Source organism: Coregonus clupeaformis, chromosome 26 (genome assembly GCF_020615455.1).
Source record: "Coregonus clupeaformis isolate EN_2021a chromosome 26, ASM2061545v1, whole genome shotgun sequence".
NCBI classification, from domain to species: Eukaryota; Metazoa; Chordata; class Actinopteri; order Salmoniformes; family Salmonidae; genus Coregonus; species Coregonus clupeaformis.
The window spans coordinates 38,048,308-38,120,396 of NC_059217.1; the positions used below are offsets into that span (position 1 = coordinate 38,048,308).

Consider the following 72,089-nt stretch of genomic DNA (forward strand, 5'->3'; position numbering starts at 1 on the left):
GTGTCTAGCTTTGCACTTAACTGGCTAACAGTAGCTACTAAGGGTAAGTTATAGTCTACATTTATTTTTGTTTTGTTTTTGCATACTGGTAACCAGAGTCGTTCAAGGGAATTCGGGACATGGGTGACTAGTTAACGTTAGCTTGGCTCTCTGTGTGTTCGTGCCATGGGAGGAGGGGTTGGTTCATTGGCAGAGAGCAATGGCTAGCTAGTATGCTAACTATTCTAGCTAACTAACTGGCTGAATAAGTTGACGACATACTCACTCAAACTGTCAAAACTAACCCAAAACATTACACAACGTTAGACACAGACACGAATGATCTGCTTGGCGTGTTAACACACTGGTGGTTTGTTGTAACCGAGTATTGGTGCTAAACCGTGTTATTGGAGGCTGGCATGCTAGTTGGCTTTGGCGTCATAGGATTCGGTGCCCTGGACGGTTTTCACGGAAGAATACTGTACCAAGTTAGCTAGCTGAATAAACTAAGTTAGAGTCTATTCTTAGAATACATTGAACCACTGTAGTTTACAACAATTATAATTTCTAAAGTGGAAGTTGGGAGAGTTATATTTGAGTGTTTCAGTGAAACGTAAGTGAGGGAGGCCCCGCTCTCTCGCTTTCCCAGATGTTTAGTTCATTTCATTCCGATCTCCTTTGCATTATTGTAGCCTTTTTCTGTAGCCTGTCAACTATGTGTCTGTCTATCCCTGTTCTCTCCTTTCTGCACAGGCCATACAAACGCTTCACACCACGTGGCTGTTGCCACTCTAATCTGATGGTCCCTGCGCGCACGAGCCACATGGATTTCCAGGTCTCTGGCAGCCTCTGGAACTGCCATTCTGCGGCCAACAAGGCAGAGTTCATCTCAGCCTATGCTACCGTCCAGTCCCTCGACTTCTTGGTGCTGACGGAAACATGGATTACCACAGAAAATACTGCTACTCCTACTGCTCTTTCCTCGTCTGACCATGTGTTCTCGCATACCCCGAGAGCATCTGGTCAGCGGGGTGGTGGCACAGGAATCCTCATCTCTCCCAAGTGGACATTCTCTCTTTTTCCCCTAACCCATCTGTCTATCTCCTCATTTGAATTCCATGCTGTCACAGTCACTAGCCCATTCAAGCTTAACATCCTTGTCATTTATCGCCCTCCAGGTTCCCTTGGAGAGTTCATCAATGAGCTTGATGCATTGATAAGTTCCTTTCCTGAGGATGGCTCACCCCTCACAGTTCTGGGTGACTTTAACCTCCCTACGTCTGCCTTTGACTCATTTCTCTCTGCCTCCTTCTTTCCACTCCTTTCTTCTTTTGACCTCACCCTCTCACTGTCCACCCCTACTCACAAGGCAGGCAATACGCTTGACCTCATCTTTACTAGATGCTATTCTTCTACTAATCTCACTGCAACTCCCCTCCAAGTCTCCGACCACTACTTTGTATCCTTTTCTCTCTCGCTCTCCTTCAAACACTACTCACTCTGCCCCTACTCAGATGGTAATGTGCCATCGCAACCTTCACTCTCTCTCTCCCGCTACTCTCTCCTCTTCCATCCTATCATCTCTTCCCTCTGCTAAATCCTTCTCCCTCCGATCTCCTGATTCTGCCTCCTCAACCCTCCTCTCCTCCCTTTCTGCATCTTTTGACTCTCTATGTCCCCTATCCTCCCGGCCGGCTCGGTCCTCCCCTCCTGCTCTGTGGCTTGATGACTCATTGCGAGCTCACAGAAGATGGCTCCGGGCAGCCGAGCGGAAATGGAGGAAAACTAGACTCCCTGTGGACCTGTCATCTTTTCACTCCCTCCTCTCTACATTCTCTTCCTCTGTTTCCGGTGCTAAAGCCACTTTCTACCACTCTAAATTTCAAGCCTCTGCCTCTAACCCTAGGAAGCTCTTTGCCACCTTCTCCTCCCTGCTGAATCCTCCTCCTCCTCCCACTCCCTCTTCCCTCTCTGTGGATGACTTTGTCAACCATTTTGAAAAGAAGGTTGACGACATCCGATCCTCATTTATTAAGTCAAATGACACCGCTGGTCCTGCTCACACTGCCCTACCCTATGCTTTGACTTCTTTCTCCCCTCTCTCTCCAGATGAAATCTTGCGACTTGTGACGGCCGGCCGCCCAACAACCTGCCCGCTTGACCCTATCCCCTCCTCTCTTCTCCAGACCATTTCCGGAGACCTTCTCCCTTACCTCACCTCGCTCATCAACTCATCCTTGACCGCTGGCCATGTCCCTTCCGTCTTCAAGAGAGCGAGAGTTGCACCCCTCCTCAAAAAACCTACACTCGATCCCTCCGATGTCAACAACTACAGACAAGTATCCCTTCTTTCTTTTCTCTCCAAAACTCTTGAGCGTGCCGTCTCTAGCCAACTCTCCTGCTATCTCTCTCAGAATGACCTTCTTGATCCAAACCAGTCAGGTTTCAAGACTGGTCATTGAGACTGCTCTTCTCTGTGTCACGGAGGCTCTCCACACTGCTAAAGCTAACTCTCTCTCCTCTGCTCTTATCCTTCTAGACCTATCCGCTGCCTTTGATACTGTGAACCATCAGATTCTCCTCTCCACCCTCTCCGAGTTGGGCATCTCCGGCACTGCTCACTCTTGGATTGCGTCCTACCTGACAGGTCGCTCCTACCAGGTGGCGTGGCGAAAATCTGTCTCCGCACCACGTGCTCTCACCACTGGTGTCCCCCAGGGCTCAGTTCTAGGCCCTCTCCTATTCTCTCTATACACCAAGTCACTTGGCTCTGTCACATCCTCACATGGTCTCTCCTATCATTGCTACGCAGACGACACACAATTCATTTTCTCCTTTCCCCCTTCTGATAACCAGGTGGCGAATCGCATCTCTGCATGTCTGGCAGACATATCAGTGTGGATGTCGGATCACCACCTCAAGCTGAACCTCGGCAAAACGGAGCTGCTCTTCCTCCCGGGGAAGGACTACCCGCTCCATGATCTCGCCATCACGGTTGACAACTCCATTGTGTCCTCCTCCCAGAGTGCAAAGAACCTTGGCGTGACCCTGGACAACACCCTGTCGTTCTCCGCTAACATCAAAGCGGTGACCCGATCCTGCAGGTTCATGCTCTACAGCATTCGCAGAGTACGACCCTACCTTACACAGAAAGCGGCACAGGTCCTAATCCAGGCACTTGTCATCTCCCGTCTGGATTACTGCAACTCGCTGATGGCTGGGCTCCCTGCCTGTGCCATTAAACCCCTACAACTTATCCAGATTGCTGCAGCCCATCTGGTGTTCGACCTTCCCAAGTCCTCTCATGTCACCCCGCTCCTCCGCACACTCCACTGGCTTCCAGTTGAGGCTCGCATCTACTACAAGACCATGGTGCTTGCCTACGGAGCTGTGAGGGGAACGGCACCTCCTTACCTTCAGGCTCTGATCAGACCCTACACCCAAACGAGGGCACTACGTTCATCCACCTCTGGCCTGCTAGCTCCCCTACCTCTACGGAAGCACAGTTCCCGCTCAGCCCAGTCAAAGCTATTTGCTGCTCTGCCACCCCAATGGTGGAACAAGCTCCCCCGCGACGCCAGGACAGCGGAGTCACTGACCACCTTCCGGAGACACTTGAAACCCTACCTCTTTAAGGAATACCTGGAATAGTATAAAGTAATCCTTCTACCCTCCCCCACCCCACCCATAAAAACATTTTTTGTAAATGGCAGGGTAAGGTACAGTTGTAGAATTTAATTTGAGCCAGTTTTCTACAGCAGGAAAATAATCCTGCAGCAACAGGAAATATGAAATATTATGTGGATTATAATTAATGGACATTTTTGTAGGGGTCGATACATTTTTGGTAAAGGAAAATCAAGTCTGAAATTTCAAAGTGGAAATTACAAAGTTTAGAAGCCTTTTTAAACCTAAAATACTCTACAAGTTTTACATTTCCTGCATTGTAGGAATGTTCTCATGCAACAGGGTGATCAAATTAAGATCCTACATCTGTAAATCAAGCTAATGCAGGTTTGGTTCCTAATGCAGTTAGTGAGTGTCATGTATTCTTCCGTCCCAGGGGAATATCTGTCCCAGAAGTATTTCAGTGAGCCTGTCCCTATGCTTTTTGATTCTCTCCCAAACGTTAAACTATCCTGTCTTGTGTATATGTATGTGTATGTATGTGTATGTATGTATGTGTATATATATATATATATGTATGTATGTATGTATGTGTATATATATATATATATATATATATATATATATTTGCGAGAATAAAAACATATGGGGGATTGGAAGTGATGCAGACAATTACATTGATGGAAGTTACAGTCTATCTGCAATATTAAAGCTGATCTACCCCCTAAGTAAAAAAAAAGAAAAAAAAAGAAATGATCCTGTCTTTTATATCAGCTGTCCTTTATTTGTCATACAGGCCTCGTAGTTTGTTCTCCCTTTCTTTCTCTGGGTCCCATGAACAAAACACTCATTTTCTCCTTCATCACATGCCAAACCTATTAGGGTGGAGCTGTTGATTACTTTTTATGAGACACCTTGGAGCTTGTGTGTATTTTAGTCTTTTGTATACTAATATACTTAGGAGCCAACCATGTGTGAGCACAGGGGAACAAAAGACTTGTCTGTACCTGTGTCAGCTAATTTGTGCTGCTTCGTCCCGCAACAAGCCATTGTTTACAGACGGCTTGTTGTGGAAGCTTCCGTAGCCTGGTGTCCTTGATCAACCAAATCTAAACTATTCGGTTTCACCAAAATAACGTTTCCAGTCAACAGAGGAATATCCAATATCTCTAGGAACAATACTTACGATTCGACATGTTGAATGTGTCCTTTGCTATCAAATAAGCGTTTCCCATTTTCCGCCTGTGGGCTGCCATTGTAGTCCATTCTAGACCACGCAGTCATACGAGAGTAAGCTACAATGAAATCTCCCACTTCTACAGGCGGAAAATGGGAGATCCTGGATAAAAATGTGTTTTAAACATTATTTTGATAGCGAAGGACACATTCAACATGTCGAATCGTAAGTATTGTTCCTAGAGAGATTATTTTTGTGAAACCGAATAGTTTAGATTTGGTTGATCAAGGACGCCAGGCAATGGAAGCTTTCGCAACGAGCCGTCTGTAAACAATGGCTTGTTGCGGGACGAAGGAAAGTTGTGTGCAGATGGCATTGTATTTGTAAGCAATTTGGCGTTCATGGGAAGAATACGTGTGTTTGGCCCCCTTGCTTCTTTTGACTAGAAGGGGTTTCGGGGCGGTGTGGGTTCGATCATCTGGAGAATGTGCCATTTAATTGCACTTCCTTAGCCTGTCAAAAATAAAACAAAAATCCTACTTCTGCAAGTTCTCTTCTGCCTCTCTTGACCTCTATCACTAGATCTTTCTATACAGCACCATTATCTTTGGACTGCAGATTTCATTAACATGGACTCAATCCTAAATCCTGCCTTAGTAACATGGTGCACCTTTACAATAACATTGTTTCCCTTGCAATAACGGGTGGTGGGTAGCCTAGCGGTTAAGTTAAGAGTGTTGGGCCAGTAACCGTAAGGTTGCTGGTTTGAATCCCTGAGCCCACTAGGTGAATAATCTGTTGATGTGCCCTTGAGCAACGCACTTTATCCTAATTGCACCTGTATGTCGCTCTGGATAAGAGCATCTGCTAAATGTAATAATGCTATATCCTTTTGCAAAAAAAGAGAGTGAGGGAGCAGTGTGTACCTTATGAAAGTGCAGTTTAAGCGTTTGTGTACTGGCTGAGGTTGACTGAGGACAGGCTTCAAACTGGCTCATTCAATTTGGCACTGTCTCGAGCGGCAAGGCAAGCATCCAGTCCTTTCTACTGTACATAGAAATTAAAGGTACCTTGAAGAGAACAGTTATTTGCGTCCAGCTGAGTTTAACGTCTCTCTCTTTCTCTCTCTCTCTCTCTCTCTCTCTCTCTCTCTCTCTCTCTCTCTCTCTCTCTCTCTCTCTCTCTCTCTCTCTCTCTCTCTCTCTCTCTCTCTCTCTCTCTCTCTGTGTGTATATATGTGTGTATGATCTATATACACTTTAATTTAAAATCAAACTGTTTTGATATAAATAATGCTAAATGACGTAAATGTAAATGTAAATAATATAAATTAAATGCACATTATTTCCAGGTCAGAGGAGTGGAAGTAGGCCAAGTGTTGATTAAAGCTTGGGGAGAAGGGGCGGAGATTCCGATGCCTAGACCTGCCTTACTCTATATTGCAAAACTTTGGGATTCAGGTATGATTCAGGTGTGACTCAGGTGTGATTCAGGTATAATTCAGGTGTGATTCCAGTGGTATGTGTCTAAGCTTTTCAGTTATGTGTCATTGTACAGTTTCCCCCAGATACGTTTCCCTGATTGTCAGCTAGTTTCCTTGCCCCTTTGACATTCACCTCTCAACATAACTCTTCCTTTTGTCTGACATTTACACAAGTGGCTACAAGTGGTTTAAACAAATATCACTGCACTTGAGTAGTGTGTGTGTGTGTGTGTGTGTGTGTGTTTGTGTCCATGTATACATTTGCATGCGTGTGTGTGTACTGTGTGTGGAGAGAGAGATTGTGTGTGCATGTGCTTTTGTGAGCATGTGCGTGAAGCATGTGCGTGTGTGGGGGGCGTGTGTGTTAGGATTTATATGCACCCACCCACACACACAGACACACACACACACACACACACACACACACACACACACACACACACACACACACACACACACACACAGGGTTTCGAGGAGGATAAAAGCAGTCAGGCCAAATATGGCTGTGCTGTAGTGGGCGGGCTGCCAGGGTGTCAGTGTGGTAGTAAAGACCACACACTCCGTCCCAGCGGAGTTAAAATGGAGAGTGGTGGAGTGTTGGCGTCACAGGGATTTAAGGAGTCTATCGACTTTTAAGGAGAGGGTCACTGAACCACTTATTACCTACTTCTAACAAGCCCCGCTGTGCAGTGCAACTCTACAAGGACTGGTGGAAAGAAAGAAAGCTCATTCTTCCTCTGTCTTTGTTAAACTGTGCAAGGATATAAACAACAGAGGAGGCTGGTGAAGGGAGGACGGCTCATAATAATGAATGGAACGGGTATCAAACACATGGAAAGCAGGTGTTTGATGTGCTTGAGGCCATTCCATTCCATTCACTCCATTACTTTTGAGCCCATGTTCCCCATTTAGAGTGCCACCAGCAACCACTTATAAACAAAAATAGGGGACACATTTGAAGAACTATTCCACTGGGGTATCTTATTTCCAGAGAACCCATCTTTAAATTGGTAAATGAATGAAACAGGATGCTAGTTAATCCGAGGTTATTGACCCATATAACCCTGGCTTAGTCCTTGTGCTTGTGCTAAGCTGTGATACGACTAAAACTCCCCTCGAGCCCTCAGAAGGTAACGTTGATGTTATGCTCATTTGTCAAACGTAGTAGCCACCTGAATCCATGTTACCTCAGATCTCAGCTGGAATGGCAGGCAGCTTTGAGCTGAGATAGCCTTTGTTGTCTGGGTCTGAGTTGCGTCCCTGTCGATGCATGGTGAGTCCAGCAGTTTATTTCAAGCTGAACTTTGAAGAAAGGGAGAGCCCTTGAAGACCTGTTTCTAAATATGGCCAGTGTGGGGAACCTTTACACACGCACCCTTTACACAGCTCCTCTGCTATCGACCACCAGGTCGCCTGCTGAAGTGTCTGACGTGATCCTGCAGCTTCTTTAAAGGCTCCTTTGGTCTTGGTCACATGACGGGGGCTTGAAAGAGTGATGACGGGAGTCTGGGGATGTTTGAGAATAAAACACAGCTGTCCGAGTGTGTGTCTTGGGGGGGATTTGTGTGTGTAAAACTACTTTAGCATGTGTATTTGAGGGAGGTGGTGTGTGTGTGTGTGTGTGTGTGTGTGTGACCATTTACAGACTGGAGGGCGACTGTGTGTGTTTATAGACCAGAGACAGAAGTACACTATATATACAAAGTATGTGGACACCCCTTCAAATTAGTGGATTCGGCTATTTCAGCCACACCCGTTGCTGACAGATGTATAAAATCGAGCACACAGCCATGCAACCTCCATAGACAAACATTGGCAGTAGAATGGCCTTACTGAAGAGCTCAGTGACTTTCAACGTGACACCATCATAGATTGCCACCTTTCCAACAAGTCAGTTCGTAAAATTTCTGCCCTGCTAGAACTTCCCCGGTCAACTGTAAGTGCTGGTATTGTGAAGTGGAAACGTTTAGGAGCAACAACGGCTCAGCCACGGAGTGGTAGGCCACACAAGCTCACAGAGCGGGGACACCGAGTGCTGAAGTGCGTAGCGCGTAAAAATCGTCTGTCCTCGGTTGCAACACTCACTACCGAGTTCCAAACTGCCTCTGGAAGTAACTTCAGCACAATAACTGTTTGTCGGGAGCTTCATGAAATGGGTTTCCATGGCCGAGCAGCTGCACACAAGCCTAAGATCATCATGCGTAATGCCAAGCGTCGGCTGCAATGGTGTAAAGTTCGCCACCACTGGTCTCTGGAGCAGTGGAAACACATTTTCTAGAGTGATGATTCACACTTCATCATCTGGCAGTCCGACGGACTAATCTGGGTTTGGCGGATGCCAGCAGAACGCTACCTGCCCCAATGCATAGTGCTAACTGTCAAGTTTGGTGGAGGAGGAATAATGGTCTGGGGCTGTTTTTCATGGTTTGGGCTAGGCCCCTTAGTTCCAGTGAAGGGAAATCTTAACACTACAGCATACAATGACCTTCTAGACGATTCTGTGCTTCCAAATTTGTGACAACGGTTTGGGGAAGGGCCTTTCCTGTTTCAGCATGACAATGCCACCGTGAACAACGCGAGGTCCATACAGAAATGGTTTGTCGAGATCGGTGTGGAAGAACTTGACTGGCCTGCACAGAGCTCTGACCTCAACCCCATCGAACACCTTTGGGATGAATTGGAATGCCGACTGCGAGCAAGGCCTAAATGCCCAACATCAGTGCCCGACCTCACTAATGCTCTTGTGACTGAATGTAAGCAAGTCCCTGCAGCAATGTTCCAACATTTAGTGGAAAGCCTTCCCAGAAGAGATGAGGCTGTTATAGCAGCAAAGGGGGGACCAACTCCATTTTAATGCCCATGATTTTGGAATGAGATGTTCGACAAGCAGGTGTCCACATACTTTTGGTCATGTAGTGTATCTATAAAGGCCCCACCTCTTTATGACCTGTGTATGGCTCCCTCAGAGTCCCTTCCATCTCCTAATTAAATTAAAATGCACCTCTTTCACCTGTCAGTATATCAGTGCACTTATTCTTATATGTAGCATAAAAGCTCAGATTAACCCACCCCTGATACCATCATGACCTCTCCTTGACATGCATGTTCCTGTGGGATGAAATGTAATGTCTGATCCTGGGGGGAAAAGAGCTTTACAGAGATTTCACTCCTTTAATCTGAGGTAAGACAAAGAACGCTAGTGTTCCCACTTATCAGCTATCAATGCTAGCATGCTATAGAATCCTCTTGGTGTAATGATTTCCAGAGAGAGTGAGCAGAGGGGGAATGGGATGCTTCAACCTGCCGGTGACCTTCGTCAGGAAGGGGTCAGGGGTTCATTGTCCTGCAGGTCACCTCTGCTGTTGTTGTCGCCTTGGCAGGCACATTTCTGACAGACGGATGTTCCCCGATTTATAGAAAAATGATTACACAGTCCGCCATAGATTGGAAAGTGAAAGTACTACAGTGAATGTTTAATTTAAATAATGCCCCTGGACTAACTCTCTCGAGTAGAAATCATAGATGAGGCTTTAGTTTGATGGCAAAAAGGTTTGAAGGTGATCGATTGGAAGGTGATCGGTTGGAAGGTGATCGGGAAGGGTCAGAGTGCTGTTGGTCAGATATAGCCAGCTGTTCCTTTTCTGTTTCAGCCTCTGCTCCTCCTCCTCCTCCTCTTCCTGCCCCTTACTCTTCACAGGAAGTTATCATGTCTGTAGCAGCTGGGGCATACTAAGAAATCCAAACAATGGGGCTGGAGCAAACACAGACACAATTCAGAGATACTGCACGGCGAGTGTGTGTAAACTTGGCAGCAGGGTCCAAAGTGGCAGCGTGTTTGTGAAGGATGCTTAAAGAGTTACAGATGAGCAGGCAGGGGATGTCTGGGAGGAACACACAGAACTCTGAGAAGCTGTCTGTTCTAGTCTCTGTCACTCTCTGTTTCCCCCGTCTGTTGGTTCCTGTCTGGGACTGTCTCTCCTTGTGTCTCTGTGGTAGTTTCTGTAATTGATATATCATTGACGGAATCGATCCGTGTGGTCTTTTTTAGCCTTTTCTGTGTGTGTGTGCGTGCGTGCATGTGTGTGTGCTTGTGCCCTTGAGTGTGTGTGTGTGCGCACATGCGTGCGTGTGTGTATTTCTGCATCTAAGTATCTTTGACTGTCTCTTTCCCTGTTCCCTGTACTCTGCATCTACGTCGCAGACATTGTGTTGTCTGTGTGCTGTAATTGGGCCTGTGTTTATGATGTTTTTTTCCACTATGAGGAGACTGCTGATGTGGCAGCTCAGCCTACCCGAGGACCAGACACAGGAAATACTCTAATTAGCACATAGCCTCTGAAATATGATTTACAGATGCCGTATCGTATTTTGATCATCCTGTTTTAAAAGGATTCCAAAGTTTGTAATATCAACTTTAACATATCTGACTTGATTTGCCCTAATGAAAAATGTATCAACCCCTACAAAAAATGTCCATTCATTATAATCCACATAACAATTCAAATGTCCTGTCACTGCAGGATTCTTTTGTGAAAGTGGCTTAAATTAAGATCCAACATTTGCACTAACATTCTGCCACTGCACTAAAGAAACTCAGTTTAGAACATAATATGGGTACATTCAAAAGAATAAAGTCATATACTGAGGGGTCTCTATATTTGCTTGCAAAGACGATCCAACACTAAATATAATTTCCATAATGGGAGCATAGATAACCTTCTCTTCAGAATGTCATTTGGTGTAGCCTGAGCTCGAAGAGCAAGTCATCTGACAGAGTAATTAAAACCAGATTGCCTCCTCTAACAGACACACACACACACACACACATTCCAAGCATCTCCCTCAGGTTGTTAACCTCATTGTGCGTATCATTCCAAGCTGTGCACACTGAGGGAGTTGTCACGTTCCCTCCAGTCACCAGTGAGGTGTGAGTCTGAGGTAACAGGAGCATGTCAGAACCCATACCACGGAGGCTTTGGGCAGACACCACAGAGAATAGGGAATATATAACTATTTGATCAAAACAAGATTAATTGGGAATAATGGATCATCTAAAATCTATCAATAATTTACCAAGGTGGTAGATGGATTCCTAAGCACAGTTTAATTTTTTGCTCACCTCAAATTAATTCTGGGTCAAACTACGTATCTGCATATTACAGTGCTGAAAACAGCCCAGTATCAGAATAAAAACTTATTATTATTATTATTATTATTATATTTACATGCAAATGCAGAATTTGGTGGACAGGCTCTAGAAGAGCAATTTTTTAGTTGCATAATCCATTTACAATGAATCCAAATTAAATATAAAATACAATTTTATATTTTAGCCCCAATCCAACTTTCCATTCATATCTAATCTCCCTGTTGCCTAACTAATATACTGTGTGGGACCGTTTAACAACTTTTGCCTGGCCTATGTTGATTGTGGTCTAGATACATTCAAAACTCCTTTGACGCAATCTCCACAGATTATGCAATCTCTATTGCACTCCACACTGCCCTTTCCCACTTGGACAAAAGGAACACATATGTGAGAATGCTGTTCTTTGAGGACAGCTTAGCGTTCAACACCATAATGCCCTCGAAGCTCATCACTAAGCTCCCTGGGACTGAACACCTCCCTCTGCAACTAGATCCTGGACATACTGATGGGCCACCCCAGGTGGTGAGGGTAGGCAACAACACATCCGCCACGCTGACCCTCAATACGGGGGCTCCTCAGGGGTGCATGCTGAGTCCCCTCCTGTACTCCCTGTTCACCCACGACCGCGTGGCCGCGCACGACTCCAACACCATCATTAAGTTTGCCAACAACACGACAGTGGTAGGCCAGATCACCGATGACGATGAGACAGCCTAGAGGGAGGAGGTCAGAGACCTGGCAGTGTGGTGCCAGGACAACAACATCTCCCTCAACATCACTAAGACAAAGGAGCTGATCGTGAACTACAGGAAACAGACCGAGCTCGACCCCATTCACATGGACGGGGCTGTAGTGGAGCGGGTCGAGAGCTTCAAGTTCCCCAGTGTCCACATCACTAAGGATGTATTATGGTCGAAACACACCAACACAGTTGTGAAGAGGTCACGACAATGTCTCTCCCCCCTCAGGAGGCTGAAAAGATTTGGCATGGGCCCTCACATCTTCAAAGTTCTACAGCTGCACCATCGAGAGCATCTTGACTGGCTGCATCACCGCTTGGTATGGCAACTGCATGGCATCCGACCAACAGGACCCTGAACAGCTTCTACCCCCAAGCCACAAGACTTATAAACAAGACTGCTAAATAGATAATCAAATGGCTACAAGCACTACCTGCATTGACCCTTTTTTGCTCTAACTCTATGCACACACACTGGACTCTACCCACACACTCACAAATACTTACACTGACACCCCAACACATATACACACACACACACACACACACTTTCACACTCACCACATACACTGCTGCTAGTCACTTTACCCCTACCTACAGTACCAGTCAAAAGTTTGGACACACCTACTCATTCAAGGGTTTTTCTTTATTTTTAATATTTTCTACATTGTAGAATAATAGTGAAGACATCAAAACTATGAAATAACACATATGGAATCATGTAGTAACCAAAAAAGTGTTAAACAAATCAAAATATATTTTAGATTTTAGATTCCTAGAAGTAGCCACCCTCTGCCTTGATGACAGCTTCGCACACTCTTTGCATTCTCTCAACCAGCTTCACTTGGAATGCTTTTCCAACAGTCTTGAAGGAGTTCCCACATATGCTGAGCACTTGTTGGCTGCTTTTCCTTCACTCTGCGGTCCAATTCATCCCAAACCATCTCAATTGGGTTGAGGTTGGGTGATTGTGGAGGCCAGATCATATGATGCAGCACTCCATTACTCTCCTTCTTGGTCAAACAGCACTTACACAGCCTGTTGAAAAACAAATGATAGTCCCACTAAGCGCAAACCAAATGGGATTGCGTATCACTGCAGAATGCTGTGGTAGACATGCTGGTTAAGTGTGCCTTGAATTCTAAATAAATCACTGACAGTGTCACCAGCAAAGCACCCCCACACCATCACACCTCCTCCTCAATGCTTCACGGTGGGAACCACACGTGGAGATCATCCGTTCACCTACTCTCTGTCTCACAAAGACACGGCGGTTGGAACCAAAAATCTCATAATTGGACTTATCAGACCAAAGGACAGGCTTCCACCGGTCTAATGTCCAATCCTCGTGTTTCTTGGCCCAAGCAAGTCTCTTCTTCTTATTGGTGTCCTTTAGTAGTGGTTTCTTTGCAGCAATTCAACCATGAAGGCCTGATTCACAACGTCTCCTCTGAACAGTTGATGTTGAGATGTGTCTGTTACTTGAACTCTGAAGCATTTATTTGGGCTTCAATTTCTGAGGCTGGTAACTCTAATGAACTTATCCTCTGCAGCAGAGGTAACTCTGGGTCTTCCTTTCCTGTGGCGGTCCTCATGAGAGCCAGTTTTATCATAGCTCTTGATGGTTTTTGCGACTGCACTTGAAGAAACTTTCAAAGTTCTTGAAATGTTCTGTATTGACTGACCTTCATGTCTTAAAGTAATGATGGACTGTCATTTCTCTTTGCTTATTTGAGCTGTTCTTGCCATAATATGGACTTGGTCTTTTACCAAATAGGGCTATCTTCTGTATACCACCCCTACCTTGTCACAACACAACTGATTGGCTCAAACGCATTAAGAAGGAAAGAAATTCCACAAATTAACTTTTAACAAGGCACACCTGTTAATTGAAACACATTCCAGGTGACTACCTCATGAAGCTGGTTGAGAGAATGCCAAACGTGTGAAAAGCTGTCATCAAGGCAAAGGGTGGGTACTTTGAAGAATCTCAAATATAAAATATATTTTGATTTGTTTAACACTATTTTTGTTACTACATGTTTCCATATGTGTTATTTCATAGTTTTGATGTCTTCACTATTATTCTACAATGTAGAAAGTAGTAAAAAATAAAGAAAAACCTTTGAATGAGTAGGTGTGTCCAAACTTTTTGTCACGATCGTCAAAAGGAGGAGACCAAAGCGCAGCGTGTTGAGCGAACATCGTAGACTTTATTATAAAGAAACCACGATCAAAACAACAAACCAAATATGACGAAAGTGAAGTTCAATACTGATAATGACTAACAGCAACAAGGAAACAAAAACCCACAAAACCAAGGTGAAACCACACAGTATAAATATGGCTCCCAATCAGAGATAACGAGCCGACAGCTGACACTCGTTACCTCCGATTGGGAGTCATATGACTAATCAATATCAAAACCAAACATAGAAATGAAACAACTAGATCCCACATAGAACTACACCCAAATGAAAATGACAACCCTGGCTCACTACTAAGAGTCCCGAGCCAGAACGTCACAGTACCCCCTAAAGGCGCGGACTGCGACCGCGCCACAACCCCACAATAGGGGAGGGCTGGGTGGGTGTTGTTCCCCGGAGGCGGTTCCGGCTCGGGCTTGACCACCACCCCACTATAGTTACTACCCGCTTTCTTAACCTCCTCCCAATGACCACCCTCCACTTAAACCCACCTGGATTAAGGGGCAGCACCGGACTAAGAGGCAGCACCAGGCTGAGGGACAGCACCGGACTAAGGGGCAGCACTGGACTAAGGGGCAGCACTGGACTAAGGGGCAGCACCTGACTAAATGGCGGATCCTGGCTGGCTGGCTCTGGCGGATCCTGGCTGGACGGCTCTGGCGGATCCTGGCTGGACGGCTCTGGCGGATCCTGGCTGGACGGCTCATGGCTGGCTGACGGATCTGGCTGCTCGTGGCTGGCTGACGGATCTGGCTGCTCGTGGCTGGCTGACGGATCTGGCTGCTCATGGCTGGCGGAAGGCTCTGGCTGATCCCGTCTGGCGGAAGGCTCTGGCTGCTCCTGGCTGGCGGAAGGCTCTGGCTGATCCCGTCTGACGGAAGGCTCTGGCTGCTCCTGTCTGGCGGAAGGCTCTGGCTGATCCTGTCTGGCGGAAGGCTCTGGCTGATCCTGTCTGGCGGAAAGCTCTGGCTGATCCTGTCTGGCGGAAGGCTCTGGCTGATCCTGTCTGGCGGAGAGCTCTAGCGGCTCCGGGTCTGGCGGACGGCTCTGAAGGCTCATGGCAGACGGGCGGCTTTGCAGGCTCAGTACAGACGGGCAGTTCAGACGGCGTTGGGCAGACGGACAGTTCAGACGGGCGTTGGGCAGACGGGCAGTTCAGGCGCCCGTTGGGCAGACGGGGCAGTTCAGACGGCGTTGGGCAGACGGACAGTTCAGGCGCCGTTGGGCAGACGGGCAGTTCAGACGGCGTTGGGCAGACGGACAGTTCAGGCCCGTTGGGCAGACGGCAGACTCTGGCCGTCTGAGGCGCACCGTAGGCCTGGTGCGTGGTGCCGGAACTGGAGGTACCGGGCTGAGGACACGCATCTCAGGGCTAGTGCGGGGAGAAGCAACAGGGCATGCTTGGCCCTGGGGACGCACCGTAGGCCTGATGCGTGGTGCCGGAACTGGAGGTACCGGGCTGAGGACACGCATCTCAGGGCTAGTGCGGGGAGAAGCAACAGGGCATGCTTGGCCCTGGGGACGCACCGTAGGCCTGATGCGTGATGCCGGAACTGGAGGTACCGGGCTGAGGACACGCATCTCAGGGCTAGTGCGGGAAGCAGCAACAGGGCATGCTTGGCCCTGGGGACGCACATAAGGCCTAGTGCGGAGAGCAGGAACAGGCCGGGCTGGGCTGGCGACGCGCACCATATCTCTGGTGCGAGAGGCCGGAACAGGCCGGGCCGGGCTGGCGAAGCGCACCGTATCCCTGGTGCGTGGAGTAGGAACAGGCCGGGCTGGGCTGGCGACGCGCACCGTATCCCTGGTGCGAGTGGCCGGAACAGGCCGGGCCGGGCTGGCGAAGCGCACCGTATCCCTGGTGCGTGGAGTAGGAACAGGCCGGGCTGAGCTGGCGACGCGCACCGTATCCCTGGTGCGAGTGGCCGGAACAGGCCGGGCCGGGCTGGCGAAGCGCACCCTATCCCTGGTGCGTGGAGCAGGAACAGGCCGGGCTGGGCTGGCGACGCGCACCGCATCCCTGGTGCGAGTGGCCGGAACAGGCCGGGCCGGGCTGGCGTAGCACACCGTGGACCTGGTGCTTGGAGTAGGAACAGGCCGGTCCGTACCGGGAACACACACCACTGGCCTCAACCGAGGATCAGGAACGGGCCGGACCGGACTGGCAACACACATCAGTCTTTCACGCCGTGCCACACACACTTCCCTCCCTCTACTCGCCAATGGCTCCCGTACTCCGTTAGCCTTCTCTCCTTTTCTCCCTGTGGCAGCCTCCTGCTGCCCAGCCGCCTAAGCCATGTGCCCCCCAAAAAATGTTTTTGGGGTTGCCTCCCGTCCTTCCGACGATGGCCCTGCCGATGCCGTTGCTCTCTCGCCGCCGCCTCTCCACCGTCTCGTTCCATGGTCGAGCGATCCATACCATCCAGGATCTCCTCCCAAGTCCAGGACCCTTTACCGTCCAACAGTTCCTCCCATGTCCAGACCCTTTGCTCCTGGACGCGCTGCTTGGTCCTTTTATGGTGGGTTTTTCTGTCACGATCGTCAAAAGGAGGAGACCAAAGCGCAGCGTGTTGAGCGTAACATCGTAGACTTTATTTTAAAGAAACCACGATCAAAACAACAAACCAAATATGACGAAAGTGAAGTTCAATACTGATAATGACTAACAGCAACAAGGAAACAAAAACCCACAAAACCAAGGTGAAACCACACAGTATAAATATGGCTCCCAATCAGAGATAACGAGCCGACAGCTGACACTCGTTACCTCCGATTGGGAGTCATATGACTAATCAATATCAAAACCAAACATAGAAATGAAACAACTAGATCCCACATAGAACTACACCCAAATGAAAATGACAACCCTGGCTCACTACTAAGAGTCCCGGAGCCAGAACGTCACACTTTTGATTGGTACTGTATATGAACAGTACATAGCTACCACAATTACCTCGTACCCCTGCACATCGACTCGGTACTGGTACTCCCTGTATATAGCCATGTTATTTTTACTCATTATTTTCATTCATTATTCACTGTGTCACTATATATATATATATATATAAACTACCGTTCCAAAGTTTGGGGTCACTTAGAAATGTCCTTGTTTTCAAAAGAAAAACTATTTTTTTGTACATTAAAATAACATTGAATTGATCAGAAATACAGTGTAGACATTGTTAATGTCGTAAATGGCTATTGTAGCTAGAAACTGCTGTTTTTTATGGAATATCTACATATGCGTACAGAGGTCCATTATCAGCAACCATCAGTCCTGTGTTCCAATGGCACGTTGTGTTTGCTAATCCAAGTTATCATTTTAAAAGGCTAATTGATCATTAGAAAATCCTTTTGCAATTATGTTAGCACAGCTGAAAACTGTTGTGCTGATTAAAGAAGCAATAAAACTGTTCTTCTTGAGACTAGTTGAATATCTGAAGCATCAGCAATTGTGGGTTCGATTACAGGCTCAAAATGGCCAGAAACAAATAACTTTCTTCTGAAACTTGTCAGTCTATTCTTGTTCTAAGAAATGAAGGCTATTCCATGCGAGTAATTGCCAAGAAACTGAAGACCTCGTACAACGCTGTGTACTACTCCCTTCACAGAACAGCGCAAACTGGCTCTAACCAGAATAGAAAGAGGAGTGGGAGGCCCCGGTGCACAACTGAGCAAGAGGACAAAAACATTAGAGTGTCTAGTTTGAGAAACAGACGCCTCACAGGTCCTCAACTGGCAGCTTCATTAAATAGTACCCGCAAAACACCAGTCTCAACATCAACAGTGGAGAGGTGACTCCGGGATGCTGACCTTCTAGGCAGAGTTGCAAAGAAAAATACACATCTCAGACTGGCCAATAAAAATTAAATATTAAGATGGGCAGTCTGAGATATGGCTTTTTCTTTGAAACTCTGCCTAGAAGGTCAGCATCCCGGAGTTGCCTCTTCACTGTTGACGTTGAGACTGGTGTTTTGTGGGTACTATTTAATGAAGCTGCCAGTTGAGGACCTGTGAGGCGCCTGTTTCTCAAACCAGACAGTAATGTATTTGTCCTCTTGCTCAGTTGTGCACCGGGGCCTCCCACTCCTCTTTCTATTCTGGTTAGAGCCAGTTTGCGCTGTTCTGTGAAGGGAGTAGTACACAGCGTTGTAACAGATCTTCAGTTTCTTGGCAATTTCTCGCATTGAATAGCCTTCATTTCTCAGAACAAGAATAGACTGACGAGTTTCAGAAGAAAGTTATTTGTTTCTGGCCATTTTGAGCCTGTAATCGAACCCATAATTGCTGCACCAGATACTAAACTAGTCTCAAGAAGGCCAGTTTTATTGCTTCTTTAATCAGCACAACAGTTTTCAGCTGTTCTAACATAATTGCAAAAGGGTTTTCTAATGATCAATTAGCCTTTTAAAATGATAAACTTGGATTAGCAAACACAACGTGCCATTGGAACACAGGACTGATGGTTGCTGATAATGGGCCTCTGTACGCCAATGTAGATATTCCATTAAAAATCAGCCATTTCCAGCTACAATAGCCATTTACAACATTAACAATGTCTGCACTGTATTTCTGATCAATTTGATGTTATTTTAATGGACAAAAAAATTGCTTTTCTTTCGAAAACAAGGACATTTCTAAGTGACCCCAAACTTTTGAACGGTAGTGTATATATATATATTAATCTTATCTTTAACCCTGCATTGTTGGAAAAGGACCTGTAAGTATTCCACTGTTAGTCTACACCTGTTGTCTACGAATCATGTGACAAAAATGTATTTTATTTGAAACCAACTATGGTGTATGGTCTGGGCAGGGCAGGTGAAATTAAAATTCCAATAATTCTGCAATTGATGGAATGTGGATATGGTGTAGGTGAGGCCTGAGAAAGGCGCTTTTGGTCGACCACCAGATGTGTCTCGTTCTGACTATATTATCCAGTCTAACTTTGTTTTGGTTTTAGTTTCAGATGGAACAGGGTTTCCCATGAGCTGTCATGGTTTATCATTGCTTATATCGGAGCAAAACAGTCTCCAAAATGTCCATATGTGTCTTTGTTTTGTGGCGTGGGGCCTGAGAATCGTAAACAACATTGCGCTGACAGGGTGAATGGTTAGGAGCCGATGTGGTGAATCAGGCAAAAATACACTTATCTGTAAAAACGTTGAATTCCTGTGGTTAGCCACATTGCCTCCTTCTTTGAGATCAGAACCATTTGTTTTGGGGAGGATTCCATGCTAAGAACTGATTTCTCCTGTGGTGAGCTGCCTCACAGCACCTGCAAGGAGTTAGGAGATCAAAGCGTTCTCCGACGCAGGCATCCCAGAATCCCTTGCCCTCGGCCTCCTCACTCCCAGCTCTCCAGTGTTATTGTTTTGGCTGAGGCAGGGCCATCATCATGTGACCTGTCGTATTATGTCTGGGTGCCCCGCTGAATCTAGGTCACTACTGCCTTCCTCCTTTCTACTCACCCCTCCCACCTCTGAATCTCTGTGCGCCACAAAAAAAGCACTCAGTCCTCTTGGTAATATCTCGACTTTCACTGGGATTGATTTGGCCACTCGCTTTTCTTATGGCAGCGAGGCATTTATCAGGGTTTAAGCAGATAGAACGCTCTAGGGGAAATGGAGAAGGAGACACAGAAAGAAAGAAAGAAAGAAAGAAAGAAAGAAAGAAAGAAAGAAAGAAAGAAAGAAAGAAAGAAAGAAAGAAAGAAAGAAAGAAAGAAAGAAAGAAAGAAAGAAAGAAAGAAAGAAAGAAAGAAAGAAAGAAAGAAAGCAAGAGGGATGGGGGATTAGCATGTACCTTTCTGACAGGAAGAACATTTTCTTTCTTTCTGTAATTTGGTGTATTTGGGTGTATGTGGTTAGGGATTAGTTGTCTATTAGAAATTCTGCATATGACTCCTTTTCTCAGCATGGCATTACCATAAATCCTGCAAACTGTACATTCTCCATAGGCCATACAACTGACAGTGGCTGTTCTGCCTCCTTGCTCTGCCTCGCCCCACAGACCCTCTGACAGTTACCTGTCACAGTGTCAGATGCCTCACATACAGATAGAATAGGTGGAACAGATATTTTTCTATAACAAAACCATTTCACTGACCCATAAAAATTAGGGCTCAGTACAATTGTATATTTTTGCATGAAAACAAAATTCCCAAATTCACCAAAAGTATGACTATGGGTCCAAAGCCACATAAGATGGAACTCTGCCACCTGTGGAAATGTTCATTCTACTCAATCCATTTCATCTGGGGAACATATGCATGTTCTTCTGTTCTAAGTAATAATGGAATACTTTGTCTCCTCAGTACATTCAGCTGTTGGTTAATTGACAGATAGAAGGGTGATCCTGAACATTGTGTCAGAGAAAGAGAACATAGTAGTATATTATTTACTACATAGCTGGTACTGTAGTCAGAGAGATAATTCAAATAGCGAATAATAGACTATATTGTTGGTAATTCTATTCAAACACATTATATTAATGAATGATATATTATACATTTGTGATACATTTTTCTTAATCTTTTTTTTCTTCACTTTCCTGATGAATACTAACGCAAAGTAAAAAAGGTATGTTTTAATTAACATTTATTAAATTGCCTGATCCTTATTCAAGTTAATTTCCTTTTTAAATTTGATATCACAAATGTGACTCCAACTTTAATTAAAGGAAATATTAAAATGGTGATGTACATGTAGATTAGCCTGACTGACGCAACCCACGTGACTCACAGAGCAGGAAGAGCTGTGACACACTGGAGGACTTCCAGAGTTAGGTGTTAGCCAGACTACATTTAGTTGTCGCTAAGGGGGAGATCAAGGATATTGGTGGGGGTGAGAGGGGGGAGGAACGCCAAACCCCATGCCCCCACCTCCTCCCCCATCCTCCCCCCACCCCAGAGGGAATTAAATGTGACACCACCATGGTGAAAGCTGTCAACTTCACATTGCCTATCAAGCTGTCAGCTTATAAATAAACATGACAACATTTACCATAGAGGAAGTAGCTCACCCTCAAGGAATTACTGTATTCTCTATCAATCTCTATCTCACAGGAGGCTGGTGCGGGGAGGACGGCTCATAATAATGTCTGGAATGGAGTGAATGGAATGGTGTCAAACAAATGGAAACAATGTGTTTGATGTTTTCGATACCATTCCATTGATTCTGTTCCAGCCATTACTATGAGCCTGTCCTCCCCAATTAAGGTGCCACCGGCTGCCTGTGATATCTATTTATAGATAAGATGAAATACAATGGAAATGACGAAGACAACAACAACAACAACAACTGCAGATGTTACACCAAGCTCCTCCTGACTTGCGGTGCTCACTAGGTCCCATGGCACTTTCATAACAGTGTTTACCCTGGTATACTGACTAAATGCCCAACCTGCCACTCATAGTATCATGGACATCTGATCTGATTATCCCAAGTTGCCCCTAACCACAGATCTAGGATCAGATATACCCAACCTTCAAAACCAAACCTTAACCATGAGGGTGATACAAAGATATCTCACCCTGGATGGCCATTTCAGGGCAATATCTACCTACTCCTTCCTGTTACAAAATGGCTGCTGTAGTGGATGGGATAATCTGCCCCCATTCAATGCAAAGTACTTTAAGACCTTGTAAAAGGCACTGTACAAATGTGTACTAGGTCACTTCTAGGGGATAATTCTAGACCTATCAACAGCTGACAATGTATTAATATATGACTGAAATATTGTCAGTGCCAAACTCAATGCCCTTAAAATAATCCACAGAAGAGACCACTGACACACACTGCTCATCTGTTGGTGGGGTATGTTCCCACCCTTGGTTTTTGGTTGGTTGTTGACCACACCCCTCAGTGGATGTGGTCCTCTGTAGCTCAGCTGGTAGGTTCGATCCCCGGGACCACCCATACACAAAAAAAAATGACGCATGACTGTAAATCGCTTTGGATAAAAGCGTCTGCTAAATGGCTTATTATTATTATGTGTTGATTTGTCAACTCTCCTTTGTAGTCCGTCATTGAACTCACACACCCACTTGTCTGTTGGCAGGTCACACACACACGCACACACAAAACACACACACAAAAACACACACAAACACACACACACACCAGTTTTTTTTTTTTTTTTTGGGTGAGAAAACACACACATGCAATTGGCTGACACTGACACTGACACACACTCAACACTCCATTTACTGTTTGCATTCACCATGCACTCGACCGCAAGGCATTTCAATTGTCTGTTTTTATCATGTGATTAAAATTCAATCAATCATACCATGAAGCAATCATACCATGAAGCAATCATCCCTGAATATATCACACCATGAACCAATCACACCATGAAGCAATCATATAATGAAGCAATGTATTAGTCATGCATTCTAGGTGGTATGCTAGTGGGGAAATTAGAACGTAAACTTCACTTTTGTTGTTTGTGTGACAAGTTTACTTGAATCAGGACTCAGAAATAGCCACTACAGACTAATGTTGTCACACACCTGCTGCCTGACAGCTGCCTTCAATGAGTGGATCTTCCATTAAGCCTTGCCAAATAGTGACCAGAATATGGAGGCCTTTACAGGTCATTCACCTTACTTCTCTCTCTCTGTCTCTCTCTCTCACTCTCTGAAATGCAGAGTGGATTGCTTACAATGCCAGCAGCCAGTGGAGGCCTCCTTTCATTGGCCCTGGCATTGACGTTGCTCAATGAGGTCTTTGGTAGGTCAAGTTCATAATGCACCTGGAACTGGTGCGCCATAGAGCTAGTGATGCAGGTGCACTGAGAATGACCTTGATTGGAAGGATCTAGCTGCTATTTAGGATGTGCTGGGGAAATTACATGGACAGTAATCATTCTGTACTTTGCTTTTACTCGCTCTTTCTCACACACTCAGACATAATTGTATCCCCCAATGCACTTAATGCATGTGTAATACCCTGTTAAAACCATGTATTAGAACATTACCTTTTACTACAGCCTTTGCTGTTGAGCCTATTTTGTAATTGCATTGCATCAAACACTTGTGTGGCTTTCATGTGCATAAAACAACAAAACAAATGACCTGTCAATCATTTAAGAGTCATTGTTGGTTGAAATCTTTAATGTACTGTCTACTTAATTAGTTTGACCTTTACCTTCACGTGAACTACGGTAAACTAGTTTTGGTTTAGCCAATTAGAAGCCTTGTTAAGTTTTTGGGCCTATTGTGTGAACTCTGGGTTTGCTGTTGTATTGGACTTTTTAGGGGCTCTATGCCATGATGCTCGAGATGTGAGAAAAGAGAGATGACACTAGTTGTTGAGCTGGAACTTTGACATCTGTGAAGATATGAATAGCATTAAGCAATAAGACTGTGGATTAATTTTACTTACCTGTTACAAGTGTCCAGAAAGTCAAGTTAAATATCTATCTATCGAATTTGCCCCATCGTAGCCTAGCTCGTCGCATCGGGTTTTATTTTTATTTCTATAGTTTGAATTATTGTATTTGTACACTTGATCAGAGAGAGAGAGAGGGAGAGGATACATTCAAGTCAAATTGCATTCAGTGTGTGGTTGTCATACTACATTTATTCTTATTGCATGGGAGAACATTCTGAAACCGGAAATCTAAGTTGTATATATCTATTAGTAATATCCCTAGCCTCTCGTTTCCCCCCCTAGCGAGTCAATATCATACAAAATCATTTACTGAGATGTCCTTTTCACCATTATTCCCATGCTGATCTATTCAAGTCTTTTGGTGAGAGGGTTACACATGTATTCCTCTCTGCCCAAACACACACACACACACACCACACACACACACTAGGGTTGGCACAATTACCATATAACTGTGTAACCAACGGTTATGGATGAAGACCGTCATGAAAATTAAATAACCGTCATAACGGTAGATAAAAATAAATAAATGGTGGACTGTAGAGTGGATGGCCGGGCATTCGTGCGGTTAAGTCAGTTTCTGCTGTAACATGGACTGTACAGTAACATGGACTCTATAACGTGATCAAACTTTGTTGCTCATTTCTTAAATAAGTAAGGTGTTGTAGCAAACAAGTCTTCTGTTGCCTAGGCAATGCCCCCTCCCTGCAGCAGCGGCACATGCAGTCAATAGCGGAGGAGAAAATGTGCTGTCTTAAATTATTATTATTATTATTTAATTTTAAATGTTTTGCTAATCGAGTGGTTATTACGGTGACCGCGGTCATTTGGCTGACCAATAACCATCGTCCAAAATTCCATGACCGTCACAACCCTAACACACACACACACACACACACACACACACACACACACACACACACACACACACACACACAAGTCTAATATTACATCAGATCAATCTGGCAGTAACCCCCCTTCTACCCTTTCCCCATTGCACCTGTGACACTACATCCATTTCCTACCCCACCCCCTACCCCCATCCAACACCACCACCAGCACCACCCTACTCCTATTGCTGTTGTGCCCTCGGTGACCTCTCTGTGCGTCAGTGACTTGTGACTTGCCCCCCTCCCCCACCCCTCGACCACCTGCCCCCCAATTCCCCTCAAGCCCTTTATTTACAGTCCAGGGAGGTCACCCTCAGAGTGGATCTATCTTCTCTAAAAATGGCCCCAAAAGGTCAGCAGAACCTATTGTAAGCTATAAAAATGAAATACTTTTAATTTATTTGTTGTTTGATACATAATACATAGATTCAATTCGGACCAAATTTTGGTCTCGTTCTGTAGTGTGTCTGAGAATGTCCTATTCATGCTTACAAATGACAGTTTCCAGAGATATTGTATCACATTTTTGGGCAAGCCAACGACCTCATGGTTGACAACCCAACACCCTACTGACTGTGCCAAAGGCTGTGCACCTGTTATCAGGGTCCTTGAGTGCTGAGTTAAGAAGCAACATTGGCCTGGCTGTGGCATAATCCCACTTCTGACACCAGTTGTAACAAATGTAGGTTACTGCTTGGAGTAGTGTTCAATCCACAGACTAGAGTTGAAAACAACATTGTATACATTATTGATCACTATAGGTCATGCTAATGCATCGGTAACTCCTTATTAGCTATTAGCTTGTGTGCTGCTGCTGACTGGACAGGGATGCTAGTAACTAAAAAGTGTCAGCGTTTCACCACTGACAAGCTATCATTCTGTCATCCAAATTCCTAGGTGTCACCCTCAACTTCCAAGTGCGTAATTCATGGGGGGGCTAATGTGTTCCTATCATCTCTTGAGGTGTAACAGGGCTACACGATACATCATAAATAAGCCCTTAACCCGTCCTGGTGTGATAGAGTTTCTCCCTGACCTTTGGAGGGAAAGTCACCCCTGCACTGTCCGCTCCTCCTTAGACATCCATGAATGGAGTCTACTCTGTTATGTTTTGAATTAAAGTTATGATAGTATATTATTTCTCTACACCACAACCGTTATGAAAATACAATCCAACAAAGCTTGACTGTAGTTTACATGGTTGAGGAAGAACAATTATGAAAAGCTGAAGACACTTCACACCTCTGTTATATCAGAGGACAGTAGAGCTCTCTGCCAGAGCATGTATGCATTTGCAGGGATTACAATAAGTGGGTCCTGTTATACTGGCTCTGTTGTGCCTTTGTGACATTAAAATGGGCTATTTTCCAGCCAAGGGCACAGGTAATGAGAGGAGCCACAACACATGACGTACTTTGTCACATTGTGAGAGTTTTGTGATTGAAAGGTCGGACTAAACGGGAAAACATCTCCACTATGTGAGTCTACTTTATCATGCTCTAGTTCCTTTTGGACTTTGAGAGGACTCAAATTCCTTAGCCTACGTTTACTCTTTAGAATTCAATGCATGCCTGCACGTGCAAACACCCATTAGGCACAAATCCTTATGAAACACCAGGGCCAGCTTTTTTTTCTCTTGTTATGTCAGTCATTGACAGTCACTCAATTAGCCATGTCAGCTAAAATTTTTTAGGTTGGTAGTTAGTCTAGCCAGCTATCTAAACTTGTAGTAATCATGGCCAAATACTGACCGGGCACAGAGGGCCCTGACCTCCAGGGGGCCCCCATTGATTTTGTTAGTCATTCTCACCCTGATATCATATTAACATGGCATAAGTCATGGCAAAATGTGTAGAATTGCAGGAAATTAGCTTTAAAACTGGAAATATTTATCTCTGCCCCATGGCAGAATGAGTAGAATTTCATGAAATGTGTTATAAAATTGTTACATTTTCTCTACGCCCCATGGCAAAATGTGTACAATTGCAGGAAATTAACTTTAAAAATGTTTTGCCTCAAGGTGGGTAGGGGGGAGGGGCCAACCAAATCTTTCTTAGGGCCCCCAAAAGGCTAGAGCCGGCCATGTGAAACTCATTTCATAAACCTTATATTATTTGAAAATTCACACAGTAGCCTACACTTCATGTAATGCCTCGTTCAGTTGATGCAGAACAATCTGGTTATGAGAGTCCCTGGAGCTTGTGTGTGACCCAGCTTTCATAATAGTCTCCTTACAAAATGGCATTACAACACGACAGCAATCCTGTCTGATACCAATTACCTTTAATACTGTGAAAATGTATGTGTGTGTTTGTGTGAGAGCGCGTGCGTGGTGGTGTTGGGGGTGTGGGAGGGAGAGGACGGTTATCAAAACAAAAAGGTCATACATTTTTTGATTTTTAAATTAATGATATATACCCATTGATTCTTGAAGAATATGATTTACAGTATGAATGCCACATGAGCTTAGTTCAACTGTCGTGCACCATCAGAACCCCAAATATAACCTTGTCTTACTCCAATGTTTGTGAACAAAGCAATTGTAACAAACACTATACAGCCTCTTAACATGGTTAAAAATATAATTTCATGGATGGTCTGTGTTTTGTGATTGAAAGGGTCGGACTAAACGGGAAAACATCTCCACTATGTGGGTCTACTTTATCATGCTCTAGTGCCTTTTGGACTTTGAGAGGACTCAAATTCCTTAGCCTACGTTTACTCTTTAGAATTCAATGCATGCCTGCACGTGCAAACACCCATTAGGCACAGATGCTTGTGAAATTCATTTCATAAACTTTATTCATTTAAAAATGCACACAACAGCCAACACTTCATGTAATGCCTCGTTCAGTTGATGCAGAACAATCTGGTTATGAGAGTCCCTGGAGCTTGTGTGTGACCCAGCTTTCATAATAGTCTCCTTACAAAATGGCATTACAACACGACAGCAATCCTGTCTGATACCAATTACCTTTAATACTGTGAAAATGTATGTGCGTGTGTGCGTGTGTGTGTGTGTGCGTGCGTAGTAGGGATGGTGTTGGGGGTGCGGGAGGTGGAGGACGGTTGTCAAAACAAAAACATTGAGGTCATGTGACTTCTGCCTCATTAGTCTGCTTCGCTATGACTCATCATCTTAACTGATTGGCTGACAGTGGTCAGCTGACTCTTCCTTACTACCACCCTCACCTAGTTGTTTGTGTTGAGGTCTAATAGGAGTGTTACAACATCTGTAGACTAGGAAGAGAAAGACATACAGCACTGTGAGAAGTATATGACTTAAATCACCTCTGATTGTGTCTCCCTATGTTGCTAGTTACATCTTGTCATAATAATGTTGATAGTACGAATGTTGTGGTACTTCATGATAGTTTCACAGGGTGATAATCATAGTCTCCTTCAAGATATTAATTGATGTTTCCTGAATACTGTATAGCTCTGTATATATGTGTAAATACTGTATAGATGTATATTTATGTATTTACATTAGCACATGGTTTAATCACTACGAATGACTAAACTCAAACTTTCAACAGCACTTGCCAAATATGTCAGAAATTTGACATTCTTAATGTCGTCAACATGATAATCTTACATTATGATGACCATGTGAATGGATTTAAGCCTTGAGTGCATCCACGTGGCGGTGCGTTGCACAAGACTACAGGCACGAGAAGACTCTTGACTTAGATTAGATCATGTGACCTCCACAGGTCAGAGCTCAAAGTGCGACAATGGAGGAGACGTCTTGGAGGCCAGTTTCCATGGAAACGATGGCTGGCACCAGAAGGGCCATGCATTCTGGGTGAGTGAAGCTAATGAGTTTCAATAAGTGGGGCTGAGGGTTAACTTCACGAAGAGACTTTAATGCAGTTCAGGGCGACCTTTGACCTCACAATTACCCCATTAGCACGCTTCCGGGCTTTGTTAATTACCTTTGTTTACGAATGTGAGTAGAACAGGCTCCTTCCTCATCTGAGAAGCTCCATTAAAGTGTTATTAGAGGTGTTTAATCTGAAAGGCTTGATGCCATTGTGATTGAAATTGAGCTAGAAATCATTACCATTTACTAAGGCAGGGCTTTATTCAATGGAGATGGAATATTTATCTTTTATCAGCAAGACAATAGTCCCCTGTAGCTCAGTTGGTAGAGCATGGCGCTTGCAACGCCAGGGTTGTGGGTTCGTTTCCCACGGGGGGCCAGTATGAAAATGTATGCACTCACTAACTGTAAGTCGCTCTGGATAAGAGCGTCTGCTAAATTACTAAAATGTAAAATTTGGGTCATACTATTCCATGGTGTGGTTAACGTGATACCTCTTATTTCTTAGTCGCAAACATTTAATGTTGTATTTGCTGCGTATAGTAACATCTCCAGTTAATTACATTATAATTAATTAAAGAGTTCTGTAGATAGCTGTAATGGCATTAAACTTAACCCTCAAGTGTAGATTACATTTATTTGACCTAAATTGACATTTCTTCGGCCTTTACCATTGGTAATGAATGACAGAGTTGTCAGCAAACACAATCTTCTTGATTTATTGCATTTGAAACAGATAGCCCTGACCTCCTTTTTGGTGGGACACTGTTTGCTTTTCTGACCTCAACATCCAACACCAACTATCGCTGGTCCTGCGCTATGTATAGCTAGTGCTATTTCCATAGCTGTGAAAAGAATGGAGCCTCCCTTTGGAGTAGGCCAACTATATGCAGACCCACTTCTGTTTTGTTCCGTTCTAGAGAAAAGTCTTTGGGAAATGTTGCTATCTCTTGTTCGTTTAACTTAGTTTGTGATTGAAATATTATCAGAAATTATTTCATTGGAGGAATAACAACCGCAATGTCTAGCAATGAGGCTATGGAATGGAACAGCAGTGATAATGCAGGGCGCGAAAGGGATTTGCCATATCGGGTCCCAGGACATGATTCAGGGATAGCCAAGATAAAGTTAGTAGTGGAGGGTGCCGTTTTTACAGAAGAGAGAGATTTTCTGGTCGAGAGCTGCGAGTATTTCCAAGCTCTCTACCGTTCGGGGATGAAAGAATGCCGGCAGGAGGAAATCCACTTGAAGGGTCTGTGTGCTCGAGGATTCTTGATAGCACTGGTGGTTTTACGAGGCGAGAGACCTATCCTGGATGCTGATGAAATCGTGGAGGCCATAGAATGCGCTGCCTTCCTGCAGGTGGAGTCTCTTGCCAAACATCTCATGGACCTCATCGACTCTGATAACTGTTTGCTAATGTATCACACCGCAGCAACCTTTGGCTTAATGGCCCTCTACCATGCTGCTGCACTGTTTATCCGGAACATGTACCACGACTTAGAGGTCGAAGTCAGGAAAAGCTTACCGACGGAGCTTGTTGCGTATATAGAGTCACTGGTTCCTAGCACGTTTGTAGCAGTTGGAGCCCACTCGACTTGTGGTGTGGATGAAACCATCCACGCTGGCAACAGGACTTTGTGCTACCTGGACGATGATGGGAAAACCTGGAAGGTCCTCACAGACCTACCCCCAGAGGCCAGTACCTCTATGGCCGGTGTGACCGTTCTGGACAACAAGCTGTATGTCGTGGGAGGGATACAGGTGCGGGGTGCCCGCAAGTACGCTGTGGACTCCTGCTTCTGCTACAGTGTGGAGGCTGACCAGTGGACCATGATAGCCAGTCCAAAACAGTTGCGGTACAACTTCTCTCTCGTGGGACTGGATGGATGTCTTTATGCTATTGGGGGTGAGTACGAGCGAACAATCATGTCATCAGTGGAAACTTACGAAGTTGTGACCGGAAGGTGGTCATTTGTGGCACATTTGCCTCAACCAGTCGCCGGAGCAGCGTGTACCAAGGGCATGGGCCGGATATTTGTGTGCTTGTGGAAACCAATGGAGACCACTGAAATCTATGAATACCTGCCCAGGAAAGACCAGTGGTTGCTTGTCAGCACTCTGATAAGGCATCAGAGCTACGGCCACGCCATGGTGGCTCACCGGGATAACCTGTACGTCATGCGTAACGGGCCACAAGATGACTTCCTGAGATGCATGATGGACTGCTACAACCTCACCACAGGCCAGTGGACAGCCTTGCCAGGGCACTTTGCCAACAGCAAAGGCTCCCTGTTCACAGCCGTGGTGAGAGGCGACTCGGCTTACACGCTGAACCGAACCATGACTTTGGAGTACGCTATCGAGGGGAAAACTTGGAAGCCCAGGAACCAGATGAAGGGTTTCCCAAGAAGTGGCTCCCTGTGGACATTTTTTCTTAGGCTGCCCAAGGGACGTAGATGCTCCATATTGAATGGCATCCATGATGGATATGGACAATGTTGAGAGAAAAGAGAACCCTGATCAGGTCTGAGAAATTCCCTTGAGAAGATGAGGTAGATGGGATCTGATCAGATCTGAGAAATTCCCTTGAGAAGATGAGGTAGATGGGATCTTAGAGGCGATAATTAACTGCCAGCTGAGCAAACCAGCGAAGGGATGAATATAGTCTCAAAGAGTATGACTTTGAAAAACCAAATTTAACATGGCCTCAATGAAAGGACCTACTACTGAGATAGATTCAGATATATTTGGCCTTTCATGTGGATTTGTGTGACAGTTCCTTGAAAGTGTGAATTACAATAATAATTTGGTGGCTGCTTATATTTGTCCTATTTCACACATGTACAAGTGTGTTTTATATGCATGTGTGAATTGGAAATGTGTTTTTTGCATATCCCAACTCCCCATGAGACACCCTCTGAGAGTGGGGTCACGGCCAGGGTCAGCCATTATCAACAGCGACCCTTGAGCAATTAGGGTTGTGCCTTGCTCAAGGGCACATCGACAGATTTTTCACCTAGTAGGCTTGGGGATTGAAACTAGCAACCTTTCGGTTACTGGCCCAACACTCTAACTGCTAGATACCTGCCGCCCTTGAGGCCCCGTGACTCTTTGCCAGGTCTAAAAGGTCAATACGTAAGAGTGTGTCAGATCTATGTGACAGGTACATTTTACTGGGCTTGTTCCTCAGTTTATGTGTGACATTTTTCATCACTGTGTGTTGAATATCCAGGAATGCGATATACATGTCTTTGAAATAAAAAAAAACAGAAAGAAGGTCATAGGTCTGCACTCTGGGTGTTTTTTTTTTCTCAAATACTTTTTATTTCTAATATAAACAGTAAGACATAACAGTGGAAAATCCTGTTGTAACCTTGTTCAAAGGGATATTCGCTTTTTCAAGTGGAGGAGAGCCTTTCATGGGTCAAGTTAGGACACCAATGCATTCAAGACTCAATTTAGGGAAACATTGTAAAATATCTTGATTATTCTAAAACTCAGTGTAAAACCCATGTTTTCGGCAGCCATAATCAAAGAAAGAAAGACCTCTGTTGAATGAGGGCAGCCATGGGCAAGCTGTAATAGTACTTTGATTGGAAAACAGAATTAAACACACCAGGACATGTGGTTTTGTAGGACTTACTCAGGGGATTGCAAGTCACATGCGATCATTTAGAAATGATAAATTAAGTTATTTGCTATGTTGTGTTGTAAATATGAGTTTCCTTCACGTGACAATAACTCTACCATTAGCATTCATCTGGAGTCTAGATCCACAGACTAAGGAACCTTCAGCATAGAGCATTATTTTTTCAATTTGACTCAAGAAATATGTCTCAGTCAATACATCCATGTCAGTGATTAGACAACAATGCTCAACAATGTCTCTTTTATCAGTCATGTCCAAGCTCTTCCTTAGCTCCCATTCCTCTATGTTTGAGAGCTACAGTAGTATACCCGTAACACAAAGATTCTGTTTTTAGCGGGCTGCAGCCTTGGTTTCCTTTTGGCATTGACTGACTGAGAGTGTGTGGGAGTAAGGAGGATGAGCGCTGTATATACCAGGCAGAGATAGGCACAGTGGGCTGCTGGGTACACGTCACCGCAGCCAGCGATGCTAAATATGTCCATCCTGACTCAAAATAAAAAGCCCAGGGGTGAGGCGGGGACAGCGTCCTTGTGCAGCGTCCTCCATCACCCCTCCCATCTGCCTGCTAGACGCCAGCAGAGAGGGATGCGAGCTAACATCTCGACAGTCTAGAGCTGGAGCCAAACACATAAGTCATACTCAGACTACTGGAGTGTGGAACGGACAATTGCTCCTCATGACCTTCACATGAGCATCTGCTCTGTACATCACATTATTAGCGTGTTACTACATGATCTGTGTGATCTCCATATCACAGTGTTATACTACCCTTCACATTCTTCAAAAAAAAAATCACCTTTATTTTAGCAGGGAGTCCCATTGAGAATAAGGTCTCTTTTACAAGGGAGCCCTGCGTATACACAATTTAACAATACAACATAATACAAATATACAAGATTGCAAAACACACTCAAGAGAAATAATCACATACCTCAGCAAAGAGGGCCCCAATTAACATGTTGAACTGCCTGAGAGGCACCAGTACATCTAGTTGTAGGAACTCTGTAGATTGTTCCATACATGAGTTGCAAAGACTAAACGCAGATTTACCCTGAGGAGAAAAAAAGGGATCTCTAGAGTTAGCAATCCCTGAGACCAGGTAACTTGTACGTCTAAAGGTTATTAATGATGTTAGGTACGGCAGAAGTTTTTGTAAGAGAGCTTTATCAATAAAAAGAGAGCAATGAATCGGCCTACGTGACTTGAAAGAGGGCCAGCCTACTTTCTGGTAAAGAATGCAGTGACGTGTACTGAACCTATCACCCTTAATAAAGCGTGGTACGCTGTGATAAACTGCATCTAACAGCTTTAATGTAGTGGCAGCTGCATTCATATAGATTATGTTGTCATAGTCTAGAACCGGTAGGAACATCGACTGAATAATCTGCTTTCTACTATTTAGCGAGAGGCAGGACCTATTTCTATAGAAGAAGCCCCTTTTTATTCTTAACTTCTTAACTAACTCATCAATATGCTTTTAAAGAGATAGATGTTCATCTATCCAGATGCCTAGATATTTATAAGCGGGGACACGATCAATGTGGGCACCATCCATACAGTGCCTTCGGAAAGTAGTCAGACCCCTTGACTTTCTCTACATTTTGTTACGTTACAGCCTTATTCTAAAATTGACTAAATTGTTTTTTTCCCTCATCAATCTACACACAATACCCCATAATGACAAAGCGAAAACAGGTTTTTAGAAACGTTTGCAAATGTGTTAAAAAAACAAAACAGAAATGCCATCTTTACATAAGTATTCAGACCCTTTGCTATGAGACTCGATATTGAGCTTAGGTGGATCCTGTTTCCATTGATCATCCTTGAGATGTTTCTACAACTTGATTGGAGTCCACCTGTGGTAAATTCAACTGATTGGACATGATTTGGAAAGGCACACACCTGCCTATATAAGGTCCCACAGTTGACAGTGCATGTCAGAGCAAAAACCAAGCAATGAGGTCGAAGGAATTGTCTGTAGAGCTCCGAGACAGGATTGTGTCGAGGCACAGATCTGGGGAAAGGTACCAAAACATTTCTGCAGCACGGAAGGTCCCCAAGAACACAGTGGTCTCCATTATTCTTAAATGGAAGAAGTTTGGAACCACCAAGACTCTTCCTAGAGCTGTCTGCCCGGCCAAATAAGGTATTCCAGGCCAAACTGAGCAATTGGGGGAGAAAGGCCTTGGTCAGGGAGGTGACCAATAACTCCATGGTCACTTTGACAGAGCTCTAGAGTTCCTCTGTGGAGATGGGAGAAACTTCCAGAAGGACAACCATCTCTGCAGCACTCTACCAATCAGGCCTTTATGGTAGAGTGGCCAGACGGAAGCCACTCCTCAGTAAAAGGCACATGACATCCTGCTTGGAGTTTGCCAAAAGGCACCTAAAGGACTGTCAGACCATGAGAAACAATATTCTCTGGTCTGATGAAACCAAGATTGAACTCTTTGGCCTGAATGCCAAGCGTCAGGTCTGGAGGAAACTTGCCACCATCCCCACGGTGAAGCGTGGTGGTGGCAGCATCATGCTGTGGGGATGTCTTTCAGCGGCAGGGACTGAGAGTCTAGTCAGGATCGAGGCAAAGATTAATGGAGCAAAGTACAGAGAGATTCTTGATGAAAACCTGCTCCAGAGCGCTCAGGAACTCAGACTGAGGCAAAGGTTCACCTTCCAACAGGACAATGACCCTAAGCACACAGCAAAGACAACGCACGAGTGGCTTCGGGACAAGTCTCTGAATGTCCTTGAGTGGCCCAGCCAGAGCCCAGACTTGAACTCGATCGAACATCTTTGAAGAGACCTGAAAATAGCTGTGCAGCAACATTCCCCATCCAACCTGACAGAGCTTGAGAGGATCTGTAAAGAAGAATGGGAGGAACTCCCCAAATACAGGTGTGCCAAGCTTGTAGCGTCATACCCAAGAAGACTCAAGGCTGTAATCGCTGCCAAAGGTGCTTCAATAAAGTACTGAGTAAAGGGTCTGAATACTTATGTAAATGTGATATTTCAGTTGTTTATTTGTAATACATATGCAAACATTTCTAAAAACCTGGTTTTGCTTTGTCATTATGGGGTATTGTGTGTATATTGATTAGGGATTATTTTTTTTATTTTTTTTACATCCATTTCAGAATAAGGCTGTAACGTAACAAAATGTGGAAAAAGTCAAGGGGTCTGAATACTTTCTGAATACACTGTATGCCTAAATCATCAGATACATGTTTAAGTGTTCTGGAGAACAACATACACTTGGGTTTATCTGCATTCAGCACCGATTTCAGTTCAACAAAGATTTTTTTTAAAGCAATGAATGCAGACTTTAGCTCAGAAAGAACCTGATCAACAGCATACACAACAGTGTCATCAGCATACAAGTGCAGGTTGCCATTTTTATTTTGTTCATAAATCAAAATCAGCAATCAATCAATCATATTATATAGGCAAAGACCTTTTTACGATAATGTACAATGTAATTTACAGTAACCTTACCCAGCCTAGACCCCCAAAGAGGAAGAACTCCAAGGAAAGACTCACTAGAAGGAAAAAAATACTTGTTTTATTTTAGGCCAGTCACCTGTAACCATGACTAAACTCTTACTAATGTTGATGATGATGTTTCTAATTGTATTTTTGTTACTAAATGCAGAATATCATACCAAGAGCCATCCAAGGAGTTATCACGTCTATGATAACTCTCCATGCCCCATTGGCCGATGGACATGATCAGAATGGTGGCATCAGTCGTACATTCAGTAATCATGCCTATAGTCTATGCAAACGCGATGGGCTTTTCTCATTTGGGAAAAGTTGCCCTCCATCCTCTCTCCTCAATGACCCGGAAACCGATAACTGGTCGAGTGGTCGAGGAGAGTGTCAAATTGTTGGTAGGCGAACGGAAGTGTGTCCTCCTCTCTTTGATAGCCACCTTTCATCGAGGATAGTCATGTTTATCCTACCGGAGTCCTTCACAGAAGAGTTTTGATATCTGTCACACCCTCCTTGAAGCACTTGTTGTTTTCTTGAAAGAGAAAAGCATACAAACGTTAAAAAATTATATAGTACTTATCCTTTTATATTTTCTGAACAAAAATATAAATGCAACATTCGAAATATAAGGAAATCAGTCAATTGAAATAAATTAATTAGGCCCTAATCTATGGATTTCACATGACTGGGCAGGGTTGGGGGCCAGGCCCACCCACTGGGGAGCCAGGCCCAGCCAATCAGAAATAGTTTTTCCTCACAAAAGTGCTTTATTACAGACAGAAATACTACTCAGTTTAATCACCTGTCCGGGTGGCTGGTCTCAGACGATCCCGCAAGTGAAGAAGCTGGATGTGGAGGTCCTGGGCTGGCGTGGTTACATGTGGTCTGCGGTTGTGAGGCCGGTTGGACGTACTGCCAAATTCTCTAAAATGATGTTGTAGGTGGCTTATGGTAGAGAAATTAACATTAAATTCAATGGCAGCAGCTCTGGTGGACATCCCTGCAGTCAGCTTGCCAATTGCACGCTCTCTCAAAACTTGAAACATCTGTGGTATTGTGTTGGGTGACAAAACTGCACATTTTAAAGTGGCCTTTTATTGTCCCCAGCACAAGGTGCACCTGTGTAATGATCATGCTGTTTAATCAGCTTCTTGATATGCCACACCTGTCAGGTGGATGGATTATCTTGGAAAATTAGAAATGCTCACTAACAGGGATGTAAACAAATTTGTGCACCAAATTTGAGAGAAATAAGCTTTTTGTCCGTATGGAAGATTTCTGGGATCTTTTATTTCAGCTCATGAAACATGGGACCAACACTTTACATGTTGCGTTTATATGTATTTGTTCAAAACATTTTTAGATCACTTTACACATTTATTTTGAGATTCCACCCTGTAAAAGTAATTTGCCTGATTACGCGCGAGTGGAGAGGAGAGTCTTGTTTCATACAAGCACATTTTCGTCCACGTTCCTTCTCCTCGCCGCCTCTTCTTAATGACCTTTTTCAAAAGGAGGCGAAAGAGGACAGAGAGAAGACGCAGGAGTTGAGCAAATCCAAATGAGAAAAGGCCAATATCAGAGAGCACAATGGCTTGAGTTTCTCTATTGTGGTCCCATAGCTCCTGGTATTATTCCAACATGCACCCAGTTCAACCAAAGTCAACATGGGGACTGTGTTGGTGATGCGGTCGTTATTCCAACATGCACCCAGTTCAACCAAGGTCAACATTGTGTTGGTTATGCAGTCAGACATCTGAGGTTATCCTGGCCCCAGGGCATGTTACCACCCCATTGTGTATGTCCACTACGCTCCACAGATGGGACCCTGTTTCATCCGCCTCAAGACACAGCTCATCTCGCTCCCACAGCCGCATCTGCAAAACATGCACACACCCCTGCTAAATCAACGTGACATCAGTAGGTTCGCACCATAGCAGTACTTGTCAAACGTTATAGACAAAGTCTTAAATAAGCCTCTCTCAGCTGTAACTTATTGGAATTAACTAAATAAATTAGATCGAAATATCTTTAGAGTGAGTTGTTACGCTATGTGGGGACCTTAGATAAAATATTTTTAGCATCCAAAGCATCTCATGGAATGGAACATGTAAAACACATTATGATAGTGAATAGTTAGTAATGAACCAGAATGTAGGTTTGTGTTTTTTATTGATTTACATACAGTAGCCTTGGGAACAAACGGGCTAACAAGCACATTTACACATTCTGAAGATACAGTATATCTAAAAATACACTTTCTGATGTATAGTTTTCCTCTTCTTCCCTTGGGGGCATGCATTTTTAACAGAGCCATGATCAATGCTTTCTCATGTGTTAATAATCTTGGTGTGGCCATACTCTAAAATATTTTTGACATATTATTTTCCTTTCCAATGTGTACATGAAACAACACTGAAAACCTTTTGCTTCCGGTAGATGCCAGGAGATGTGATAAAAGAGTGACAGATGGACATTTCACCGGCAGCTCTGGTCCCTTTAATTACGTCACACAATGCTAATTATATTAGCTAGAAAGCTATAATTACTTCCCATTGAAAGGCACTTTTAATACAATTTGACAGTCTTGATTGTTTTTATTGCGTACCCCTGTCAGCAATGCAGTCCAAGGAAAGAAACGATGTGAGAATCCTTTAGTCACTCAAATCACTTGGTGATCAAGGCCATTCTGCTAAAGAGAAAAAAACTATAGGGAAAACATGCAGTCAAGAGCGATTAGTGTTAGAGGGTCTGACGTCATTACAGCCATTTATGGATGCAATAGTCACCTAACATGAAATAGTATTGGCCATGCTCTCATTCATATAACTTACTAACGTGTTGAAATTAATACCTATTTGTCCAAGATCCAATTTCTTAATTCTGAAACTGTTGTTTTTAAAACAGGTAGTCCGGTGCTAATGCCACAATGGTCATGTTTTATGATTAACATTCTTTATCCATTTGCAGTATATCCATATCCCAACCTGTATTTCTAAAGCACTGATGGTGCTTGCATTAGGCTACCAGCTCAGAGAAGTATTGTAATGATTGGCGACGACTGCCCAGGAAGTAGCTGTGACAGGATGACTGCTGACAGGCTAACAGGAGGAAGGAAGTGTGTGTAGGAAGGTCAGGGGACATGGTCATGTGACAGAAGAAGGTATTTATGAACAGACAAACAGATTGAAGAAAAGAGAGCTTCTGTGGACCTTTTTGGCTTTAATAATACTGTATTGGTTTGAATATTAGCCAATACTTTGATTAGCTTTTCCACAAGTGAAAACCAATGACCTCTGTTCCCACCCCTTCTTCACAAAACATGATCCATGCAACACTATTTCATTGGAAACCAGTCTTATTTTGAAGCCTTTTGCTATACAGTAAGTGGGAGGAACAGAGAGCATGTCATGGTGTTACAATTTTGCCGTTGCCCAAACATGGTATTGTTTACTTCAGAACTTGAGTGTATATCCTACGTGATATAGTAGGATGTGTGTGTATGTGTGTGTGTGTGTGTGTGTGTGTGTGTTTAAGGGGGTTATGTGGGTTTCCATCTAGGACACATGTCCGGCTCAACTCCAGCAGCAGCAGACAACAAAAATAAACCGCCTCAGAAGCGGCTCAAAACAGGAAAATGTAGACTGGGTTGGTTACTCTGGACATGTGTCTCTGTCCCATCAGGCATTGCTGCGATTGAGGGGCCAGTCTCATAACAGGAAGTGTAGGGGGAAGTTGATCGTATTGTCAGAGAGGATTGTTATGTTAGTTCACTGGGTTCAGTTCAACCCCTTTTTCCAGAACAATGACTGTTAAAGCTGTCTGTTGTATCCAACTGTTTATGGCTGGATAACAACAGATAAAAACATACAATTGAAAACTTTAAACTTTATTGAAAACACTCAAAATGTGTTTTGTCTGTGTTGGGAATGTGTTATGTTTAGCTATTAACTGTCGTTTGGGGTCAACAAGTCGATGAGGGTTTACGTTTTCTGTCTGTGTTTACATGAGGAGAAGGGAAGCCAGAGAGTTGTGTGTTATCGGTCCAACCACCCAGTGTAAGCCAGAGGAAGAATTAGGTCATTCTAAATAAAGCGTTGCTCAGTGACACAGGCACTGGGTCACGCTAGTCTAGCAGTGATATCATGGCTCCTGTGGTGCCTTTTGACCCTGGTCACCTTATCCTGATCCCACCCTGACAACTAAGGAACTCAGAAACATGGTACAGCCTTGATCAACAGCCATGATCCCAACTTTACAGCAAATGTCATAGAAATTAATGTTGCAATGCACCGAAAAGCTCATAAATATTGTCCATGCATTTCTGCATACTTCTACACAGTCCATTCCTTTCTTGTCGTAAAAAAAAAAGTAATCCTTGACGTAATTCAATCAAACCTGCACTGTGGAACTGCTCTGAAACTGATATCCTTCAATACATCCTAAAGGATAAGGAAGTCCTATCTTACTCTTGACCTCTGAAGCGGAAGGTCATCTCCAGGTCGAGTTGGAGAAAATGGGTCGACACTTGTTTCATGTGATACCTCTGACACAATATTAGGGGCTTCCCTCAAACATGTAACCTTATTGCCCCATATAGAAACAAGCCATTGTTGAGAGACGCCTTTTAAGCACTTTGTGTGGTTCTCTGTAGCTCAGTTGGTAGAGCATGGTGCTTGCACTGCCAAGGTTGTGGGTTTGAATCCCGGGGCTACCCATACGTGAAATTTATGCACGCATGACTGTGTTGCTTTGGATAAAAGTGTGTGCTAAATGGCATATATTATTTATTACAGCTTTAGTTATTGCCAGTCTATCTATGTCGTAGCTGTTACGGATACAGGTATCCTGTGTTTTTGTGTGTTTCTCTCCTTCTGCCCTAATCACAGGTGTCCTGTATGTTCCTGATTGGTGGTCGTTGAGGTGTCTGCTGATTGGACCAATCAGTGAACATTCCTGTGCATTGCACCACCTGTTACTCGTTTTTTTTCAATCACACATCCCATTGTATAAAAACCAGTCTTGTGTTTGTTGAGAGAGAGAGAATATTTCTGTATGTGAGTATGGACACTGTGGTGTCCTGTTTTTGGTTACTCACTAAGTTGCTGTTTACTATGATTGGTAATTTTGTTAGACCACTGTTTGGTATGTGAGTAATGGATACTGTGATGTCCTGTGTTTAGAGAGCTCATTAATTTGCTGGTTACTCTGTTTGGTAACTATTGTGTGTTTCTGGGAAAAGGGGAGTTTGAGCTAGCTGCCCTTGGGCATACATTTCCCGTAGAAAGAACTGTCTATAAACACTAGTTAGACCTGAGCGGACCACCCACTGTATTTTTGTATGGTAGCAGTAGCCTAGCGGTTCTTGAGGCAGGCAAGATCAGTTTAGGGGTGTTTTACACTATTGTTTCATTTCTTGGGTCCTGCTCAGCCCTTTTTCCCAAACCTTTACCGTGTGTTCAGAAATAAACCATTTGTGTTTGACGGTAGTTCATGGTTGTTGTGTCATATTTGTTCTCACTGTTCCATGCCACCCTTATAATTTACATGAATTATGTTACGGGTCTCATGTCCATCACCCTAGACGTTCAAAGCCACGGGGTTCGTAACATAAAGTGGGGGCTCGTCTGGGATCTATCCCATGCTACTCATGTAAATTAGTAAGTGTCTGGTTCAGTGTTGAGCTTGGCAGCTGTACTACCTGTTTTTTTTTGTGTTCAGTAGTCGACGGCTCGTGTTGCTAGTAGGATGGCTACTTTTGAGTTGGAGGCATTTTTGGAAAACCCTACGTGGGGGGTTTTTGAGAATTGCCGTAGAGTGGATCTACAGGTTTTGGCTGACCACTTTTCTGTACCGATATCAAGGGTTTTAGTGAAAGCCGAAGTGAGGAAAGTAGTGTTAGAAATATTGTTGAGCGAGCGAGTGCTTGAGTTACCGCCGCCTGAGTCTGCTGCTCCTGTAGGGGAGGTGGTGGCTGTTCCTGTAAGCCCATCAGTGTCTGAGGACGAGGCTAAGGCTCCGGCCACATTGCCCCGTTATGACCCACTCTCCCCACTGACTGACAGTGATGCCAGGATGGATGTCCGCTTGACACGGCTCCAAATGGAGGCGGAAGAGCGGGCACAAATCAGGCTAGACAAACTGGAGACGCGTAGGCTTGATCAAGAACTGGAGACGCGTAAGATGGAACTGGAGACGCGTAAGATGGAACTGGAGATGCGTAAGATGGAACTGGAGGTGCGTAAAATGGAACTAGAGGCAGAAACAGCGAGGTTAGTCTCAGTGTGCTTTATGTTACGAACCCCGTGGCTTTGAACGTCTAGGGTGATGGACATGAGATGGTTGATTGTGTTGGACCATTACCAAAAACAAAATCTGGTAACCAGTTTATGTTGACAATTATGTGTGTGGCCACCAGGTACCCAGAGGCCATTCCTCTGCGAAGGATTACTGCTCCGGTGGTGAGTAAAGCGTTGATCAAATTCTTCTCAACTTTTGGGTTACCTAAGGTGATACAAACTGATCAGGGTACGAATTTCCTTTCTAAACTTTTCAAACAAGTGTTAAAATCCTTGTCAGTTACACACCGTGTGTCAAGCGCATATCACCCAGAGTCTCAGGGTGCGCTTGAACGTTGGCATCAGACCCCTGAAGTCTATGCTCCGTAAATATTGCTTGGAATCTGAGAAAGATTGGGATGAGGGAGTTCCTCTAGTGTTGTTTGCTGTCCGTGAGACAGTACAGGAATCCCTAGGGTTCAGCCCAGCTGAACTGGTGTTTGGACACACCATGAGAGGACCTATGAAAGTCCTTAAGGATCAGTTTTGTCACAAGAGTTGTGTGTGAAAGAAAATGTGTTGGACTACGTTAGTCGCTTTCGTGAGCGCCTACATGGTGCCTGTGCTCTAGCAAAGGAAGCGCTGTCTTCCTCACAGAAACGGATGAAACGACACTATGACACACAGGCTGTTTCTCGTTCACTGCAGCCAGGTGACCGAGTTCTTGTATTGTTGCCTGTGCCAGGAGCGTCATTGTCAGCACGTTTCTCTGGTCCTTATGTCATTGAAAAGAAACTAAGTGAAACTGACTACGTGATACAGACTCCTGATAGAAAACGCCAATCTCGTGTGTGCCACGTTAACATGTTGAAGACATACCACACCAGACCCGTCACTCAGGTAGACAGTCCAGAGAAACTGGTCGAGTCGGCTGTCTCTATTGCTGCTACGGCTGTAGTGGGAGGTCATGTTAATGATGTGGACGGAGATGGTTTGGAGTTGCGCAATACTAAGCAGCAGTGTGCTAGATTGCCCAATTCAGAGATGCTGCTGTCTCTCCCGTCAAGCCTGATTCATTTAACGGACAGACAGTCAGATGATATTGTGAGACTATTACACAGCTTTCCGTGTCTTTTTAATGATGTTCCTACATGTACAAATGTGTTAGAACATGACATTAATGTTGGAAACGCTGCACCTATCAAGCAACATCCTTATCGTGTCAACGTCTCTAAGAGAAAGATAATGAGGGGTGAGGTCGGTTATTTGCTGGAGAATAACCTGGCTATGCCAAGTTCAAGTCCTTGGAGTTCTCCGTGCATTCTGGTTCCTAAACCTGATGGGACATCCAGATTATGTACGGACTATCGGAAGGTCAATGCTGTCACAGTGCCCGACTCGTTCCCGTTACCCAGACTGGATGACTGTATTGATACTGTTGGTGCTGCTACTTATGTAACCAAACTAGATCTTCTAAAAGGTTACTGGCAGGTGCCATTAACCCCACGTGCCTCCGACATCTCTGCCTTTGTGACCCCAGATCACTTCCTACAATATGCTGTCATGGCATTTGGGATGCGGAACGCACCAGCCACTTTCCAACGCCTGGTTAACACAGTATTGGCTGGAGTTCCTAATTGTAGTGCTTACCTTGATGATCTGGTAATTTATTCAACTGAGTGGTCTGATCATGTTAAAACTCTAAGGGTAGTGTGTGAACGTCTAGCAACCGCTTCTCTAACCCTGAACTTAGCAAAGTGCGAGTTTGGGAAGGCCACTGTTACTTATCTTGGTAAACAGGTCGGCCATGGTCAGGTGCGCCCTGTAGATGCCAAGGTCTCCGCTATAAACGCATTTCCCGCACCTACCACCAGAAGAGAGCTACGCCGTTTTTTTAGGGATGGTTGGCTACTACCGTAGTTTCTGTAAAAATTTCTCTGCGGTAGTTGCTCCATTAACGGATTTGCTCAGTCCGGCGAGAAAATTTGTATGGTCTGAAGATTGTTGTACTGCTTTTAACACTGCTAAAGCACTCTTATGTAGTACTCCTGTTCTTGCTGCGCCAGATTTTGAACGACCGTTTAAACTGGAGGTAGATGCAAGTGCCAGAGGTGCTGGTGCTGTTCTACTGCAGCAAGACCAGAGTGGAGTGGACCATCCTGTCTGTTATTTTTCACGGAAATTTAACAAATGTCAGACAAACTATTCCACCATTGAACAAGAAGCTCTAGCTTTGTTGTTAGCTCTGCAGTACTTTGAAGTTTATGTTGGTTCCAGTGCATTACCAGTGATAGTGTATACTGACCATAACCCCTTAGTTTTTCTCCACCGGATGTACAACCAGAACCAACGCCTTATGCGTTGGGCACTTGTCGTGCAAAATTATAATTTGGAGATCCGCCACAAAAAGGGGGTTGGATAATGTGTTGGCAGATGCTTTGTCTCGTGTGTAATGATCTAGGTTTTTTTTTGTTATCCCGGCAGGATGATTTGTGAATTTGGGTGTTGTGATGGTACGTGTGTCGCAAACCATTGTGGTTTGCTCTTTTAAGGGTGGGAGTGTTACGGATACAGGTATCCTGTGTTTTTGTGTGTTTCTCTCCTTCTGCCCTAATCACAGGTGTCCTGTATGTTCCTGATTGGTGGTCGTTGAGGTGTCTGCTGATTGGACCAATCAGTGAACATTCCTGTGCATTGCACCACCTGTTACTCGTTTTTTTTCAATCACACATCCCATTGTATAAAATGGAGTCTTGAGTTTGTTGAGAGAGAGAGAATATTTCTGTATGTGAGTATGGACACTGTGGTGTCCTGTTTTTGGTTACTCACTAAGTTGCTGTTTACTATGATTGGTAATTTTGTTAGACCACTGTTTGGTATGTGAGTAATGGATACTGTGATGTCCTGTGTTTAGAGAGCTCATTAATTTGCTGGTTACTCTGTTTGGTAACTATTGTGTGTTTCTGGGAAAAGGGGAGTTTGAGCTAGCTGCCCTTGGGCATACATTTCCCGTAGAAAGAACTGTCTATAAACACTAGTTAGACCTGAGCGGACCACCCACTGTATTTTTGTATGGTAGCAGTAGCCTAGCGGTTCTTGAGGCAGGCAAGATCAGTTTAGGGGTGTTTTACACTATTGTTTCATTTCTTGGGTCCTGCTCAGCCCTTTTTCCCAAACCTTTACCGTGTGTTCAGAAATAAACCATTTGTGTTTGACGGTAGTTCATGGTTGTTGTGTCATATTTGTTCTCACTGTTCCATGCCACCCTTATAATTTACATGAATTATGTTACGGGTCTCATGTCCATCACCCTAGACGTTCAAAGCCACGGGGTTCGTAACAGTAGCGATGACACATACAGGATTATTTATTTGAACAAAGGGAAGATACAGTGAAGGAAAAAAGTATTTGATCCCCTGCTGATTTTGTACGTTTGCCCACTGACAAAGAAATGATCAGTCTATAATTTTAATGGTAGGTTTATTTGAACAGTGAGAGACAGAATAACAACAAAATAATCCAGATTTTTTATTTTTTATAAAATGTTATAAATTGATTTGCATTTTAATGGGGGAAATAAGTATTTGACCCCCTCTCAATCAGAAAGATTTCTGGCTCCCAGGTGTCTTTTATACAGGTTACGAGCTGAGATTAGGAGCACACTCTTAAAGGGAGTGCTCCTAATCTCAGTTTGTTACCTGTATAAAAGACACATGTCCACAGAAGCAATCAATCAATCAATCAGATTCCAAACTCTCCACCATGACCAAGACCAAAGAGCTCTCCAAGGATGTCAGGGACAAGATTGTAGACCTACACAAGGCTGGAATGGGCTACAAGACCATCGCCAAGCAGCTTGGTGAGAAGGTGACAACAGTTGGTGCAATTATTCGCAAATGGAAGAAACACAAAATAACTGTCAATCTCCCTCGGCCTGGGGCTCCATGCAAGATCTCACCTCATGGAGTTGCAATGATCATGAGAACGGTGAGGAATCAGCCCAGAACTGCACGGGAGGATCTTGTCAATGATCTCAAGGCAGCTGGGACCATAGTCACCAAGAAAACAATTGGTAACACACTACGCCGTGAAGGACTGAAATCCTGCAGCGCCCGCAATGTCCCCCTGCTCAAGAAAGCACATATACAGGCCCGTCTGAAGTTTGCCAATGAACATCTGAATGATTCAGAGGAGAACTGGGTGAAAGCGTTGTGGTCAGATGAGACCAAAATGGAGCTCTTTGGCATCAACTCAACTCGCCGTGTTTGGAGCAGGAGGAATGCTGCCTATGACCCCAAGAACACCATACCCACCGTCAAACATGGAGGTGGAAACATTATGCTTTGGGGGTGTTTTTCTGCTAAGGGGACAGGACAACTTCACTGCATCAAAGGGACGATGGACGGGGCCATGTACCATCAAATCTTGGGTGAGAACCTCCTTCCCTCAGCCAGGGCATTGAAAATGGGTTGTGGATGGGTATTCCAGCATGACAATGACCCAAAACACACGGCCAAGGCAACAAAGGAGTGGCTCAAGAAGAAGCACATTAAGGTCCTGGAGTGGCCTAGCCAGTCTCCAGACCTTAATCCCATAGAAAATCTGTGGAGGGAGCTAAACGTTCGAGTTGCCAAACGACAGCCTCGAAACCTTAATGACTTGGAGAAGATCTGCAAAGAGGAGTGGGACAAAATCCCTCCTGAGATGTGTGCAAACATGGTGGCCAACTACAAGAAACGTCTGACCTCTGTGATTGCCAACAAGGGTTTTGCCACCAAGTACTAAGTCATGTTTTGCAGATGGGTCAAATACTTATTTCCCTCATTAAAATGCAAATCAATTGATAACATTTTTGACATTTGTTTTTCTGGATTATTTTGTTGTTATTCTGTCTCTCACTGTTGAAATAAACCTACCATTAAAATTATAGACTGATCATGTCTTTGTCAGTGGGCAAACGTACAAAATCAGCAGGGGATCAAATACTTTTTTCCCTCACTGTAAGCAATCGTGTAGCCTTCTGTAGCCTCCTATCAACAACAAAAATAACAGCAACACCTGCTTTTCCTTGATTATCAAGGGTTTGAAAGAAAAATAAGAATGTGATGCTAAGATTTTAGCATGGATCTCTGGTCAGATTGATTTGAGAATACCTAAGGGTTTTCTCCATATTTCTATGGAATACCATCTATGGAATACCATACGTTAAGGATTATATTTCTATGGAATACCATCTGAGGATTACAGTCTTGGAAGGTAGCTATGTTAATGAAAGAGCTTCTCATTTCCCTTCCTTTGGGAGCATTTACCCACCTCTAATTCATTTTTTAAAGTGGTGATTAATGGGAATACGTCAATGAGTCTCTAGGGTATTTTAGGTCTGAATCTCCTGGAGTGCTTGATCTTGAGAGGAAAACATAATTTAAGGACATCTATCAAAACTGATATGGAACCTCTGTTTTCTTTGTTTCAGCCCAGAATGTATAGTGTCTCTAAATCTGGAAGCCATACCATGTCTATTGAGTATCAAAAGAGGACATTGTCCCTTTAGCATGGAGCATTAACTTGATGTGCAACTTTCCATCAGATCTCTCAGTTCCATCAGATGGCAATTATCCGACTCCCCTTTGGCCAAGCAACTAATCATAAATGGGAAATTGAATGGACAAGGGCACTGTCCCGCATGAAGTCCAGTTCCAACACTGGTAAAGGTCAAGCCTAATGTGGGTTGTGTTGCTTTAAAACATCTACAGTGAGGGAAAAAAGTATTTGATCCCCTGCTGATTTTGTACATTTGCCCACTGACAAAGAAATGATCAGTCTATAATTTTAACGGTAGGTTTATTTGAACAGTGAGAGACAGAATAACAACAACAAAATCCAGAAAAACGAATGTCAGAAATGTTATAAATTGATTTGCATTTTAATGAGGGAAATAAGTATTTGACCCCTCTGCAAAACATGACTTAGTACTTGGTGGCAAAACCCTTGTTGGCAATCACAGAGGTCAGACGTTTCTTGTAGTTGGCCACCAGGTTTGCACACATCTCAGAAGGGATTTTGTCCCACTCTTCTTTGCAGATTTTCTCCAAGTCATTAAGATTTCGAGCCTGACGTTTGGCAACTCGAACCTTCAGCTCCCTCCACAGATTTTCTATGGGATTAAGGTCTGGAGACTGGCTAGGCCACTCCAGGACCTTAATGTGCTTCTTCTTGAGCCACTCCTTTGTTGCCTTGGCCGTGTGTTTTGGGTCATTGTCATGCTGGAATACCTATCCACGACCCATTTCAATGCCCTGGCTGAGGGAAGGAGGTTCTCACCCAAGATTTGACGGTACATGGCCCCGTTCATCGTCCCTTTGATGCGGTGAAGTTGTCCTGTCCCCTTAACAGAAAAACACCCCCAAAGCATAATGTTTCCACCTCCATGTTTGACGGTGGGTATGGTGTTCTTGGGGTCATAGGCAGCATTCCTCCTCCTCCAAACACGGCGAGTTGAGTTGATACCAAAGAGCTCGATTTTGGTCTCAACTGACCACAACACTTTCACCCAGTTCTCCTCTGAATCATTCAGATGTTCATTGGCAAACTTCAGACGGCCCTGTATATATGTGCTTTCTTGAGCAGGGGGACCTTGCGGGCGCTGCAGGATTTCAGTCCTTCGCGGCGTAGTATGTTACCAATTGTTTTCTTGGTGAATATGGTCCCAGCTGCCTTGAGATCATTGACAAGATCCTCCCGTGTAGTTCTGGGCTGATTCCTCACCGTTCTCATGATCATTGCAACTCCACGAGGTGAGATCTTGCATGGAGCCCCAGGCCGAGGGAGATTGACAGTTCTTTTGTGTTTCTTCCATTTGTGAATAATCGCACCAACTGTTGTCACCTTCTCACCAAGCTGCTTGGCGATGGTCTTGTAGCCCATTCCAGCCTTGTGTAGGTCTACAATCTTGTCCCTGACATCCTTGGAGAGCTCTTTGGTCTTGGCCATGGTGGAGAGTTTGGAATCTGATTGATTGATTGCTTCTGTGGACAGGTGTCTTTTATACAGGTAACAAACTGAGATTAGGAGCACTCCCTTTAAGAGTGTGCTCCTAATCTCAGCTCGTTACCTGTATAAAAGACACCTGGGAGCCAGAAATATTTCTGATTGAGAGGGGGTCAAATACTTATTTCCCTCATTAAAATGCAAATCAATTTATAACATTTTTGACATGCGTTTTTCTGGATTTTTTTGTTATTATTCTGTCTCTCACTGTTCAAATAAACCTACCATTAAAATTATAGACTGATCATTTCTTTGTCAGTGGGCAAACGTACAAAATCAGCAGGGGATCAAATACTTTTTTCCCTCACTGTATATTGGGAAACAAGCCAGCCAAAGATTTGTACTAAATGTGGCCCATAAAAGAGACACATTAGCAAACGATGCAGTCCCTTGCAGTCAACTGAAGTGCAAATCACTGAGTCCCCATTGTGTCTGATGAATGATGTCTATTAACCTCGTAAAAGCACTTGTATAAGTATTGCTTCAGTTATCCTATCTCCTGCTTCAGTTATCCTATATCCTCGACATCGATCATCGATTTTTCTGTCATTGTACTGCTAATGAATAACCTGTTATAACCTGAATAACCTACACTTTATTTGCGTTCCTTTTTCATGCTTGGCCAAGTCAAGTGTGTAGCTGTGGTATTTATTGTATCCGTCCTCCTCCTTATCCTGTCATGATTAAAAGCACTCTGAAATCAGAGGAGACATTTTAATAATCTCCCACAAGGCATGTAATGAGGTTGGGTCCCTGTGCGCCACATGTCATATTCAGGGATTTTTAATAGATAGGCAATTTGTAAGGCGTCAGATGGAGTACTGGGAGGATGGGGAAAAGTTGTGGCAAATTGCCCCATTAGAAGCCATTCAAGGAGTCGAGTGTTTAAGGTGGTGGGCATTGGGACTGCCTACTGACTGTTACTGTGTGTGTGTGTCAGTGCATGCATGCTTGTGTGAGTGAGATGTGTGTCATACAGTATGTGTATATGAAATGTGTGAGGTTCTAGTCCCACTATATCTCTGCCTAATAGTGTGTAAAGACCCAATTCTGTGGTGAATATACACTTGAGCAGCATTTGCAGAAGCATGGACTGAGGGAGCTGAGCATTTACGTTAATTTATTTCAGCCATTAGTGCAGACGAGAGGTTTTTAAGAGGTACTATCATCGGATAAGCCACAGAGGCAAACATAGTCTTTACCAGAAGAATCTGGCTCACGATACTGCTGGTCCTGTATGGCTCAGTTGACAGAGAATGGCGCATGCAATGTCAGGGTTGTGGGTTTGAGTCACACTAGGGCCACCAATATGAAAAATGTAGACTTTGGATAAAAACATCTTCTAAATGGCATATATACAGTGGGGGAAAAAAGTATTTAGTCAGCCACCAATTGTGCAAGTTCTCCCACTTAAAAAGATGAGAGAGGCCTGTAATTTTCATCATAGGTACACATCAACTATGACAGACAAAATGAGAAAAAAAAATCCATTGTAGGATTTTTAATGAATTTATTTGCAAATGATGGTGGAAAATAAGTATTTGGTCAAAAACAAAAGTTTCTCAATACTTTGTTATATACCCTTTGTTGGCAATGACACAGGTCAAACGTTTTCTGTAAGTCTTCACAAGGTATTCACACACTGTTGCTGGTATTTTGTCCCATTCCTCCATGCAGATCTCCTCTAGAGCAGCGATGTTTTGGGGCTGTCGCTGGGCAACACGGACTTTCAACTCCCTCCAAAGATGTTCTATGGGGTTGAGATCTGGAGACTGGCTAGGCCACTCCAGGACCTTGAAATGCTTCTTACGAAGCCATTCCTTCGTTGCCCGGGCGGTGTGTTTGGGATCATTGTCATACTGAAAGACCCAGCCACGTTTCATCTTCAATGCCCTTGCTGATGGAAGGAGGTTTTCACTCAAAATCTCACGATACATGGCCCCATTCATTCTTTCCTTTACACGGATCAGTCGTCCTGGTCCCTTTGCAGAAAAACAGCCCCAAAGCATAATGTTTCCACCCCCATGCTTCACAGTAGGTATGGTGTTCTTTGGATGCAACTCAGCATTCTTTGTCCTCCAAACACAACGAGTTGAGTTTTTACCAAAAAGTTCTATTTTGGTTTCATCTGACCATATGACATTCTCCCAATCCTATTCTGGATCATCCAAATGCACTCTGGCAAACTTCAGACGGGCCTGGACATGTACTGGCTTAAGCAGGGGGACACGTCTGGCACTGCAGGTTTTGAGTCCCTGGCGGCGTAGTGTGTTACTGATGGTAGGCTTTGTTACTTTGGTCCCAGCTCTCTGCAGGTCATTCACTAGGTCCCCCCGTGTGGTTCTGGGATTTTTGCTCACCGTTCTTGTGATCATTTTGACCCCACGGAGTGAGATCTTGCGTGGAGCCCCAGATCGAGGGAGATTATCAGTGGTCTGGTATGTCTTCCATTTCCTAAAAATTGCTCCCACAGTTGATTTCTTCAAACCAAGCTGCTTACCTATTGCATATTCAGTCTTCCCAGCCTGGTGCAGGTCTACAATTTTGTTTCTGGTGTCCTTTGACAGCTCTTTGGTCTTGGCCATAGTGGAATTTGGAGTGTGACTGTTTGAGGTTGTGGACAGGTGTCTTTTATACTGATAACAAGTTCAAACAGGTGCCATTAATACAGGTAACGAGTGGAGGACAGAGGAGCCTCTTAAAGAAGAAGTTACAGGTCTGTGAGAGCCAGAAATCTTGCTTGTTTGTAGGTGACCAAATACTTATTTTCCACCATAATTTGCAAATAAATTCATTAAAAATCCTACAATGTGATTTTCTGGATTTTTTTTCTCTCAATTTGTCTGTCATAGTTGACGTGTACCTATGATGAAAATTACAGGCCTCTCTCATATTTTTAAGTGGGAGAACTTGCACAATTGGTGGCTGACTAAATACTTTTTCCCCCCACTGTATATACAGTGCATTCGGAAAGTATTCAGACCCCTTGACTTTTTCCACATTTTGATACGTTACAGCCTTATTCTAAAATTGATTAAATTGTTATTTTTCCTCATCAATATACACACAATACCACATAATGACAAAGCAAAAACAGGTTTTTAGAAATGTTTTCAAATGTATTAAAAATAAAAAACTGAAATATGACATTTACATACATTTTCAGACCTTTTACTCAGTACTTTGTTGAAGCACCTTTGGTAGCGATTACAGCCTTGAGTCCTCTTGGGTATGACGCTACAAGCTTGGCACACCTGTATTTGGGGAGTTTCTCCCATTCTTCTCTGCAGATCCTCTCAAGCTCTGTCAGGTTGGATGGGGAGCGTCACTGCACAGCTATTTTCAGGTCTCTCCCGAGATGTTCTAGGGTTCAAGTCCGGGCTCTGGCTGGGCCACTCCAGGACATTCAGAGACTTGTCCTGAAGCCACTCCTGCATTGTCTTGGCTGTGTGCTTAGGGTTGTTGTCCTGTTGGAAGGTGAACCTTCTGAGGTCCTGAGCACTCTGGAGCAGGTTTTCATCAAGGATCTCTCGGTACTTTGCTCCGTTCATCTTTCTTTTGATCCTGACTAGTTTCCCAGTCCCTGCTGCTGAAAAACATCCCCACAGCATGATGCTGCCACCACAATGCTTCACCGTAGGGATGGTGCCATGTTTCCTCCAGACTTGACGCTTGGCATTCAGGCCAAAGAGTTCAATCTTGGTTTCATCAGACCAGAGAATATTGTTTCTCATGGTCTGAGAGTCTTTAGCTGCCTTTTGGCCAACTCCAAGCGGGCTGTCATGTGCCTTTTACTGAGAAGTGGCTTCCGTCTGGCCACTCTACCATAAAGGTCTGATTGGTGGAGGTTTGCAGAGATGGTTGTCCTTCTGGAAGATTATCCCATCTCCACAGAGGAGCTCTGGAGCTCTGTCAGATTGACCATCGGGTTCTTGGTCACCTCCCTGACCAAGGCCATTCTCCCCCGATTGCTTAGTTTGGCCTGAAATACCTTATTTACATACATTTGCTATGAGACTCGAAATTGAGCTCAGGTGCATCCTGTTTCCATTGATCATCCTTTAGATGTTTTTACAACTTGGTTGGAGTCCACCTGTGGTAAATTCAATTGATTGGACATGATTTGGAAAGGCACACACCTGTCTATATAAGGTCCCACAGTTGACAGTGCATGTCAAAGCAAAAGCCAAGCCATGAGGTCGAAGAAATTGTCCATAGAGCTCCGAGACAGGATTGTGTCGAGGCACAGATCTGGGGAAGGGTACCAAAACATTTCTGCAGCATTGAAGGTCCCCAAGAACACAGTGGCCTGCATCATTCTTAAATGGAAGAAGTTTGGAACCACCAAGACTCGTCCTAGAGCTGGCCACCCGGCCAAACTGAGCAATCGGGGGAGAAGGGCCTTGGTCAGGCAGGTGACCAAGAACCTGATAGTCACTCTGACAGCACTCTAGAGTAGTATTTTTTTTTAATTAGCAAACATTTCTAAAAATCTGTTTTTGCATTGTCATTATGGGGTATGGTGTGTAGATTGATAAGGGGAAAAAACCCATTTTTATCAATTTTAGAATAAGGCTGCAATGTAACAAAATGTGGAAAAAGTAAAGGGGTCTGAATACTTTCCGAAGGCACTGTAGCTCAGTATTTGTATTATTTATTTTATACAGCCTTTTTTGCTCATCTTTATCAAGGGTGCTAATCATTTTGGACATGACTGCATAACTCTGTGACACAACCCATCATTGTGTACAATAAATTGTCTCTGTTTTGGGACCTGCTCAATAGGCAACATTGTTGTTAGAGGGGAGAGGATGAAAAATAAATATATATTTTATCTGAGGTGGGTCAGCACAGCTGTGATGTGTGTGCAGCTTTTGTCTAAGAGAGTAGGGAGTAGTGACCCCTTACCACTGGTCCGGGGTTAGGATTGGGGTAGGGTCATCTGATCTACTATCTGTGGTTAGGAGCAGAGCCATGTATTTAGAGAGTTAAGCCAATGCGGTTTCTGCATTATGATACATTTACATAACACTTCAACATTCTATGGCAGCCATGTTAGCTCCCCATTAACATTACATGGGGAATATTTAAACAATGCTATCTAACTGAATGTCTAGAATTAGAACAATATAAATATATGGCTCTGGTTAGGGGTAGCTTCTCCCTCAAGTGGTAGGGACAGGCAGAGTATTACTGCAGGTCCCTTAGCTTGAGTGGAAGTATTTTGACTTGTTGCCATAGTGACTGATGAGGCTTTAAGTGAGGTGACCTGGCTTACGAAGCATCCCCTTTCCCTCTGTATGACCTAAGCATAACCATATTTGTTTTCATTTTACAGTAAGTGATCTGTCTCTCCATGTCTGTCTGGCTTCCCAGCTGTAAAAGACGGCCACTGCGGCGGGCACTGTGACAGAGACAGAGTGATTCGAACCCCTTCACCCGTCTGTGCCGCAGCCAGTCATTGATCTATTTTCTGGGGAGAGGCATATAAATCTGTCTATTTGCAAAGGAAGGAGATTTACGCCTTGCCTCATTGCATACGCAGCATCAGAAGTCTTTTTTTCAAGGAAGGCTCCAACTTCCACAGGATGAAAGAGAATGAGCCAGTCTTTGTGTAGTAGGGTCATTTGCATTAAGTGTGCGTCAAGGGAATGTGTATGTAAGTGTGTGTATGACAGGGTTATTCTGCTTCTTGTGTCTTCCTTTGAAAGTTACTATATGTTAGGGTTATTTGCGGTCTGATTTATCACCCAGTTCTGGCAACAGTTGCCAAGTTGTTAAATCAGGTGAAACTGGTGTGATCCGGACCTGAAAAGGCTAAGCTAATAAAGTGTTATCCTTGTCAAGTTTTTATTTATTTATTTTTTAGTCTGAAGTCAGTGGTCAGTGTTTCTCTCTCGTCTTTGTGTTAGGATGCAGCTGTGGCTCTGTTCGGACCGCCCCAGCCTGCGACTAACTCAAAACCCCCCTCCCCCCGTCTCCACTCCCCCTTCCAACCCATGCCCCCCTGGCCCCATCCCCTTATATGGGCCATCAGCCCACCAAACACCTCCTCTTCCTCTCCCCCCTACACAATGAGCTCATGCCGGAAACTATGCTTTCTTCCACAGAGAAAGAAGGCCTTTTGTCTGAGCAAACAGAGGGCCCCCTCACAATCAACCCAAACCCTCACAATCAGCTGGGACAGCCGAGGGAGAGAGGGAGAGAGAGAGAGAGAGAGAGAGAGAGAGAGAGAGAGAGAGAGAGAGAGAGAGAGAGAGAGAGAGAGAGAGAGAGAGAGAGAGAGAGAGAGAGAGAGAGAGAGAGAGAGAGAGAGAGAGAGAGAGAGAGAGAGAGAGAGAGAGAGAGAGAGAGAGAGAGAGAGAGAGAGAGAGAGAGTTCCAGAAATGCCTCAGACCTTCCAGCCACAACCTAAACAAAGACTCCACTGATGTACCACCTCTATGACCTCACCCCCTCCCCATTTGGGAGAAGCGGAGCCCCTTTTTCAAGCCGCCGTTTTCACACGGTGTGTTTTCTTAAAAGAGCAAATCTCCTCCGACGCAGCCAGGCGCAAAGCCACCACCGCGGAGCCAAGATGTCTAGCGAGCGCCTCCAAAGGAACAAGAAGCGATTCTCGCTCTACAGGTCCTGGCGGGCGCCTAAATGAGACCCTCATTCATCAAGAGATTCCCTCAGTCTTGAGTCACCCCTTCCACACAAGGACATGTGTTGTTCACAATCTCCCCATGTCAACAATGTACAAAGTGTTCATTTTCAGCTGGGCCCTAAATGGTCTTCTTCTTTGAAAGAAAAGGGTCTAATTATAGGGTCTCCGTGAGGTAATAGAATGTTGGGCCTGGTTAAACAAATGCAGCATGAACACGGCGCTGTGGCATTTTTGTTTGGTCTGTCTCATTGCTGGCCATGTTGTGGAGATGACTGTCACAGAACTCAAAGAGCAGCTTTTGAAAGTGGATAGTTTTTTCGGAGCTCTATGGCCAACACACTGTTGAAGTACTCTCTCATTACTCCCTCGGGAGGTTGGGCTCCTGCAAGAGTCCAACCCAGCAACCTAGGCCATGCAGGTCATCCTAGCCTTCAACTGGCCAACTAATGAAAGCACACTTAATCGTAGAATGCAGGCCTAGACTTTTGAATTTGTCCTATATCCTGGGATTGGGACTTACAGCTTGGCCTTTAGAATGCAGACATCTTGTTCTTGTTCCTATAATTAAGGTTTTTATACTTGTAAAGCGTCTCGAAAGCAGTGGGTATTTCTTGATCTTATAGATTTAACACCAGCTTTGTCCCCGTAACAGTGTCTGTATGTAACTTAATACACAGTTATAACATTCATCAAAGTTTTGACATGTGTGTCTACTGTCTTCGCAACAGACTGTTGTTGCTTTGATTATCCATTGGATAACTGCAAACCATGTCAACTAGAAACGAACAATGGCATGTTCATAGTTTACCATTTCCAAATGACAACCTAACCCTTGTGCTCAAGTGAATATAGCTAAGTGTAGTTTAAGTGGCGGAAGCGTGTAGACATGCCCCTTCTGCACACATACTCACTTAACGTTAACACACACACGTCTTTCTCAGTGTGTAGCTGACTTCTACTAACCTATGGTGGCCTTTGGCACACTTCCACCCCATGTCAAAATAAGCTTGAGATGTCAGAAGCCTGATCAACAGCTTTTTAGTGTCAACACACACACACAAACACACACAAGAAAGGAAAGACGTGACCTCTGAATGAAAAGGGGTTCAAATGTAGGTAACATAGGTCAAATCATGGGTTAGAATCATACAAAAATAGTTTAACCTGAAGGTTAATTCATCTAGCCAGTTTCTAAACATTGGTTTGTGTCCTGGCCTAGTTCTTCCACTGTACGTCATGCAAAGAAGTGAGCAACAATTGCCCGCTAATCCATTGAGCTTGCATAACAGTAGCACTGCTCTTTTCTCCTCCTCCCTAAAATGGATTATGAACGAAACAACACCTCCCTTCTTTCTAATGAGCTGAGCAGTAGGAATGTCAATTTAACATTAGCTTATGACAATAATTATAATTCAAAACAACACTGGGTGCCCAGGTAGGCTGTATGTCAAGAACAGGATCATGTTTTGAGACACACTAATACAGAATGTTTAGGTAATAGGTCAACTATGGTGGTTTGAGAAGACTTCTTTAGTATCTGTGCAACAAAAAGCGTAATTGGGAAATGTGGCTATGTTGCTGCCTGACCCTGATTACAGGTTAGCTCAACAAGGTTCTTGTTACGCGGCTTTTGTTATGCAAACTTTTTAAAAAACACAACAGTATCATTATCCCTACAATAGTATCCCTGCATGTTCTGAAATAGACAAGTTGTTTCAGATGCTTGAGCAATGGTTGGAGAAAGAAAGAAAGAAAGAAAGAAAGAAAGAAAGAAAGAAAGAAAGAAAGAAAGAAAGAAAGAAAGAAAGAAAGAAAGAAAGAAAGAAAGAGAAAGAAAAAGGCAGGCAGGCAGGAAAGGACGAACGAACAAAACAAGGATACTATCTCTCTCACTCCTTATCCCTCGCTCTCCTTATCCCTCTCTCTATGACTCCTTACCCCCCCCTCTCTCTCTCTCTCTCTCTCTCTCTCTCTCTCTCTCTCTCTCTCTCTCTCTCCTTATCCCTCTCTCTGTGTCTCCTTATCCCTCTCTCTGTGTCTCCTTATCCCTCTCTATCTCTCATTTCCCTCTCTCTGTGTCTCCTTATCCCTCTCTCACTCTCTCCTTATCTCTGTTGCTCTCCGTATCCCTCTATATCTCCTTATCCCTCTCTCTGTGTCTCCTTATCCCTCTCTCTCTCTCTTTATCCCTATCTCTCTCTCTCCTTATCCCTCTCTCTATATCTCCGTATCCCTCTCTCTGTGTCTCCTTATCCCTCTCTCCCTCTCTCTCCTTATCCCTCTCTCTCTCTCCTTATCCCTCTCTCTGTGTCTCTTTATCCCTCTCTCTCTGTGTCTCCTTATCCCTCTCTCTGTGTCTCCTTATCCCTCTCTCTCTCCTTATCCCTCTCTCTGTGTCCCTTAACCCTCTCTCTGTGTCTCCTTATCCCTCTCCCTCTCTCTCCTTATCCCTCTCCCTCTCTCTCCTTATCCCTCTCTCTCTCTCCTTATCCCTCTCTCTCCTTATCCCTCTCTCTCTCCTTATCCCCCTCTCTCTCCTTATCCCTCTCTCCCCCTCTCTTCATCCCTCTCTCTCTCTCCTTATCCCTCTCTCACTCCTTATCCCTCTCACTCCTTATCCCTATCTCTGTGTCTCCTTATCCCTCTCTCTGTGTCTCCTTATCCCTCTCTCTCTCTCCTTATCCCTCTCTCTGTCTCCTTATACCTCTCTATTTGTCTCCTTATCCTCTCTCTCTCTCTCTCTCTCGCTCTCTCTCTCTCTCTCTCTCTCTCTCTCTCTCTCTCTCTCTCTCTCTCTCTCTCTCTCTCTCTCTCGCTCTCTCTCTCTCTCTCTCGCTCTCGCTCTCGCTCTCTCGCTTTCTCTCTCTCTCCTTATCCCTCTCTCTGTGTCTCCTTATCCCCCTCTCTCTGTGTCTCCTCAACCCTCTCTCTCTGTTGCTCCTTACCCCTCTCTCTGTGTCTCCTTATCTCTCTCTCTGTATCTCCTTATCTCTTTCTCTGTGTCTCCTTATCTCTCTCTATCTCTCATTTCCCTCTCTCTGTGTCTCCTTATCCCTCTCTCACTCTCTCCTTATCTCTGTTGCTCTCCGTATCCCTCTATATCTCCTTATCCCTCTCTCTGTGTCTCCTTATCCCTCTCTCTCTCTCCTTATCCCTATCTCTCTCTCTCCTTATCCCTCTCTCTATATCTCTGTATCCCTCTCTCTGTGTCTCCTTATCCCTCTCTCCCTCTCTCTCCTTATCCCTCTCTCTCTCTCCTTATCCCTCTCTCTGTGTCTCTTTATCCCTCTCTCTCTGTGTCTCCTTATCCCTCTCTCTGTGTCTCCTTATCCCTCTCTCTCTCCTTATCCCTCTCTCTGTGTCCCTTAACCCTCTCTCTGTGTCTCCTTATCCCTCTCCCTCTCTCTCCTTATCCCTCTCCCTCTCTCTCCTTATCCCTCTCTCTCTCTCTCCGTATCCCTCTCTCTCCTTATCCCTCTCTCTCTCCTTATCCCCCCTCTCTCCTTATCCCTTTCTCTCACTCCTTATCCCTCTCTCTCCCTCTCTTCATCCCTCTCTCTCTCTCCTTATCCCTCTCTCACTCCTTATCCCTCTCACTCCTTATCCCTCTCTCTGTGTCTCCTTATCCCTCTCTCTGTGTCTCCTTATCCCTCTCTCTCTCTCCTTATCCCTCTCTATGTGTCTCCTTATCCCTCTCTTTCTCTCTCCTTATCCCTCTCTCTGTCTCCTTATACCTCTCTATTTGTCTCCTTATCCCCCCCTCTCTCTCTCTCTCTCTCTCTCTCTCTCTCTCTCTCTCTCTCTCTCTCTCTCTCTCTCTCGCTCTCTCTCTCCTTATCCCTCTCTCTGTGTCTCCTTATCCCTCTCTCTCTGTGTCTCCTTATCCCCCTCTCTCTCTCCCTATCCCTCTCTCTGTGTCTCCTTATCCCTCTCTCTGTGTACTCCTTATCCCTCTCTCTGTGTATCCTTATCCATCTATCTGTCTGTCTCCTTATCCCTCTCTATGTCAGTCTCCTTATCCCTCTCTCTCTCTGACTCCTTATCTTTCTCTATCTCCTTATCCCTCTCTCTGTGTATCCTTATCCCTCTCTCTCTGTCTCCTTATCCCTCTCTCTGTGTCTCCTTATCCCTCTCTCTGTGTCTCCTCAACCCTCTCTCTCTGTTTCTCCTTACCCCTCTCTCTGTGTCTCCTTATCTCTCTCTCTGTATCTCCTTATCTCTCTCTCTGTGTCTCCTTATCCCTCTCTCTGTATCTCCTTATCCCTCTCTCTGTTTTTCTCCTTATCCCCCTTTCTCTATTACGCCTTATCCTTCTCTATCCAACTCCTAATCCCTCTCTTGCTTTCTCCTTATCTCTCTCTCTCTGCCTCATTATCTCTCTATCTCTCTCTGCCTCCTTATCTCTCTCTCTCTCTCTCTCTCTCTGCCTCCTTATCTCTATATCTCTCTCTGCCTCCTTATCTCTCTCTCTCTCTGCCTCCTTATCTCTCTCTGTCTCCTTATCCCTCTCTCCATCATTCTCCCACCTCTGCTCTGTTATGACACTAAATACAGTAGACTACACTGACATCCCTCTTTTATCTGCTCCCTCCTTCTCTCTCTCCCTCCCCCACCCTCTCTCTGTGGTAAGCCTGAGAGTGTATTTTGGTTACAAGGTGGAATATTATGAGTCTAAACGCTCTAGACGCTACTACACTGAAATTCCTCATCTGTCTCTATTTCTGCTCTCTCTCCCTCCTTTTCTCCCTCCCTCGCTCTCTTCCTCTCTCTGCAGTGTGTGTACAGTAGCTGTGTCCTGAATGCTGAGCTGGAGCCAGCGTGTCCCCAGTTCACCTGTCTGCCGCGCTGCAGAAGCAGTATTAAAGAGACTCCTCCTCCTCCTTCTCCTCACCCCACCCTCGTTTTCCCCCCACCTCCTTTCCTCATACGGTAGCCATGTTCAGTCAGGGAAGGGCTCTGTGATGTGCGTCAACTGCAAGAGGGACACTACATCATCATATTGTGTTATCATTGTATTGTATTGTGACATTCACGTGTGTGTGTGTGTGTGTGCACGTGTGTGTGCGTGTGTGTGTGTGTGGGGGGGGGGGGGTTGTACTGTATATGAGTGACTTCAATTTTGAGGGGTAGTAATGCTACTGTAGTATACCAAATTGCATTAGGTCTGCCTTTATGCTTGCATAACGGTACACACTGCATGTGTGTGACTTCTCGACTGTGATTGTGTGTGGTTCTGTATCCTCACTTGGGTAAGTAAGATGAATGAAACAGGGAGATAAGACGTCTCTTTCTCTCAAATTCACATTCTCTATTTCCAACATCATCTCTCTTTATCCCTGCCCTTCTTTCTATAGGGGAGAGTGGGTTAAGTTGAGCCAAAAGGGTAAGTTGAGCCACTCTTGTTTCTAGGAATCCATACACAAAATTAATAATTTCACCAAATATTTAGGAAGAGGTATTTCATGGAGTCTGTGAAGGAAGAAACCACATGGAAAAAGTGATAAGCAAGTTAGGTCCACAAAACTGATTTTCACCAAGTCAATACATTTATTGTGTTTATTGATGCTTGTATCTAAATGAAAGTATATAATTTTAAGATTGTTCTATACATCTGTTGGGGTCTCTATAAGCTTCAATATTAGGTCCTAAACTTAGCATGAAAGTGCATCCGTGTAGCTGTGTAGGCTAATATTTAGTCAAAATGTTTGCCTTGGGGTAAGTTAAGCCAATGGCCATGGGGTAAGTTGAGCATATGGTTGAGCCAATAGCAAGTTGAGCAAATTGAAGTGTTTTCTTCCCAGGTGTAATGCAAGGCATTATCACTGGGATATGAAGTAACAGGGCCTGGCCTATGCTACAGCTGCAATATGTAACTTTTTGGGCAACCCGAGCAAATTCACATAGAAATGTGTGTTATAGATCTGTCATTCTCAATGAAAGCAAGTCTAAGAAGCTTCAGATCTGTTCTACGAGAGCTATTTCTATGCTTCCCTTTCTTAAGTTTTGTTTTTGCATCTTTTCCTTTCAGTTTTGTACACCATTTTTGGTGTCACATGAACTGAAATTAGGCTAACTATTAGAATTTTAGCAGCCAGGAACTCACCCACTGGAACGTCTTCCCCAGACAGTGGTTAGTACATTTACATTTAAGTCATTTAGCAGACGCTCTTATCCAGAGCGACTTACAAATTGTTGCATTCAATTTAGGATAGCCAGTGGACAATCACATCTTGATCACAGTAAGTACACTTCTTCAAACAAGCAGCTGTGAGCAAAGTCAGTGCAATCAGGGACAACTACATCTCGATCACAATAAGTACATTTCTTTAAACAAGTCAATGCTAGCAGGTGAAATAAGTCAGGTGTTAGTTTAGACAAAAGACAGTGGTAGTAAAAGGGGGGTAGAAGGATTACTATTATACTATTCCAGGTATTCCTTAAAGAGGTAGGGTTTCAAGTGTCTCCGGAAGGTGGTCAGTGACTCCGCTGTCCTGGCGTCATGGGGGAGCTTGTTCCACCATTGGGGTGCCAGAGCAGCGAATAGCATTGACTGGGCTGAGCGGGAACTGTGCTTCCGTAGAGGTAGGGGGGCTAGCAGGCTCCCTTGCTCGGGAAATAGCTACTCTGGTGAAAATGGACTTCCATAAAATTGTTCAACAATCTTGGGCAGATGGACAGGATATGGATTAAATCCGACTAGCTTCTACTTGGGCTGTCAACCGTCAAACCTGAGACTGGTGTTTTGTTGGTAAGTAGCTACATTTTGTTTATAGCTAGCTAGCTAGCTACCTAGCTACATGTCATTATTTGATAGGCTATAATACCGTGATTTTACAAATCAATTAAAAATGAAAAGCTGAAATGTCTTGAGTCAATAAGTATTTGACCCCTTTGTTATGGCAAGCCTAAATAAGTTCAAGAGTAAGAATTTGCTTAACAAGTCACATACTAAGTTGCATCGACTCACTCTGTGAGCATTAATAGTGTTTAACATGATTTTTGAATTATTACCTCATCTCTGTACCCCACACATACAATTATCTGTAAGATCCCTCAGTCGAGCAGTACATTTCAAACACAGATTCAACCAAAAATACCAGGCAGGTTTTACAATGCCTCGCAAAGAAGGGCACCTATTGGTAGATGGATAAAAATATAATTTTTTTAAGCTGACATGTAATACCTCTTTGAGCATGGTGAAGTTATTAATTACACTTTGGATGGTGTATCAATACACCCAGTCACTACAACGACACGGGCGTCCTTCCTATCTCAGTTGCCAGAGAGGAAGGAAACCACTCAGAGGCCAATTGTGACTTTAAAACAGTTAAAGAGTTTAAGGGCTGTGACAGGAGAAAACTGAGGATGTATCAACAACATTGTAGTTACTCAACAATACTAGCCTAATTGACAGAGTGAAAAGACAGAAGCATGTACAGAATACAAATATTCCAAAATAGGCCTCCTGTAGCTCAGTTGGTAGAGCATGGCGCTTGCAACGCCAGGGTTGTGGGTTCGTTTCCCACGGGGGGCCAGTATGAAAAATGTATGCACTCACTAACTGTAAGTCGTTCTGGATAAGAGCGTCTGCTAAATGACTAATATGTAAAAAAAATTATATGTTTGCCACAAGCCATTAAAGTAAAACTGCAAAAAATGTGGCAAAGCAATTCACTTTTTGTACTGAATACAAAGTGTTACAGTATGTTTGGGGCAAATCCAATACAACACATTACTGAGTACCACTCTTCATATTTTCAAGTATAGTGGTGGCTGCATCATGTTATGGGTATGCTTGTAATCATTAAGGACTGGGGAGTTTTTCAGGATGAAAACGAAACAGAATGGAGCTAAGCACAGGCAAAATCCTAGAGGAAAACCTGGCTCAGTCTGCTTTCCACCAGACACTGTGAAACAAATTCAACTTTCAGCAGTACAATAACCTAAAACACAAGGCCAAATTTACACTGGAGGTGCTTACCAAGAAGACATTGAATGTTCCTGAGTCCAGTGGGGAAAAGTACTTAAGTAAAAATACTTTAAAGTACCACTTAAGTAGATTTTTTTGTGTATTTGTACTTTACTTTACTATTTCTATTTTTGACAACTTTTACTGTTACTTCACTACATTCCTAAAGAAAATAATGTACTTTATACTCCGTACATTTTCCCTGACACCCAAAGGTACTCGTTACATTTTGAATGCTTAGCAGGACAGAAAATGATCAAATTCACTCACACACTTATCAAGAGAACAACCCTGGTCATCCCTACTGCCTCTGATCTGGCGGACTCACTAAACACAAAGGCTTCATTTGTAAATGATGTCTGAGTGTTGGAGTGTGCCCCTGGCTATCTGTAAAAAACAAACATTTAAAAAAACATTGTGTCGTCTGGTTTTCTTAATATAAGGAATTTTAAATTATTCATAATTTTACTTTTACTTTTGATGCTTAAGTGTATTTTAGCCGAGTTACCGTTTCTGCTTGAAAATCTATGGCAAAACCTAAAAATTGTTGTCTAGCAATGATCAACAACAAATTTGACAGAGCTTGAAGAATTTTTAAAAGAATAATGGGCCAATGTTGCACAATCCAGGTGTGGAAAGCTCTTAGAGATTTACACAGAAACACCCACAGCTGTAATCACTGCCAAAGGTGATTCTAGCATGTATTGACTCAGGGGGTTGAATACATATTTAAAGTGTTATATTCTTCATGATTTTTATTTATTTTATTTTTACAAATTTTATTTTTAAACATTTACTTCCACATTGACGTGACTGAGTATTTTGTGAAGATCGTTGACAAGAAATGACAATTTAAACCATTTTAATCCCACTTTGTAACACAATAAAATGTGGAAAAAGTCAAGGGGTGTGAATACTTTCTGAAGGCACTGTAGCTAGCTAGCTCAAAATCAAGCAAACCTGATGACATGTTTGATGCATGTTACCAGCTTTCTTTCAATAATGTTTTAACTCGAACTGGCTAGCTACTGTCTTTGTTTGTTGTGATTGAATGGTAAAGACACACCCAAGAAACACTTACATCAAACCACAGCCCCAAGACAACTTGTTTGCCTTCTGTCATGGCCGATAGCATTTCTTAATGAGCATTGATGAAAAACGTGGAAGTGCAGTTGACCTTTAAAAGATGCTTAAAATGATTAAAAGACCAAAAAGTGATTGTGATTGTGTTGAATGATGTGTGGGATATAAAGATAGACGTGGTTTTAAAAAGGTAGTGGTAGGTGGCTTAACTTACCCTGTCCCTCGGCCCAACTTACCCCATACCCGGGCTAAGTTGTGCCAAGGGACCAATTTTTTTGTAAAACTGTAATGTTTACATTAATTCTGATTATTTCCAGGGATACACTACATTCTGAAATATATGAAGATATCTTTGTTAGAAATAATACTATATTTCCCTTGACCCAGTGATGCTGAATGTAGAAACATTCTCAACTTACCCCACTCTCCCCTACCTCTCTTACTGTATCGTTCTCAAATTGTCTCTCATTCTTCCCCTTTCTCTCACTCATTCCCTCCCCTTCTCTCTTTTTCTCTCTTTCCCCCTCCCTCTCTGCCTCCCTCCATCCATGCCCTGCAAGCCTCAGTGGGGGCTCGCGGGCTTCAGAGGAAGCGCAGTGCGTGCTCGTCTCGTAGCGAGGGGGGACAGAGAGAGGGAGGGGGGAATTCACAGAGCGCCACTGTGGCTCCGATGTGAGCTGCGTTCTTCAACACGACAACGAACCCCCTGACCCGAATACTGAGTGAGACACGCCCTCCACAACCCTGACGCAGAGCCACAGAGGCCACCTGCTGGACAGGGATGGAAATACAAACGTTTCCTTTTTTTTATTAACAGGTTTTTTCTCTTGCATCTTTTACACCTCTTATGAGGCTCTTCTCTTTTATCATTTGTGGTCAATCAGAAAGTATGGTTGTTTTATGCAGTTGAATGTTGTAATTCTTGAATCTTTCTTTTATCTCTGTCTCTTTTTCGGGAGGGGTTTCTGCCTGGTTCTGTTTCTGTCTGCTCAGCTACTCCTTTTCTCCTGATCTGTCTGTCCACGTCACCACCCTTGTCCGTCTGCACAGCTCCCCTTCTCTCTCTCTCTCTCTCTCTCTCTCTCTCTCTCTCTCTCTCTCTCTCTCTCTAACTCTCTTACTGTCTTTCTCTTTTTTCTATTTTTCCCTACATCTTACTCCTCACTTTCTCTCCTTCCTTCCCAATAAATATCACTCTCTTTTTCCCTCCGTCATCCTATTTTTAAAAAAAACTATATGGGAACCCAGAAGCCCACAATAAGAGCATGTCTGTCCCCTTCTCCCCACTCTCTCTCTCTCCTTACTCTGCCAGCCAGTCGTCTCAGAAACCACAGTTTGTGAGATGCAGAGTGAAAGAACACAGAGGGCCCAGTGTGAGAAGTAACCGTTTCTCTAGTGCCTGAGAGTCAAGAACAATTTGGCAGAAAAAAACAACAAGAGGCACTCGATTACTCAGCCTCCCCTCTAAAGCTCACTCACTGACTCATACACAAACACATTCAGACCTACCCATCCATCTCCAGGAAAAAAAAAGAATAACATTTTCCCTGCAGACAGACCTCCGGTGTATCCATTTGTACAATGAATGTCTATTCTCACAAGAGATTTTTGATTTGATGTATGAGAGGGCTGTGTAGATCCATATTCGAGCTGGTTTGACTAGAGGGTCCCCATAAGTGTGATCATTGAAGCTAGAATCAGTAATGGTGGAACTGCCACATCTGTTTTCAATATTACAACAACAAAGAAATTACTTCAAACAATGAACAATGTTTTTTTCCCCTCTGAAATCATTGCACATCATTGCATGCCCAATAGAACAGCAGAGTATGTATTGCAAATGTTTTTACCACGATGCTTGACACCTCTCCTCCATTTCATAAACAAAACAAAAACAATAATGTGCTGGGGGACGAACTGTGGCGCTGTTTCCCCTAATGCGGATTCCAGCTTTTAATGTTACAAAATTAATTTCAAAATATAATTATTCTTAGGGAGAATTTTGGGAGAGTTTCATAGTTCCAAAACCATATTTAAGTGTTCTGTAGCATTCCTGTATCAATATAATTATACTACAGGCTCCTGTGATTATAATTAAATAGCATAAAACCTCTCTCTGATGATCCACACTTCTTTGAAAATATAAATAATAAATTATCGACCTTGCAAGCAATTCAAGACTCTATTATTATGGTGGGAGATTATAATACCTTTTAAATAGCTCAATGGACCGTAAAGGAAATCACACTACAAACAATCACCCTCATGCTCTTAAGGAAATCGTGAATGTCATGGATACATTAGAACTAGTAGATATATGGAGGCTTAAATATCCTGATCTAGTGAGATATACATGTCGGAGACTCAATCAAGCTAGTCGTCTTGACTTCTTTCTTATGTCATTCTCGTTGGCACCAAAAGTTTAAAAAGTGTTGATAGGGGACAGTATGCGGTCAGACCATCATATAATTGGCATATACATTACTCTTACTGAATTTCCACGTGGGCGAGGATATTGGAAATGTAATCAAAGCCTATTGGATGATAACTTGTTTTTAACTAGGACAGAGAAATTTATAACTGATTTTTTCCGACATAACATAGGTACAGCAAATCCCCTTATTGTATGGGACACCTTTAAATGTGCCTTTAGAGGTCATGCAATTCAGTACTCATCTCGAAAACAAAAGCAATTTAGGTCAAAAGAGTCCACACTAACAAAGGAAATAGAAGGTCTAACAGAACAGATAGATAGCAATAAATAGTGTAACATAGAGGCTCAGAATAAATGAGAGGAAAAACAAAAAGAAATGGAGAAACTTATTCAAGAAAGATGAAGTGTAATATATTATAAAAAATAAAGCAAACTGGAAGGAATATGGGGAAAAATACACCAAATTCTTTTTTAATGTTCAACATAGGAATGCTACCAAAAATAATTTATTGAAACTGGTTACAAATGACGGAGTCACCCATGATTCACCAAATGATATTTTGAAGGAGGAAACAAAGTACTTTAAGCATATGTTTTCGTTTCAGTCACCTCCATCTCCTCTAACTGAAGCAAATTGTAGAGATTTGATAATGTAAAATTAACAGCCATACAGAAAGACTCATGTGAAGGTGAAATTACAGAGGATGAACTTCTGGATGCAATTAAAGACTTTAAGTCCGGGAAAACTCCAGGGTTGGATGGCATACCAGTCGAGGTATACCAAACCTTTTTTGATATACTCAGAGGACCGTTATTAGCATTTTTTAACCACTCCTATGTAAATGGGAGATTATCAGACACTCAAGAAGAAGGCCTGATTTCATTATTACTGAAACAGGATACAAGTGGAAAATATAAAGATCCAGTCAATTTAAAAAATTGACGGCCCCTTACACGTCAGTGTTGTGATGCAAAAATTCTAACAAAATGTATAGCGCATAGAATTAAAAAGGTATTGTCGGACATTATTCATTCTAATCAGACAGGTTTTTTACATTGGCGATACATTGGAGATAATATAAGTACTGCAAACAATAGAACACTATGAAAAATCTGGGAAGCCAGGCCTACTATTCATAGCAGACTTCGAAAAGGCATTTGATAAAGTACGACTGGGGTTTATATATAAATGCCTGGAGCATTTCAATTTTGGACAATCTCTTATAAATTGGGTTAAAATCATGTATAGTAACCCTAGGTGTAAAATAGTAAATAATGGCTATTTCTCAGAAAGTTTTAAACTGTTGAGAGGAGTGAAACAAGGTTGTCCACTATCGGCATATCTATTTATTATTGCCATCGAGATGTTAGCTATTAAAATCAGATCCAACAATAATATCAAGGGATTAGAAATCCAGGGCTTAAAAACAAAGGTGTCATTGTACGCTGATGATTCATGTTTTCTTTTAAATCCACAACTTGAATCCCTCCACAGCCTCATAGAGGATCTAGATACATTTTCTAACCTCTCTGGATTACAACCAAATTATGATAAATGTACTATATTATGTATTGGATCACTAAAAAATACAATTTTTACATTACCATGTAGTTTACCAATAACATGGTCTGACGGTGATGTGGATATACTCGGAATACATATCCCAAATGAAATAATTGATCTCACTCCAAAAATGTTTTATAGAAAGTTAGCAAAAATAGATAAGATCTTGCTACCATGGAAGGGTAAATACCTGTCAATGTCACGATCGCCTATGAAATACGACCAAAGCGCAGCGTTGGGAGTGAACATGACTTTAATGTTGAAATAACGACAAAACAAAACACGATCCGTAACGTCCTCAGTACATAGACTGAACATAGAACAAAAACCCACAAACAAACAGTGAAACACAACAGTATATATATGGCTCCCAATCAGAGATAACGAGCCGACAGCTGACACTCGTTACCTCCGATTGGGAGTCATTGACCAATCACCACTAAACACAAACAAAATGAAACTCACCCAACCCCAACACCACCAAATGAGATACACCCTGGCTCTAACACACAGTCCTAGAACCAGAGTGTGACAGTACCCCAAAGGCGCGGACTGCGACCGCGCCTAACTACAAGCAACCAGGGGAGGGCTGGGTGGGCATTCCTCCTCGGCGGAGGCTCCGGCTCCGGGCTTCCTCCCCACTTCCTCTCCAACCCCCCAAAGTACCCCTGGGCCTGTCTAGCCCCGCTGGCCGGAACCGGACTGACGACACGCGCCCCTGGCTTGGTGCGTGGATCCTGGCTGGACGGCTCTGGCGGATCCCGGCTGGACGGCTCTGGCGGATCCCGGCTGGACGGCTCTGGCGGATCCCGGCTGGACGGCTCTGACGGATCCCGGCTGGACGGCTCTGACGGATCCCGGCTGGACGGCTCTGACGGATCCTGGCTGGAAGGCTCTGGCGGATCCCGGCTGGGACGGCTCTGGCGGATCCCCGCTGGACGGCTCTGGCGGATCCTGGCTGGAAGGCTCTGGCGGATCCTGGCTGGAAGGCTCTGGCGGATCCCGGCTGGACGGCTCTGGCGGATCCTGGCTGGAAGGCTCTGGCGGATCCCGGCTGGACGGCTCTGACGGATCCCGGCTGGACGGCTCTGACGGATCCTGGCTGGACGGCTCTGGCGGATCCTGGCTGGAAGGCTCTGGCGGATCCCGGCTGGACGGCTCTGGCGGATCCCGGCTGGACGGCTCTGGCGGATCCCGGCTGGAAGGCTCTGGCGGATCCCGGCTGGACGGCTCTGGCGGATCCTGGCTGGAAGGCTCTGGCGGATCCCGGCTGGACGGCTCTGGCGGATCCCGGCTGGACGGCTCTGGCGGATCCTGGCTGGAAGGCTCTGGCGGATCCCGGCTGGACGGCTCTGGCGGATCCCGGCTGGACGGCTCTGGCGGATCCTGGCTGGACGGCTCTGACGGATCCTGGCTGGCCGCTCATGGCTGGCTGACGGATCTGGCTGCTCATGGCTGGCTGACGGATCTGGCTGCTCATGGATGGCTGACGGATCTGGCTGCTCATGGCTGGCTGACGGATCTGGCTGCTCATGGCTGGCGGAAGGATCTGGCTGCTCATGGCTGGCGGAAGGCTCTGGCTGATCCTGTCTGGCGGAAGGCTCTGGCTGATCCTGTCTGGCGGAAGGCTCTGGCTGATCCTGTCTGGCGGACGGCTCTGGCTGGACAGGGCTGACGACGCACCCCGTAGGCTCGGTGCGTTGAGCAGGGACAGGCAGAACCGCACTGGGGACACACACCCCTGGCCCTACACGGGGATCAGGAACGGGCCGGACCGGACTGGAAACACCCCCAGTACCTCTCGCCGTGCCTCCACACTTTCCATCCCCTTCGTAACCAGTGGCCCCCTTAAACTGGCGGCCATATCTGCCAACCTCCTGCACTCCTCCAACCCGTACACCTGCTGCCCCGACGTCGTGAGCCCCCCCCTAAAAATTTTCTGGGGGTCTCTCCTCTCCGTGGACCAGGCCTCCATCATTCTCGCCCAATTCTCGCTCCTCTGTTTCCAATTATCGCCCTTCAGCTCCTGGACACGCTGCTTGGTCTGGTCTTGGTGGGATTTTCTGTCACGATCGCCTATGAAATACGACCAAAGCGCAGCGTTGGGAGTGAACATGACTTTAATGTTGAAATAACGACAAAACAAAACACGATCCGTAACGTCCTCAGTACATAGACTGAACATAGAACAAAAACCCACAAACAAACAGTGAAACACAACAGTATATATATGGCTCCCAATCAGAGATAACGAGCCGACAGCTGACACTCGTTACCTCCGATTGGGAGTCATTGACCAATCACCACTAAACACAAACAAAATGAAACTCACCCAACCCCAACACCACCAAATGAGATACACCCTGGCTCTAACACACAGTCCTAGAACCAGAGTGTGACAGTCAATTTGTGGAAAAATCACCCTGATTAACTCTTTACTATTATTCCAGTTTACCTATTTGCTTATGGTCTTGCATACGCCTAGCGAACAGTTTTTGAAATTATATGAGAAAAATATATATTCCATTTTATTTGGAATGGCAAGCCAGACAAAATTAAACGGGCCTATTTATATAATGAATATGAATTAGGAGGACATACATTATTAAATATTAAAGCATTAGACCTATCACTAAAAGCTTCAGTCATACAAAAATTATACTTTAATCCGAACTGGTTCTCTAGCAAACTACAAAGATTGTCTCACCCAATGTTCAAGAAGGGACTTTTTCCCTTTATTCAGATTACAACCCCTCACTTTCTGGTATTTGAAAAGGAAATAATCTCCCAAATATCACTATTTCTAAAACAAGCCATAGAAAGTTGGTTTCAATTTCAATTTAATCCTCCAGAAATGACAGAACAAATATTGCAACAAATATTGTGGTTAAACTCAAATATACTAATTGATTAAAAAAACGTTATTTTTTGAGAAAATGTTTAAAAAGGTATAATCTTCGTAAATGATATTATCGGTAGGAATGGTGGAGTTATGTCGCACATGCAGATCTACCCAAAATTACAACCAAATAATTGCAGCATTACCGCAAAAATGGAAGAGGAAATTGGAAGGAGGAAAAAGTAAGGAACTTGTCTGTCGGCCTTGCATTAAAGAACATAATTGGCTAAAGAAAATTGTGATAAATACAAAAGTTTACCAGTTTCATTTAAGGACCAAAAGATTGACAGCCGTCCCATATAGATTGCAATATAGTTGGGAAGAGATTTTTGACGTACTGATTCCATGGCATAGTGTTTATGAACTGATACGCAAAACGACGCCGGATTCAAAACTTATAATTTTTCTATTTAAATTATTATATAAAATTATTCCTACCAATAGAATGTTATTTGTATGGGGGATACAATCTTCCCAGCTCTGAGGAGTGGGAGGATGGGGGGAGTTGGGTGGGGGGATGAGGGGTGGGAAGGGGTATAGTTGTGAAGAC

The 72,089-nt window shown here is 44.1% G+C and overlaps 1 protein-coding gene across 1 annotated transcript; it reads left to right on the forward strand.

The window, feature by feature from the left end:
• Positions 1–29,344: 29,344 nt before the first annotated feature.
• Positions 29,345–31,350, forward strand: kbtbd13b (kelch repeat and BTB domain containing 13b). Its single transcript, XM_041848607.1, has one exon. It carries the CDS (start codon positions 29,496–29,498, stop codon positions 30,978–30,980), a length of 1,485 nt encoding a protein of 494 aa, XP_041704541.1. The 5' UTR covers positions 29,345–29,495; the 3' UTR covers positions 30,981–31,350.
• The last annotated feature ends 40,739 nt before the right edge of the window (positions 31,351–72,089 follow it).

Coding starts and splice junctions, on each gene's coding strand:
- kbtbd13b (XM_041848607.1), top strand. CDS start 29,496: ATGTCTAGCAATGAGGCTATGGAATGGAACAGCAGTGATAATGCAGGG.